The following is a 72,089-nucleotide window of genomic DNA, read 5'->3' as shown; positions in this document are numbered from 1 at the left end:
GCATCTGCAAGGAAGCGCGGGACTATAAATTATTCTGCATGGGAGCTGCACACTCTGACAAGTGTGCACAGGAATAACCTATCACAAGGTTCGCACCCGCACATGGAGGGATGCACTGCCATGCGGGTGGGCTGGGAATTGACTATTGGTGTCACTGTTCATGACGGGATGTCTGATTTGAGGCCAAATAGAGTGGGCAACGGGCATTTAAGCCAAGCGTTATGGGCAACATTTCATAAAATCTGCCGCCAAGAAAGCACTGATGGCACGGAACTATAAGTACCCATATATATTGATGATAACCACTTTACAAGTATACCTTGGTAAGGTAAACTATGTATTTCAACTAATCTAACAAATTGTCGATGCAAGGAAGAGGGTATCGATTCTTTATCATGATCTTATTTAACGCACAAAAGTCAACACACATTCCACGCTTACCATCCTTCTTTAGTACCATCATAATAAGCGATCCACATGAAGAGTACTCAGTCTGGTAACTCCCTTCTCAAGAAACACTTGAACTTTCTTCTTAATATCTACACTTTCAATCATAGACATCCTGCACATTCCAATATTAGGAAGAGGGGAACCTTCTTGCAGCTGAATTTCATGCTAGATCTCCCTCTTAGGATGCAATCCATTAGGTATCTAAAAAATCTCATCATAGTTATAAAATGAGTCTAACCAATTCAACCTTATGAGATGGATCACAACCTTTAAAAGCATCATATTGTCCAATATCCTTTTCTTTCACAATGAGAAGTACAAAATTCTTGCTAGCATTAATGAGTTGCTTCATTTTCCCTACACTAATAAGTGATAAATTAGTCTTCATGTTGTGCGCTCTTACAATATACCAAACCCCATTTTTGGTGAAGTGATATTTTTTCTCCTATCTTAAGAATAAAACTCTCCTGTCATGCAAATAAGGGCTTCCCAAAACAATTATTCAAATATCAAGAGTAACCACGTCTAACTCAACCCCATTAATAAATTTCAAAGTGATAGCAAATCTCAGTTTACACTATTTCATCACTTGTAACTTCGCATTATAACAAAACCAACCGAGAGGATAAGGTTTCTTGTGAGGTGTCATTTCTAATCCCAACTTCTTGAAAAATGGCTCAAAAATCAAATTCCCTTGGGAACTAGTATAAAAAAGAGTATTTAATTTCATATGCTTAATAATCACCCTTACATGAAAAATATCACTTCTTTTGCTTTCAACACTAGGAGATGGAATAAAAGAACTAGAACTTGCATGAGAAAATACTTTACCTCGTAGTCCAATAATTGTGACCTGAGTTTTATTGCCTAAATTAGATCCCAAATATTGTTACACTATTGCAACAGTTTTTTTCTTTCCTTTACCTCCAAACCTCTTTGGCCTTTCATCAAGATGCAACTCACAATAGTGAGAATAATCATGCCCTTCCTTCTTACAATGTGAGAATGTTTGCTTTGCCTCTTCTTTCTTCATTTGCGCAACTTTCTTTCTTTCTTCTTTCCTTTAGATTTTCCTTCAATGAACATGGATGGTTGCTTCTTCACAAAATCATTCTACACACTCTTTTCCTTGGACTCAATATGAGTAGCTTGGACACATACTTCATCCAAATTAGTGGGATTAAACATCAAAAGAGTATGGCGAAGATAATTATGCAATGCACCAATATATTTCAAAAGCATCTCTGGAGAATCTAATGGAATATTCAAAGCCAATGCTTTCTTCCTAAATTATTCAATAAAACTTTGCATGCTTTGTCCTTTTCCTTGTCTTAAATTTTTCCATTTGATTATTGTGTTTTGAGTATAAGTTAACTGATAAAATTGCTTCTTTATGTTTGGTCCACATATTACATAATCCGTTGGCATTTTTTTTATTTTGTTTCACCGATGTGTTATATATGGTATATGGCATGCGTTTATATAACCAATACACAATATATAAACCATATATTATAGCCTTATGACCATGTGTTCATTGTTCTAAAACTGTGGACTCATCAAATTGATATTCCATCTATATAATGTGGTTAGCGGACAACCAATGTTGGCGGGCTCCACCAACTACCCTCTTTTTTTGGCAATGTGGTATAACAAGATTTTAAATATAACATAGCTTGCCAACTCGTTAATGAATGAATTTGCGGTCTATTGGTGAAACTTTGCATACCTCTACTAAAGGCAATGGGTTTGAAACCCATCGATGCCAATCCATATAACCAATTTTGAACTCAGCCTAGGGCCACGTTGAGCCCTGCCATAGGGCCACATGGCACCCATTCATTCAACCACGTCACTGCGAATTGTGCATGCCAATCCATACAACCAATTTTGACCTCTGGATTAGGGCCTTGTGGAGCCCTGTAATAGGGCCACATAGTGCCCATTCATTCAACCATGTCACTGCCAACTGTGCTAATTTACTCAATCTTGTAATTCCATATGTCGAACTTAAATCACTGCCACATGTTGCCCTTTTTTACCAATTGTCACAACGCTTCAAACTGTGATAACTTCCTCATACTGACTTGGTTTGACATGATTCAAATTGCATTGGAATCATCTTGTCGAGCTCTTCGACGTGACTCTACTCCTATAGAAATTTGGGGAATTTGATTTTTAGGCCATCCTGGATCCTCCTAGATAAGGAGAAATTGTTTATCCAAGGAAAGATCTTGAAAAAGCTAAAACTTAGCTAAGTGTTAATGAAAAATTGGATAAGGGACTGAAAAATTGAATGAACTTCTTGAAGCTCAAAGTGTCTCCAATAATAGAGAAGGTCTTGGATTTGAGGCCAAGTTAATCTCAACAACTGATGTAAAGAGCAAGAAATCCACTACGATTTTGCAAGTAGTAAAAAATGCAAACAACGTAGTAGTCAAACTTGGCCTAATGCAACAACAGAGAGAAAAAGGGAACACAAAATCCAATTTGTGGCCATAGAAAAATCAATAGTTGCAAAAAAAATAAGCATTTTGTCGTAGCAAAATAATAATAACGTAGGAGAGGAAAACCAAATTCCTTAACAAAGAGGTACAAGTCTCACACAAGTTTGAATTTATCAAATAGTAGCTAAGCCAATCTTCAGAAATCATTTTTTTCCTAGCTATGAGGATGTATTTCTAGGTTATTGCTTCACTTGCACTAATTATGGGCTGCACAAGAAAGAAAATTTTAGGGTGAATCTATCATTTAGATTACTCGGGACATAAAGAAGAAATTATCAGCCTAATAACCAATTTTTCAAGCAAAGGATGAGAAAACCCAGGTACAACAACTCATTTTCCTAGCTATAGAATGTATTCAATGCTACATCTATCAAAACTATGTCTATATAGAAGTTGAATGCAAGCTTAAAGAGAAAAGGCCTAATCCAAAAATCAAGCAAACAAGCTAGCAATCCAAAGTATGGAAAAAAAGGAAAGCAAAGAGAAATATAATGTGGTTTTATATGCTCAGAATGAAGGAAATCAATGGTATGTTTACATTGGTTGTTCCATACATATGTTAGGAGATAAAAGTAATTTTCTGGTCATGGAAACTTGTCAACAAAGGTAATGTGACCTTTGAAAATAATGCACCTAGTAAGATTGTGGGTAAAGTAATTCTTAGCTTAGATAATGGCAGAGGTGTGACCAAGGATGTTTTATTTGTTGATGGAATGAAGCACAATTTACTAAGTGTATCTCAGATGTGGGACGAAGGCTATGATGTGTTGTTCATATATAAAAATTGTTGAATCAAGTTTGCAGGCATAACATAGATAGTAGTCGAAGCTATTAGAATAGACGATAATTTATATGTTCTAAAAGAAAAGACAAAGAAGTATTGTTTGAAAAATATTGATGAGAGATGGTTGTGGCATCAAAGGCTAGGACATATGAACTTTGATTAAATTGTCAAGTTGGGTAAGAAGAATGTTGTAAAGATTTGGAAAATCTTTCTCTAGTAGAAATGGGGCCAAAATCCAATGTTTATTAGTTGGATATGTGACTTATTCGCATCGTCTATCCAACACATTAATGCTCATCAAATCATCATTGGAATTTTGTCAAATATTCAACAGTTTAGTTACCATCAAATATGCGATGGTACAGATGTCAATTATCTAACACATAAAAAGGCCGAAATGGTCATTAAAAAACTAATGTTTATAAGTTGGTTTTGTGGCACTACAAATTTTTGGATATCTGACAGATAGAACGTAAAATATCTGGAAAGTCTCACAATAGTTTACAGTCGGATATTTGACACATAGATTGTTTTCTCTAACAGAACAAACTGATTTTTAGGAATCAAGTAATTGAAGACATAAGTATTGTTGCTATGATGCATTCAAATCGATGGTGAATTGTTGGATATGCGACAGGTTAGAGTTCTGTCTGACAGGAGTATTAAGGTACCGACACTTTCAACCGTTAATTTTTTTGTCGAGCATCCGGCGAGTACCCCAACCAACAGTTGTTGAATATTCAACAAAGATATGTGCTTAAATATATATATATATATATATATATATATATATATATATATATATATATATATATATATATATATATATATATATATATATATATATTGATGGAAATAATACTGAGAGGGGGGGTGAATCAGTATTATCAAGTTCTTTTACAAATCTTCCTTATTTATACTTTGAATTATTTTTGCATATCAGTACCATAAAATAATGAGCATGAAGAAGAAAAACAGATAGTCACACCAAAGAACACCAGATATAAGGTGGAAACCCAATGTGGGTGAAAACCACCTGCTGCAATATGTCTCTATCTTCTTTCAAATTAGAAACTCCTTTTATAATGGTTTTGTACTGGTGCAGTCCTTTACCAGTACGCAGGCTACAACCTACAGAGAGCTACAACTCTCTCTCGTTTTCCAATTTCTCCTGGAAGGGAGCTACAACCCCCTACTTCTTTTCTTGCAAGGACCACTTTTCATGAATTTTCAAACTGGATCCATAAACATCAAATGATCATCAAGAATAAGAAAATCACCCAGTCAACTGTAGTAACCAGATCAACAATAATAGAACTAAACCTAGAACACCTTATCAACAGAAAAATACAGCCAAACAAAATGTCTTAAGACAGATACGCAGTTTTTCTTCCTCTGGTCTGCGTGCGTACGCACTTCACCTTCTGCTCCCCTGCGTATACCCGCAAAGACCCTTCTGCCGCACTGCGTGCCCACGCACTGTTTCTTCAACCGCACTGCGTACTGTTATTGCAGGTACGCACCCAGAGACACTATCGCGCCGCGTACTGTTACTGCAGGTACGCACCCAGAGACACTATCGCGCCGCGTACTGTTACTACAGGTACGCACCCAGAGACACTATCGCGTCGCGTACTTTTACTGTGCGTACGCACCTGAACCTTTGTCACGCTGCGTACCCACGCAGTTCTCTTGTTTCTGCTCTGCGTACCCATGCAGCTCTCCTGTTTCTGTAATGCGTACCCACGCACCTGTACCGTCAAACACCTGCGTACTCCTGATTAGGGCCGAATTGGTAGTCCACCAGTGTGGCACAGTTAGTCAGATGCCTAGATCTGATCATGCGCTCAAGAGATCACCCTTCACATATTCACTTTCCACTTCTCTTACATATAGATCAAGCTTTTTAACCCAATATTTCAGATCTTAAGATATTCAATTGCAAAAGATACTTAGCCAAGTGATCTCCTTTGCTTTATATAGGCAAGCTCCTCCTAAAATCATGGATCAATACCACGAGCCAAAACCATAATAACACAAATACCGTCGGCTAAATACCATGGGTGAAACATAAGAAACCCCACGTGTGCTTTTCTCTGCCTTGAATTGAGTGCACTGGGGTACGCACCTCCTGAATGGCTGACCTGCGTGTCAGGCCGCGGTCCCTTCACAGTGTACCTGCGGGTACGCATCTTCTGAACTGTTCTCCTGCGTACTTCTTAATTTTCAACATATTGAGAGCCTTGCCACGGGTGTTGCCATCAAGTACAACATCTATAACATATAGCCATACCAGAAACATAATGCCAACATATATATATATATATATATATATATAATACACAGTGATATTTTGAAAACTATAAGAAGTGACATCAGTTTGTGGTTGTCTTCCATTTCATCTCAACTTCACTCTCGCTTTCTCTTCACCCTTGTGGCTCTAGGTCATTTCGTCTTAATTTCGTTGTCTTTGTCTTTTTCTATGAGGAGAGTGAGGAAGAAGTGAAGCGTAAACTCAAATATATTATGTAGAAAACAAGCAGAGTTTTAAGGATTGATCCCTGAAATGTAAGCTCCAGATCAAATTTAAGTTTCTCTCACTTGATTGGTTGTTCTGGGGGATATTGAAGGGTTTTGTCATGGGTGAAAATTCGATGTATTATGGGTGTTTATTCACAATATATAGTTCGATGCCAAAAAATTGGTTGAAACAATTCCGATTGGGAGGGATTTTGCGACTTATATGCCTAGGGGGCTCTGAGCTACATACATCTAATTGGGCATGGGAAGAATATGCAGAGGGGTGCAAGGTAGCGACCATGGATATTTGCGTCCCTTGCTATTAGCTAGCTTTAATTTTTCTTATATTTTTATTTTGACTTGGTTGTTTCCATTTATTTTCTATTTGCACATATACACACAAAAAACAATTGAAAGAGAAAGGGGGCATAGCCAACCATGAAACAAATTCAAACATATTTGAGCCAACCATTAAAACAAATTCAAACATCTAACTTAAGAGATGCTCTTGATTTTCTCAACGCAACTCTTGAAGCACATCCATATGACGTATGTAACATAGATGACATTGATGATATCTATGAAGTAGATGATCAGGAAGAGTTAAATGTGATACTAACATGTTATATTGGGAATTTATTTTCATTCGTGGCTGATGAAAATTGTAGATATAGTGGTGTGGCATCCACTCTACCTTGTAGGTGTAGGGTCTTATGCACACATGGTTTCATGATAATTAAACCAGTGATCCGATTTGATGCAATTAGTTATTTCCACCACTGTGAAGAATATAGACATACATATCCATACCTTTTCAAAATCATAATTCCTCTCCCTCCTATAGAATTTTGATATTACACGATAATGGACACTACAAAATTGGCTACTACACGATCATTTCCAACACTAACACTAATACACTCATATGATGAAACTACATTATAATTTTGTTTGGCCATCTATCAATAAGTTGTTGAACTACTCACAACTCATATTCCTTGACTAGATTTAATTTTTGTGGTTGCACTACATTTCTACATATTTCTCTATAGCAAGGTGTATAAATGTTTACATACAAAGAAATGAGAATTCACCAAAAAAAAATAGGAAACATACAATGCAATAGGGAAGTTATATACTCATTTCTTGTTAACCATTCTAATAGAACACTCCTCTCAACTGAATATAATATTCTAATGAATCTCTTCGATCCAATTATTCTAAAAGAGAAGGGAATTCACTTATATTTGTAATTGGGATTTTCCTCTAAAAATAATTTTTTTACCTCAATCATCTATAAGATCCCTCACCATTGCAACTTTCTTGTAGAATTATATAACACATGATTCTAAAATGGGGGAGATGTTTAACCATATGAAACGCATTGATCCCTCCACAATCTTCCAACACCCCGAGTTGGTGAATTTTTTTTAGCAATACCACTAGATAGATTATTTTAACAAATTAAGAGGATATAATGATGATGTAGTTAGGGAATTTCCCATGAGTTCTCAAAAAAGGGAAAAAATAGATATGTGACTATTGTAAAGGGGCCTGAAATTTACGTGACTAAATGCATTATTATTCAGGTATCTAGGATGAGGTAGCATATCATATTTTTAAAATACATCTCCTGTGAAGGAAGGATAAGTATAGTTTATGTTTATCAATTCAGACTCCTATACCAACTAGATATCAACCAAATTTATAACTTGTAGAGACCATAAATGTGCCATACTTCCTTCTACAATCCATAAATGGAATGATTTCCAAGGAAAAAAATGGGTCATGGCATGAGTTGTTATCCCATCATGGGCTCATTCAACTACTGCTTTTTCATACTTTGGATAAGTTGGAGCACATATTCTTTTAGATTGATTTTAGGCTTATAAGGTTTTCCTCTCTCTTTGCTATCGACATCAAGGGACTAACTAATGGCTTGGGTTTGTGTAAACTCTAATAGGATCCATGTCTATATCTATCCATAAATTTTCCCCTGCATCACCCCTAGAACATGTGCTTATTCCATATACATATTTTCAGATCACGGCTTCACATTTCATTCATGGTACCCCAAGGGTGGTTCTAGTCAATCCAATGACTGTTCATTCATGCAATGGAATTCCACATGATAACATTCTAAGACATATTTGGTCGTCATATAAATCTCTATATTTCTTTCAACTTTTTAAGATTTTGTTTCATATTTAAGTTCATTATGAATTCTTTCTATAGCATTTATTACAAGCGTAATAAAAAAATATTTTGGAACCTCTCCACAAGTAAGAATTGTGATCAAACATTTGGAAAGGAATGTTGTGCTTGACTTATATCTCATTCCATAGATTTCGAAGGAGTTGATACTTGGGTAACAAACATAATTTTCATATGTTTCAACTTTTATCATTGACTCTCGAAAATGGATCGTTTCACATGGAAATATTCAGTTAACAAGAAATATTCCTTTGAAAGCATAGCCATTATAGAAGAGACAACACTAAATGAGTAGGGGAAATCCTCTAAAATATAATTGCTTAAATGTTTTCCTTCACTTACATTTTTTGGTCATTTCGAAGCCAAATTTTTGTTGAGTCAAAGTCAAAGTCATTTTTGTAAGAGACCCATATTGGGCTCCTTAAGGTCAAGAAAGGAATTTTTGTTTTTTCCAAATATATCCTCCACCAAATCAGTTCCTTCTCCCAAAAGGATTACCATTCATCCTTCAAAGTTGGCCTCGAAATAGAAGATAATCAAGTCAACCTTCATTGCAAGCCTACAAGTTAGGTTCAAGTCAAATTGTTCATGTCATCTCAAATGCACAGTGACCAATAAGTATAAGTAACCTAATGTTTCACCATTTTAAGGAGAGAAGTGAAGCATTCATTCAAGAAGTAAGAGAAACTATTACAAGACCGAGAAATGGAGAGGAAGCAAACAATATTAGAAGACTATTATAGAGAGGAAGCCAAAAATGTGAATTGAAAAAAACATTTTAGGGAGGTTGAAGTTCCTTGTTGCATAAATGATTACAGAAAGGGTTGTGATTATTGCAAAAGGAATGTTGAGATCTCTGAAGCATGAAGGCTAATATTTCTAAAGTAGGAGGGCCAAGACTGTTGTAGAAGGAGGGTCAACTTTTGAATTTGAAATAGAAGGAGACAAGAACCATGATTGCAGAGACAATTGTAGGAGGAACTATTTCTATGGTTGGAGTAAGTCTATTTATTTATTCAAAGGGTCAAGTGTGTCTCAACGAGATTTAATCTACTAGAGAAAGAGTTGACAGGGTTTTCTCCTTCATATGGGTTTTTCCCTTGTTTAGTACTTACATATTGTGTTCTTGTCTTTATGATATTCATGTTTCCATTTATTTGATGAAAGGAACACTGACATAATCAACATATAATTTCACAGGTAAATTTAAAGGTAAGAGAAATCAAATTGAATAATATAGCTCACATAATGCCCTAGATTTCTCAACAAAGGAGAGGTATTGGACCTCATTTGGTTCACACAAGTAATTAGGTCTCTTCAATAAGTCTGAGGAAAATTCAGAGTGAGAAAGAGGTGAAATATAGCGAGGAAAGAAAGAAGGTCTATTTGTTTGGAAAGCTCACATTTATGGGAAGAGAGTTATCTTTGTTCAGATTTCAAGCTAAAGAAGAGCATCAGATAGAAGTATTGTTGTTTTGGTGGATGGCCTATCACTTGGTGAGTTGTCTTGATCAAAGATCTTGGAAGTCTTCCTTGAATTTCTATAAGAAGATAATTTCTTAGGTTTTTCCCTTGTGGAGGGGTTTTACCCTGGCCTCAAGCCTATTTTTTGTGTTCTTGCTTGCATTTTGATCTTATTTATTGGCATTATCTTGTTTATGAACACAAAATAATAATTATGATGATCAACTAACAGTATATCACTATAATTTCCAATATAAAAAGAGAAAACATTATAAAAAAATCCCTAAATTTGTTTACCCTAGTTTTTCTCAACATCTATGGTCTTGGAAGATTTGCAATGTAGAAATAAAAAATTGCTTGAAATGAAATTCAACACAAAACTAAATGACACAACTAGTAGGCAAGCGCTTGGTGGGCTAAAGTTGAGCAATACCTTGATGAGTTTTTTTCACGTATATGACTTCAATTGTAGTTAATACTTCAAATCCAGATACGTCAATGAAAGTACTTGTAAAACAAAGGAAGGAGGAGCAATTGGATGCAATAAATAATTAATAAAATTGAATAAAAATCATACCAATTCCTTATGCCCAATTAATAGGGTAAGAGTTTCTCCTACTTACCTGCATGTAAAATGACAATTTATGGTCTTTCACTCAAATAAAAACACAATTGTCAAATAAAGACAGGTACTACATGATTTTTCATGTAAAAGTTTGTTATTTATTATAAAACTTTATGTAACTTCCACTCCGCCAAGACATACAAGAAAAATATCAAACAAATTTTGTTGTCTCACCTAAAACCTTACCATTTTGAGCTATTTTCTTCAGATAATTATTCCACTTCAACTTCCAAATTGAAACTAGTTGTCCTACACATATTCATGAGACCAATGAGGTAAACATAGATTAAATTTGACCAAATATTAAATTTAATTGCATGAATAAATAGTAATAAAAAATAATTGTGTGCATGAATACTTGAATGAGCTCCTCTTGGTTTCGAGAATAAATTGTTGGAGTAGTTTAATCTTGGATAAAACCTCCCTCCACTCGATGAAGCAGTAGCGAAGTCAACATTGACTTTGTTGTTTCTCTGTTGGATTTAGGTTGTTTTTCTCCAAGATTATTCAAATCCTAATTTATTCTCTATAGAATAGGGCCAACCACATGAAGGTGGAAGCTCTCATGCCCCCCCCCCCCCCCACTCTCAATTCCCTAGTACCCAATCTATCTACTATATAGGAAATAGTTGAAAGCAAGACATAAAGATACATAAAAAAAATAGCAAACATTCATTCATTTGTAAATCCACAAAATATTTCAACTCAATAAATTTTATCATAACAAATGTGTTTACATAATATGAAATAATGTCGTGTACATAAAGAGACATATAGAAATTATTAATTAACACATAACAGTCATTCATTCATTCATTAATCATAGACATGAAATACTTCATATAAAAATTAAAAAAAAAAAAAAAAATTCATCAAAAATATGCTTTCATAATGGGGTACGTGATGTTTCTAATGATATAACTATTACAGTCATTTCTTTTTCTTTTTCTTTATTTTTGATAGCCTGGTCGTGTGCTCATGATGTTGTCGAGGCTGTCAAAAGAGGGGTGGATCATTAGTTGTAACAAAAAATAAATGTTAAATTGATATTTTATTTTTCATTAATAAAAGTAACATTACAATTTTATTTACCTCGTGCACTTGTGACACTGTAATTTAAAAAAGTAAATAATTACCACAATATTTGAACATAAAAGTGTAATTTTTTATATACTTGTCATACAGAGCATCGATATTGGTCAATACAACCAATATTTCCGCCCATCTTGACCAATAGTGTGTATGGCATCTATGAAGGAGTATTTTTGGAATTCATAGATGCCCCAAACGCTATTGGTTAAGACATGAGACAATATTGGTTGTCTTCATCAATATTGATGCTTTGTTTGAGAAGTATCTACAAAATTGTACTTTTCCATTCTGATATTGTAGTAATTGTTTCCTTTTCTAAAGTTTTGAAGATGAGTTCTAGGTTTTGTTAATGCTTGTGAATTTTTTTTTAAACTTGAATCACTAACGTATTTTGGAGATGCTACAATGGATAAACATTGTATTTTCCAAGAGGACAACAAAGGAAATATGAAGATTTTAATATGGACAATATGAAACAAAATCGTTCTAATATGGAGATTCTAATGTAGACAATATGAATACCTAAATGAGATCCTCTTGGTTTCGAGATTAAATTCTTGGAGTAGTTTAATATGGTCGAGAAAACCTCCCTTCACTCAATGAAGCAGCAACAAAATCAACATTGACTTTTTTTTACTCTGTTGGATTGAGGGTGCTTTTCTCCAAGATTATCCAAATCTTAATTTATCCTCTACTTAACAAGGCCAATCATTTGAAGGTGGAAGCTCTCATTCCCCCACCGCATTCCCCCCACCCCCCACCCACCACATCACTCTCAATTCCTCAGTACCCAATCTATCTACTATATAGGAAATAGTTGAAAAAAAGACATTAATATACATAAAGAAACAAATAGAAAACATTCAGTCATTCATCCGTAAATCCACAAAATATTTCATCTCAATAAATTTTAACATGAAAAATATGTTTACATAATATGAAACAACATCATGTACATAAAGAGACATATAGCAATTATTCATTAACATATAACATTCATTCATTCATCATATACAAAAAATACTTAGGGGTTTACGGGAATATATAAAAGGGTTTTGTATAAAATATTTAGGGAAGAGCGTAGTCGATGATGTTTTTAGACGCTTAAAATGAGAAATTTAATACTATTGGAAAATTAATAATTGCACATTTATCCTTCAATATATTAGGTCTCATCCAAACGAAATGCATGAGAATTGTTTTTGAAACTAGGCATCCGAATCCTTGCACCATTTCAAAATCCAGAAACAAATATTGATAATGATTAAAGATTGAAATTCACTTTCTGAACAGGGTATCTGAATTTTGAAAACACATTGTTAAAATATCAGACCTAGTATGAAAACTACAGTCACTATACTTGAATAGGACAAAGCGATATTTCACATAAATATGTATGATCCAAAGTCTGAACAGGAATATAGAAGCTGAGAGCTATGTTCAATGCATAGATCTTAATGGTTAATATTGGATAAATATTGGCATATGCATATTTGTGTGTGTTATGAACATGAGACTTCTAATATCGATCAAACTAAGAAAATAGAGAATATGAATAACCTACAGGAGTCCATACCTATGACAAAATGTTTGCAATATCTTTTGAATATGGGAAGAAAATAAACTATCTTCATTAAACATATGCTAATTAACCTAGACTTAGTGTAACACTTGAAGCTAGAGAGTCGTGCAAATAGTGAAAGGCTACAAGTCTTATAAATTGCCAGACATTGAATAGAACCTTAGAGAGATATTATGGCATTCAATGATTATTGTAACAAAGCATGAGATGAGTTGATACACCATCCCATGAAGCATCAATATTAGTCTCAATATAGACTAGTCGACACTGTTGGAATGGTTTCTATATTAATTTCTCCTATATTTATTGTAACTAATCTATAGATTGGTTATGTTTTATAATCTATATTAGTCTAACAAAATTCTAACATATATTAGTTGTCAATTCACAACAGTTTGTGATTATGATGGTAATTTAAGTACACATGAGTGTGATTTCCATGATGGGATGTATGAATTGTCCTCCCCACATTTCCCATCAATGATTATGACCTTGAATGGGCTAGCACTGGTCTGTCATAACCATCTCAAAATGACCCGATAGATGAAAATTTACCATGTATTCCATCATCACTTCACACTGTCTCATAGATGACCCCTTCTACAAATTATATGCATGAATTTCTAGCAGACTGTCCCCTCTACCTAGCCTATGATTGTTTGTGAGAACAAGTGAACAAAGTACAATTTATAAGTAGGGGATGTTGTCAAAAAAGATATCAATTTTCCTTTATTTACTTTCTATCACAATCAATCATAGGATAGGTAGAGGGGATGGCCTTCCATAAATTCATGCCTATGATATGTAGAAAGGGTCATTCATGAGATAGTTGTGAAGTGATGATGATAGAAACTGTAAATTTTCATTTGTTGGTTCATTTTGAGATGATGAGATAGACCAGTGCTAGCCCTTTTAAGGTTATAATCATTGATGGGAAATTTGGGGATGAAAATTCATACACCCCACCATGGACATTACACACATATGTACTTAAATTATCATCATAATCACAAATTTTTGTGATTAGGCATTGAAGCAGGAGTAACTAGCACCTAAATTAGGAGTGTGGTAGTGTGCAGTGGAGTAGAATAGGTATAAAAATTAGTAGATGGTTGACTTATCATGGGCATAGATGATGTAAAGGCTTATTTTAACATGGGAATCTGATTATAGGCTCTGGGAGTTTGTAACAGAGTTAATTGACTTATACCACGGATTTATCAAATATATGGTATTCTACACCCTCCTTGTATCAAAAAAAATATGTTGACACAATATGAAACAAAACCATTCTAAATTTTTGCAATGGAAAAATCACTTATTTTTATTAAGATAGTCTAAAGTTACATGTGCAGATGCCATGAGGCATTCAAACTCTTAGTGAAAAATGTGGTATTAAAAAAACGAGCTCTAAATAAACAATTTCAATCATTTTTTATCATCTTTGTTTCTCCTTTTTAACATGTAATCGGCCAGGATGTCTTGATCTTGGACCCCTTTAGTTGTTGTGATCTCTAGTGTAATATGTCTTGTTGTTGACCTAGTTCTACGACTATGTTGTTGCAAGTGGGTCCAAGCATCAATTCCAATAAGAAAGAAATGCTAAATTCATATTTATAGTTATGATTATTACAAATGTTTTATTAATAAAAAGAGTAGTATAATGTTCTTTACCTGCTTCAGTAGTGGAGGAAAGTGAAATACTTTCAGATGTGGCCATATGCTCCTCCTCTTCTTTGGCCACATCTCTGGTGTAGAAACAAGAAAGGTTATAATTCATACACCATTTGCCTTTAAATATTTTTAATTGTATTCCATACTACAGGTTTTTTATAAAGCATGAAATACCTCAAGTATCGAGCTGAACATTAGTCTCAAGATCAATCACTCCACTATGTTGTGTTGTATCTACATTTCTTGCCTTCTCTTTACAATAAAGAACATTACTTTATGGCCAAAAATAATAACCAATAGATTGTATAAGTAATTATTTATGAATGTTATTTGTTTCTTTTATTTCTTGAGTGTTATGTTCAATGTTGGAAGACTATGAAGATGCCAAGCTTGTCCTCCTTCCAACCATGACTTAATAGTCATACTTAAGAGCAAGCTTTAGGTCTTCCTCCATGGGAGCCTCTTTGAAGTGTGTTCCCTGCAATTTTTCATTAGAACATGATTTTTTCTTCTTCTGTGATATTAAATTAAAATGGTTAACAATTTATAATTTGGATGCAATTTTTTTTTATATACTTACAATTTTTGTGGCTAGTTTTGAGTAACCACTAGGGCCAAGATGATGCTGCCCATGTTTGGATATTCTAGATTGTGTGGCTTTGGAATTATCTTGGAGCCTATATTTAAAACATTGAAAAACTTAATTAGATGTTGCAATGATTATAAAGCATCATGATTACATTATTAAACATGCATCATACCTTCTTGGTCTAAGTGGAGTCTTCCTTGATTTTCAAAGTGCCTTCTTGTGTGCATCTTCCATCAGCGCTCTCCACTCCATATCTAGAATCGATGGAGGGTGCTCATGCAACCTATCCCTTTCCAATTGAGGCCTATACTAGTCCTGCAAATATTTTAAATGTAGGCTTTCCTTTGAGGTAACTCTAGATTTGTTGAAGGTGTTGTCATCGAATAGGTGAACCATCCTGATAATAAGTTCCTCTTTTAACTTGGAACTTTGGGATTTCCAGTTTGTGTGAATGATCAGACAAATGACTTCCAAAGTTATTTCATACAAATTCCTATAAAATACATCATTTTCTACAAAATGATATTATCATTAGTTTAAAATAATGGCATACTATACATTGATTTCATTTAGGTTGTACTTAATATTTAAAACACTTATTAAATACCTGGAAGTTTCTCTATTTTCATAGGGACATTCTCAGCATCTACCAGAAACGCGATTAATATTGATCACATTCTAGTAACAAGGTAAGATACAGGAAAGCTCATTTCAAATTGTGCAATTGTATCATGTTGTGCATCCAAAAAATTGTGTAGATATTGATGTACATTGTTCAGGGGGTGAAAACCTATTGTGGGTGGTTGAACAATTCTATCGGTCTCAATGAATGGTGACTCACACAAAGGTGGAGCATCAACGCCGCTACCAACACCAACCCAACCCATAATCATAGCATGAGGATCGAACTCTGCCAAAAACTCTTGTAAAAGAAATATTTTTTTATAAAGGATGAGATAACTAAATCATAAACAAATAATTGGGATAATTAAATGAATTTCTCACCCCATATCAATAAACTTTTTGTAACAAGGTTTTGGTTTCGACTTTTATCTCATTTGTTTGAGACTCAATCCAAACTAAAGAATTAAGTTTCTTTTTTCTTTGAATTTAAGCTTCCTTATTGCTTGCATTGGATCAACAGACATAAAAATTGCATCATCACTAACCTCTTCCTCATGAGAATCTATGAACTGCTCTAACACTGGCACCTTCCCCTTATCACCCTGTTTATCAAATAAGTACAATTTTCAATTCATCCACAATTAATTATCATTATATTAATAAGAAAAACACTATTGACATATGTCTAAAACTATATAGAAACTTCACGTAGTAAATGATAATCATAACATACAATAGATATTCCTTACAAGTTTGTTAAAATTGAATACATACTACCCCATAATAGCAATATTTGAATTATTCTATTCAAATTGTAATCAATGAGCAACTCTTCCCCTGCAACTATTAATTTAATGGCACATACGAATACATGGTTTCCTTTATGTCCCTTGAAATGAAATTGGGTTGCTTATTTGTAGTGACAAATCATGTATTATTTATAAACCCTACAATATTCCATGCTTCTTTTGCCTTCCATCAATATACATAGTTTGCCTTCATTTTCATCATTGTCTTTTATTGTATATAATTTTTGGCCATCCATATCTTCACATACTTTCGGTATATTGGACTAGTCGTATCCAATCATTTTAGTTGTTACATGGTCTGACATACTCTATCAATTTAGTTAATCCTTCATAACATACCTTTATGCCATCCATGGAAAATAGCCCCAAACCATGTAATGACGATAGGACAATGTGGTATATTCATTCATTGATAGAAAAATAAGTGTTTATTTCAGGAATATCCTTGGGTGCCCATTGTTTCACTATATGTTTGTACCTCAAGGGAACCTCAATGTAATCTATGCTCTCATTATCATAAGAACATGAGCCCCCTTTAGCGATAAAAATTTTCATGCGTCTACGGAATTTTCTTATAATATTTTCACCTCTAGATGATCTTCACCTACTAGACGACGTAGTAGATGTTTGGTCAATTCTTCTATCCTACCTAAACCTTAGCCACTTGACAAAGAGAGATGTGACAAATACCTATTTGGTTGAATGTCCTAAACACTCCATCAAATTAGAGAAACTATTAACAAGTGTCATAAGGGATGTTGAGAAACATCTTGATGAAACCACAAGAATAATATATTAGTACAAGTGAGTTATAAGGATGTTATTTGTGTTTAAAATATTCAAATAATAGTTTAAAACTTGAGAACTTGAGAACCTATTCATCCTAACCAATTAACTCACTCGATAACTTGAGAATTCAACATAAGTTGATAGCATTTAATATTCCATTACAAAAAATTACCCACATACTTCGATATGTTGAATAATGTAACTAGTTCCAATCTTCATAATTTTCATTTGAATCAAGTCATGATGTAATTCTTATGTATCTATCAAAAAATGAAATAAAATGATTTTTATAAAGCATGGGTTTCATGCTCAAGTCAGTTTCTCATTAGGTCATGCATCCATTGAATTCTCCTAGGGTTTTTTCATGAGTAAAGAGTACTTGGCATATTGTAAAATACCTTTTTAGGAATTTGTATGAAGGAAAGAAAAATTATTTTGAAATTAGAAATGTTTAGAAGGCTCCCGAGACCAAGTCGTCTAGCTATGGAAAATTCATCCTAGAAAGGGCTAATGGAACCTCTTGGAAATGCTATATAAAGATGGATCTTCGACCTATTGAGAAACACATCAAGATTTGGACTTTTTTAATTTTCATTCTATTTTTCACATGTGTCAATACCCTAGGGGTTTTAGGGTTTCTTTAGGTCCAAAATTGCAGGTGGTGTTGCAGGTTGCCTTGGTGAGAAAGAAAGCCTAGAAGAGCCATCATCTTGAAGAGATATTATTTCACTACCCTTGAGCTGAAAATGGGGTTCTTAGGATTCTTGTCTAACTTAAAAGAACCTCTCCAACTTCCAAAGATTTAAATATTCCCAAGTCTTCATGATTAACCAATGCGGAATAAAAAATTCTTGAAAATATAGGTGTATGCTGGTATTTGATTTAAATTGATTATATGCTTTAAAATATGTTGTTTGTGTTGATATGTAAATGTGCTTGAACTGGTATATAAATACATATAATAGTAAATAATGCAGCAGTAAAAACAAACACAGAACAACAATATTAATTTGGAGTTCACCCAAAACTCTTGGGCTACGTCTCCGTGAGCTCTAGTCAACTCAACTAGGCTTTCTGGGATTATGGTATAAGTCCTTTTTAAAATCTCTTGGCTCAACTCCTAATGTTTTACACAAAAACAGTGGGTTCAGACACCATGTCATTCCATGGCTCTTAAAGCTCTCAACTTTCTGGCTCTCGACTCTCACTCTGGTTCTTTGGCTCCGGCTCTTGGCTCTGGCTCTGGCTCTTTAGCACTGGCTTTGGCTCTGGCTTCTTGGCCCTCTGCAACCTTGAGCTCTCTAGATTTTGACTTGAAATTCAAGTGATCCCAAAGGCTCCCTCAGCTTCCCTGCATAGTAACTCTTTGGCTCTCCCTGCTTTCTCGGCCCTCTACTACTTTCAGCATTCCGCCTTTTTCTCAATTGAGCTCTATGCCTCCTTTGAGGTGAGCTTCCAGCTTTTTGGATACCCCAGCCACTTCTCTGTGTGAAATCATCCTTCTGTGGCTCCTTTTCTTCTAGTCACAGTCCCTTCTCTGAGCGTTAGCAACCATTTCTAAATGCCCTCAGGGATGGATGCCACCTATTCTGTAATGGAAGGGGAAATCGGCGCTTGAAATCCCCAAATTTTGGCATTCTCGGCTTACACAAGTAAATGCACTACATGGGAAAAATCCATAGAAAACATTGTTCCTCGGACTTCAAATATTCATAAATACACTTTATAACACTATTGGATCCACCTGAAATCACTATCGCAAGTCACTTTGGCCCTGTTCCAAGGTTTCCCTAGGTATTTTAAAAATACGTTAAAACATGGAAAAATCGAAAAAAAATGTCTTTATCGGATTTGAAATAGTATGTATTTGTATTTTGGAACTCTTTTGGGTTTGGTTCCATCGGGTCGGGCACCTTTCCTTCATATTTTGTTTATTCAACGAAAAATGCAAATACAAAGAAAATCATCTTTTGACGGATTTCAAATTATATTAAATCTCGTTTATCACCCCATCAGATCTGTGTGTATATATATATATATCTATATATATATATATATATATATATATATATATATATATATATATATATATATATATATATATATATATATATCTATATATATATATATATATATATATATATATATATATATATCGCATCACATATGGTATCAGCCCTACTATTTTGAATAACTTTGATGCGATATTGCGATGCGACTTGTCGCGATCACAAATCACACATACCCCGGACTGTTTAGTGTGCGCTCCACTGTGATCGTCGATTGTGATTTCACGATCACAACTGCCATCTATTATGCTCCGATATCCTCCAATAGCCACTGCCGATTACGATTGCCAATCGACTCCGAACTATTTATCGGCTAGGTCCAAAGGCTCTGATTCTAGGTTGCTTTGACCATAGATAAGCTTACTTTTTCTCATTTCTTCGTACTTTTAAGGTTCTGATAATGTGATCTGATATTTCTAAGACCTATTCTTTTTCGATGGTTTTGACCTTTTAGGAGATTTTGAAGACTTGAAGATTTAGAGGGTTATCCAAGATCCATTTTTGGATCATGCCTTCCCACTAAGAGAACTTTTGGTCTCCAAAATACTGATATATTGATCTGAGCAGTAAATGAGAGTGACTCACCCTATTCTTTTAGCCCCCCTACCCTTGCCTTGGCATAGTGCCTCTGAACCAGGGTTTCCGACCACTTCCCTTCTTGGATGGATTAATCTTCCTAGGAAGAACTATCTTCCTCCTTGCCTTCCTGTGGAACTTCTGCTGAGATGGTCACAGAAGGTGGTTTGAACTTCTTTGCCTTAATCATTGATCCAAGGTGGCTCAAACAAATGTGAAGTACATCTGCTCCAAAAAAATTTCATTTGTACCTGTTTGAAAAGCTACCAACAACAACTGTTAACAACAACAGGCATACAAACACAACTAGATGGACTAAACTCCTGCTTCAACAAAAGAAACAGATTTTAGATCTTGTGAACACCTCCCTGTCTTACATCTGCATACAAATGAGGGACTAGACAACAAGCCCACAAAACATGCCTTTAAAACAAATGACTCTTCAAGTCAAGTATGTAGAAAAGACCATTAGGACTCTTTTTCAAAAGATGAAACACTTCATCATTATCTCCATTTGGAGACCAAGTTAACTTCTTCCAAGTCAACATGGCATCACATGCATGTCAAAGAAATGGAAATCATCAACATCCCTGTGTTCATGCATCTCATTCTCAAGCATGCATTTCATCCTTCAAATTTCACTTAAGCACATTATACTTTCGAAGCTGAAATGAAATAAAATGTAGATGCATTAATAGACATGCAATCTTAATCAGATAATAACTCTACCTGTTTCTTAACAATCCCTTTCAAAGGTACTACCTTTGTCTGCACATCAACATCATCATGTGAATCATCCTAAGACACATCATTCATGGAATCTTCCTTTCCATTTCTTCCATCTTCTCTTTCCACTTCTTCATCTTTTGTGGAAGCATTGCTGGATTCAGAGTCCAACATTTTGCAGCAAGATGTCCTTGCTTATGGTAGTAAGCACACTGCATGTGCATCCTCTTGATAGCATGATTTTCCTTGTCCAATGGACCTTTGGCTTCTTTCTTCCTTTTCTTCAAAAGTTTCTTGTTGTTATCGGGAAATCTAGTGTCCACTCAGAGTTGCTAGTCCCACTAAGATTGGTAGTTATTTTAGAAACAAACAAACTAAAACCACTTTCGTTTTCCTTTATGAGAAGTAGATGAGAGTGGAACAAAGGACACCAACCTCAGTCTTGTGCTTGGTTCCTTGCTCGGTTCCTCTCCCTTCTGACAGATCCTTGCTTCTTCTCCTTCGTCTACCCAGCTTCAAAGAGCACCTGTGGAATCAAAGCAGCATAATACTATCGAAGAACAGAGATCTACAATCATAAACAATATAGGACCAAATGTATATTGACCACACAAATGCATATATCATCAAACATACAAGAATGTGGAGGAAAACTTGAATAGCTTTATTAATAATCAAGAATACCAAAGAGGATTACAACCAATTTTTCTGACCCAGCGTCATCTTCTAGCATGAAAGCCCTTCTTTCACCTCATAAAAAGCTTAGATCACCCAACACTATGATATTCCAACAAGAAACCAACAACACTTCCTTACAAGATACAAAATTCGAGCCTCTGGATCTCTGGGATAAGGGATCCATATATAGATGATTGCAGGGGGGTGAGTCAGCTTCTGGGATTTCAATTAGTGTCCTCTCTCTGATAGTTCTTGATTCCACTTGGAGATTGATGATCTCTTACTCAACCCTAGGCGAATTCAGAGAGGCAAATGTCGCAGGAAAAGTTTCTGGAAGATTCCATGATCATCCACCTCGCAAATTGTCTCTGCCATTTGTCCACTCTCACCCATCGCACCCCATAGAAGGGCTTTTCAGTATGCATCGCACCTCCTGTGTGCATTAGGTGGGATGCATCGCACTTTGACCATGGAGCAGGTGAGATGGTCCAGTTTTGACTAGTTCTAAGCAGTTTCCTGTGGAGAACTTCTGGGAGATGATGTAATCAGCTGACCTTGTTCCTTTAGGGTATGAAACAACACTTTTAGGGACTTAGGAGCCCTTGGTTTATGGACATGTTTGATAGGGGTTGCAGTGCCCAAAAATGTCTATAACAGTTGTCCCCTAAAGCATGAGGTTGTTAATCTTTTGATGTTGGGTGAAATTCTTTATCATGAGGATCCGAAGTTTTTTCAAGCTGGAAGGTGACCTGTAATAAGATACAATACAATACATTATCCTCATAATATTTTTCATGATCTAGCTGAGGCAAGCATTCCCATGCTCAGCTTTATAAATTCATTTTCACGTACATAAGACATACAACCATCTGTGAGAGAGACTGATGATTCTAATAGAGACATCATCCTTTGATTCAGATGATCATCTGTGCAACAACAATGTACATTTGATGTATTTATTTTCCTAAATATATCGTAGCCCGGATGGATGAAACTAGATCCGAGGTCTTCAAACTCGTTCAATCTTCACTCGGAGTACAAGTCGATCCATGTGAAAGATGTTCTGGAGACGAACATGGAAAGATATCGCCTGATTACCAGCCAATGATGTAAGATGTTAACAGGCACGAGAGGAATCACCGATAATGATGATGACCCTCAAGGTACTACAGTACAATTCACATGGTGTGAATAAGGGACTTGGCATTGAACACCGCGCAAAATCTTTCAGTCGAAGGCCATTGATGTAAACCTATCACCGGAAGTGACAAACTTGCCATTGAGGCATGCAAGCTTCAAAGTACTGAAAGGGTTGTTCCTAAGTTGAATTCTTGGATAATGAGCTGATGTTGACAAGAAGCGACCCGCCATAGGAGGGCCTTAATGAATCCCAAATCTATGACATAGAATGGAGTAAATGATTTTGGAGGTGAAAACGATCTGATGATACAGGGTTCAGGGTGGCGGTCATGAAAGAATGGAGCGTGAATGTATTGCAGCAGATGAGACACAGGTGAATTCTCTGAGTGACTTCTCTTGAACATACCGGTGACACTGACATGGATTGGTAGCGTTAACCCCAAATATGGATGGTGTGATGGACCAATGGTGATATGACCAGTGAACGGAACAACCCAACCCAACTCGGATGCGGAGTGAAAGTGTCATGTTCAAGAGCGACTTGCTACCAATAAAGTTTCTTCAAGTTTTCTTCCCAATTTTTCCCCAGTCATTGCTGACCAGTACCTCTTTATTTTTGTCAAGCTTGAGGAGGATAACATATGCTTGTTCTATAATTTTCCCTTCGGGCAAACCCATCTCTATATTTTAATGAGCCTAGCGATAGTGAAACTCGTTCTTGTCTGTATGGACAAGTTTGTCGCTATTCGGTTTTAACGAGTTTAATGACAAAGATAGCTCGGTCCTTTTCAATTTTAGAGAGTCTGAAAGGGACCTAAAGGAAACTCCAATAATCCTTTTTTGTCATGTAATCCCTTAAGTTTGAAAAAATTATAAAATAATACAAAAGGGATGAATTTTCGGTAATTTCAACGAGCCGAACAAGACAAGCGCTCGATCTTTTTTTGTAATAATACCTCAGGTCCAAAAAGATTAAAATCTAGAGGAGGGATAGCACTTCTGATCACTTTAATGAGCTGGAGAGGCCAATCACTTGGCAATCATTTCATATTTTATGAGTCAGGTGAAAAGAGCTTAAAGGAGACTCATTTTTGAGGAACGAGTGATAATTTCAGGTAGCAGCTGATTCCAAGTAAGGTTTGGAATTTTCCAATCACGGCAGTGTCACAAGGATGGCTAACATGATCACTCTTCGCAACTATTCCTCAAAAGGGGTAAACAATCAAATGGAGGTGAATGATCGGCTAAAATAGAGTGGAGGTGATGATGAGAACACGACCAGGGCTCAAAAGCTGATGATAATGCATTCACAATGGTTATTTATCGGAAATTGGTTCATTTTTTAATGAGCTTAAACTGTGGGGGAACGTTTGCTCATTGCTTATGTTTAATTTTTAACGAGCTTGAACTCCACATAAAAACTGCTCGTGGCGAGGTTATTTTTTAACGAGCTTGAACCTTGCGGTAAAATTGCTCATGGCAGGTTTATTTTTTAACGAGCTTGAACCCTGCTGTAACATTGCTCGTGGCGGGTTTATTTTTTAATGAGCTTGAACCTTGCGGTAACACTGCTCGTGATAAGTTTGCATGCCCCCAGCATAATAATGCAAATCGAGGTTCATGCCCCCCAAGCTTCATTACATTCAACTCGGTGGTTGGAATGAAGGTTTACCTTCGAGATCTTTGCAAGACTCGATTTGGAAAGGGAGTTGTTTCATTTTTTAATGAGGTTGACACAAGATAGGAATTGTCCTCAGAATCCACCGTATTTACAGTATTTGATAGAAAATAAAAAACTGAAGGATGATTAAGGTTGTTGGAATAATCTTCGTGGTAATCCAGAAGATGAGAACGATGGTGGTAATCTTCCCATGGTGCCTCTCCTATCATCATTAATTGAGTGATTCCTTCGTCTGTAGAGTGTACATGTGACCAAGGATCTAAAGAGGTGCTATATTCCTTAGACCTATTTATCCAAACACTCGATGAGTGTTGACTTGAGTTTGCTCCCCAGGCCAATAAAATTGATTGCTACAATATTTATATTAGGGCGATGATCCATGCTAACAAAATGTTCAGGAATCTTCTGAATCTAGAAGATATCATATTGCAGGTTCCCACCGTGGCCACTTCCACCAGATTGTTTGGAGGTGGTAGGGCAAAAGCACCCATCAATGTAGGGTCTTTTAGTAGGCGTACTCTGATATTTTGAAGCGAAAGAGGGCTTCCATGGATCATTGGAATGCTTCCTGTAACTTGTGAACTGTTGGGGAGAAATGTTTGTTGGTCGATGATTATAAATCCTCCTTGAAAGGGAAGTACAATCTTCCTAAAATAGGTCGACACAATGGATGCCATAGCATATATCCAGGGCCTTCCCAGTAGGATGTTGTAATCGAGGTTTCTGTCAATTACTTCAACATCTATTTCTACTTTTTTCCCCACAGTTCGACTTGCAAGTTACTTAAAATCCCTTATGGGGTGTATGTTCGTCCATTAAATGCTTTTAATGTTGTCGAAGATTGCGACAAGGGTGGAGATCCTAAAGTTTTCCAGCAACTCGTCGACATAATACATGTAGATGCCCCCTCATCAATAATTGTTCAATGAATAGTTTTGTTGAGGGAATTCACTTGAATAAGGAAAGCTAGTTGAGCTGGTAACTGAGGGTCATATCCTTTGTGATTAAAGGACACAAGATTGGAATCCATTGGGTCAATCCCACCTATCACTGATAATAAAGCCTGCTTTTGAGAGGGGAAATTTTGCAGTACCTCAAGTGTCGACATAGCGGATGGTGATTGGGCCAGATCCTCCACTATATTATAATGTTGTGCTGCTCTGGCACGAGGATTAAATGTCGATTTGTGTACTACTCCCTTTGGCGGCTTTATCGTTAGTTCAGGAATGATGGGTGGCACAACTTTGGTCGAATTTGTTGTCGAACTACTAGGTTGATCATTGGCCTTGTTTTTCGACAGCTGTGGATTCCCGTAATCTTTATTCCTTGTCTATATCAAAGCATCGTTTTGCTGCGTTGAAACTGACAACATTAGCACTTGGGACGGGGAAGCATTGTCACTAGAAACCATATTTGTTCCTAGATTTGGAAACAGATCAGTCAATACTGCCGAGGTTTTTGAATTCTTGAAGAATTTTCTAAGCTCATCTTTATACGGACACTCTCTTGTCCAATGATCCTCATCACATATTAGGCATGGAAGATTTGGTTTCCTATCTCCAGAAGGGTTTGCAGAAGATTTTTCAGGGGACAACTCCTCCTGTTTTTTCTTCTTCCTTTCTTTTTCTTCTTGCCTCCTGGTTTCTTGGTTTCTTTGCCTTTGTCGATTGATATGGAATTTACTTCCAAGGCAAGATGTTCTTCATTCGCATTTTGACCTGAAACCATACAGGCCTTTTTCGACCTAGCCTTTATGGTTTTTGTGCTGGTCATTCCTATCACACCGTCCCTAGCATGAGAGTCTTTGTTTGATTTAGGAGAGGGAGGAACAGAAAATTCTGGTCTAGGAGCATTAGGGATTTTATCGTAGAGCATGCCAGACTGAGTATAGATCAAGTCTAGATATTACACACGAGAAATTACTTGCTCTTCAGTGACGACTCCTCCCTTTGCCACATCTTCTGTAATAGAAGGTAACAATGACTTAATAAACCATTCAGCCAATAGCTGATCAGGAACATATGTTTTTACCATTCTACGACGATGTCGCCACTCATGAATATGATCAGATATGTGAGTGGTCGTCATTTGCTTGAAATTGGTAAGAAGCTTTGTTCCCATTTCGTACCTTATGGGTAATTTAAAATGGGTTAAAAAGGTTGTGGCTAGGGTGTTGAAGTTATCAAACGAAGCTCTAGGCAATTCGATATACCATTTTCCTATCGGACCAGTTAACGTTCGCTGAAAGAGGTGAAGCCTGATCGAATCATCATTCAGGGTGTTAGATGAACACCAAAGGTGAAAGGTCATCACATGATTCGACAGGTCTTCACCCGGATTTCCATTAAATTTAGGAATATCTAATGGAAGTTTATGAGGAATTGCTAGCCACCAAGGGGCGTAAGCGATTCGATCGTTTGTTAGCTGGTTTAGATCTGGTAACTCTAAAGTTGCCACGAAGGGAAACTGTTGATTCAGGTTCGGCGAAGTGTACCTAGGATAAGATGGGATTGCCTAAGTAGTGGGTCTTTGCATACCAGCATAGTTCATTTGATGTTGATAACTTTGATAAGGTTGATGGGCATAACCATTATGAAATGGTTGATGTTGACTGTTTTGAACATACGGTTGCCCATTAGTTACAAAGACTTGGTGCTCAGATCCTTGGTAAACTTTTTGGAATTGTGGTTGTTGATATTACACCAGCCATGGTTGCAAGACCATGTGTTGTTGTCCAATACTGGCTGTTTGACCAAGATGAGGGGTAATGGTACTTGTTTGAGCCTGGGTCACTCCAGTTAAGGAGCCACTAATCGATGATTGTGGTGGCGTCACAGGGACAAGGGGCTGTTGGATTGCGACTTGAGAGACTTGCGGTTGGCATACAATAGGTAACGATTGTACTTGCGACACCGTCACAATAGCCGGTGTAGTGGGGATATTTGACATAGGCATACTTTGTTGCATTGAGTATACAACTCTTGGTTGTTGAGGCAGTATTGGTATCCAACCACTGGATGTAATTCCAACATAACCTGAACTTTGTTGCGAACTCTCGTATGTTTGACCTCCCAGAGGAGACAATGAAAGGGCATATTGCCCTCCATACGGCGGTAATCCAGTACTTAAGGGAATTATTTTCCTTTGAGGACCAGACTACCCAAATTGACATTGCGAAGGATCAATTTGCTGAGACTCAATATAAGAGATTCCAGATATTATTCTGGACAAACAAACGGGAACAGACCATACCGTCGAAACAGCCCCTGGATGGATCCCATCCAGTGATTGAGAGCTAGATGCGACGGATGGTACACCGACGAACATTGTCGGAGTAGCAGCAGGAAGTTATGCCGCTGCTGTGTCAGATGACACAGTCCTAGATGTCGACGGTTGTTCAGGCATATCTAGTCTAACCAAAAGGTTTCCTAGCGATTCTACAGGGACTTCCGATAACGGTAGACTAATTTCTAATGAAGAAGGATATAGAGTGACCCCTACTCCAAATTGTGATGGAGTACTAGATGGTGGATCCTCTACAATATCTTCTATAGCAATCAAACTGGGTGGAAGAGGTAGACCGTCAAGTCCATAAAATATTTCCGGTGCTGAAGAAGGTATAGATTCTGCAGTGACTGAGGTTTGGGGAACAACACCTTCCGAATCAGCTATGGATGGAGCCGGTTCAGGTATAGAAGTGTTTACCCTCACACTAGGATCAGTTCTACTATCCTCTTGTGGTCGCGAAACTTCTTCTGTAAAGGCAGGGGTACTAGAAATTTTTGGAGTAACCGGAGTCTCCAAGGGTGTCAAAACAGTTGTTCCGACCTGACGAGGGGACTTTGAGCCGGTTAAACGAGTTCGCATTGTCTGGAATAGTTTTGATTCTGGGGACAAAGACGGTTGACTCATAAGTCTCCACGAACGACAGGGTTTCAATTTACTTTCTTCCATGATTACGGATTACTCGATCAACTAAAAATAAAGGGGAAAATGTTTTCGAATTAAATGAATTTTAGACGCTTTAACACAACTTGTTTTTTCAATTTTTAAGAGTCAAGAAAAAACAAAAGATGACTCTAGTCGCCTTCTATTTTTAATGAGCCTGAAGTGATAAGTGCTCAGATGGACCTTTTCCTTTAAGGAGTCTGAAAAGGAACGAAAGAGACTACTCTGGAAATCTAGACAGAGGGATTACCAAACCAATCACAAAACTGCAGAATACTTTTCACGGTACGACAGTGAATCCTCCTAAATGTTGTGTTCAATGCATTGCGATCAATAGGGTGGAAAACACGGCTTCCTATTGATAAAGGATATAGCCTATTGTGGTCTCCCAATATATACTCGACGGTACGTGGGAGCACAAGTCCATACTGGCACTTTTCATCTCAAAGAGGAGGAATCACCCAACCAACAGTGAAAGCGACAGTTACCAGGCTTTAGGATGCCAGAATACGTCTCTAGCCTAGACTTCTAGATGTTGTGCGTTAGGTTCCAAAGCGTTTTTAAGTTCATTAAATTTATTTTACAGTTGATCTTTCTTAAGAAATTTTCCTTTCAGGTTCACCGCGTGATGTAGATGTACAATTCCTAAAATGCAATCTAAGATGATAAACAATCGTTTAATCTTCTTTTTGCAATGAAAATCCTAGCTACTAAAGAAAGAGAGACAATATTCTTTCAACATAGAGCAGAGAGAACACACTAGATGCACTGTCCTAAGTCAAACCAACAAGCAGTCTAAATGAAAATGCACATGCATGTATTTGTTTTCAGCTTTCTTAATGTGTGAATGACAAGAAGAATGCTAAGTACAAATCTGAATTATCTTTTCAAAGCGACAGTAAGACACTTTACTATTTTGAATTGAAAACTACTTTTAACACTTGAAAAACTACTAATTCAAATCAAATACAAGAGTAACTGTATAATCGACCATCAAGAACAATAGAATTCATTTCTTTGACTGAAAACGACACTTGTGACACTTTCAAATCAAAAGATGATGGTTTGACTATGCTACTACTTTGTAAAAGAGAACTGAAAATGGCGGAAAATACATAAAAACATTCACAATTATTTTCACAATGGAGGCAGAATGATGGAAAGGAAGGGGGTTTCCACAGTGGTATACTGATCATAGACAACAAAACTCTAAAATAGAGCTGAAAAGAGTGAAGAAAAACCAAAACCTGGAGGAAAAATTAACCTTTTATGATCATCGCACCTGCAACACAGGAAAACAGAGATGCATCCCACCTACTGCACATGGGAGGTGCGATGCATACTAGTTTCCTTGAAGAGAGGATGCGATGGTACCAGGATGAGACTTTACTTGGCTCTTGGTCACAGTTTGCAGCTCAGTTTAGGGATTTAGGTTGAGCAAATGATGTACAATAAATAGAAATCACAGGGGCTGATCTAATGAGGTTACTAGAGCCACCACTAGGGTAATTAGAAAGTTTGCAAATTGATTGTTCAATTTATAAACAAAACTTGGAGATAGACTGAAGCAGCATTGATCTACTTTGCACCTGCATAGCAAATGCAGTTCGAAGGCTAGCTGGCTTGACTTCAGGCTCCGTATGTAAGTTTATAAAACAAACAAATATAGACAAACAAACAATCTATTCGCTCCCTAGTGGAGTCGCCATTTTGTTATCGGGAAATCTAGTGTCAACTCGGAGCTGCTAGTCCCACTAAGACTAATAGCTATCTTAGAAACAAACAAACTAAAACCACTTTCGTTTTCATTTATGAGAAGTAGATGAGAGTGGAATGGACACCAAACTTAGTCTTGTGCTTGGTTCCTTGCTCAGTTCCTCTCCCTTCTGACAGATCCTTGCCGCTTCTCCTTCGTCTACCCGGCTTCAAAGAGCATTTGTGGAATCAAAGCATCATAATACTATTGAAGAACAGAGATCTACAATCATAAACAATATAGGACCAGATGTATATTGACCACATAAATGCATATATCATCAAACATACAAGAATGTGGAGGAAAACTTGAATAGCTTTATTAATAATCAAGAATAGCAAAGAGGTTTACAACCAATTTTTCTGACCCGACATCATCCTCCGGCATGAAAGCCCTTCTTTCACCTCATGAAAAGCTTAGATCACCCAACACTATGATATTCCAACAAGAAATCAACAACACTTCCTTACAAGATACAAAATTCCAACCTCTAGATCTCTGGGATGAGGGATCCATATATAAATGATTACAGGGGGTGAGTCAGCTTCTGGGATTTTGATTAGTGTCCTCTCTCTGATAGTTCTTGATTCCACTTGGAGATTGATGATCTCTTACTCATCCCTAGGCGAATTCAGAGAGGCAAGTGTCACAGGAGAAGTTTCTGGAAGATTCCATGATCATCCACCTCACAAACTGTCTCTGCCATTTGTCCACTCTCGCCCATCACACCCCATAGAAGGGCTTTTCAGTATGCATCACACCTCTCATGTGCATTAGGTGGGATGCATCGCACTTTGACCATGGAGCAGGTGAGATGGTCCAGTTTTGACTAGTTCTGAGCAGTTTCCTGTGGAGAACTTCTGGGAGATGATGTAATCAGCTGACCTTGTTCCTTTAGGGTATGAAACAACACTTTTAGGGAGTTAGGAGCCCTTGGTTTATGGACATGTTTGATTGGGGTTGTAGTGCCCAAAAATGTCTATAACACTTGTGTGTGGCCATTCTCTTCCAACATCTAGAAACATTATTTATCCAAACCAAAAAAGGAACATGCAATTCTTTTCCCATACATATGTGGAAATTTATCATGCTTTGCAAAATCAAAAGGAAAATTTTTAGAACCAGATTTATACCTGCCTCTTTCACATTTATTGCCTTCATGAGGTGAAGAAAATGAAGAAGTGGCTCCCTTTGGAACACCATCAATCTCCTCAAGGCTGTTAGAGTCTCCCCAACTCTCTGGTTCAAGTGTGTGCCTCTGAACACCTGCATCCTGCAATTGATGTTTCGAGCTATTGCTATGGCCTTCATGACGGCCTCGGAACTTTCTACATAAGCTTGTCCATAGCCAAGACCCAAATACTTAGGCCTTTCCTCAATCATTATTGGCTCAACAATACCTTATGCATGTCTACCCAAGGATTTTCCTTCATAGCCCATCTTGGACATTAGCTTGGAACCTATGCCTTTGGTATGTTTTTCAAAAGAACCAATATAAGCCTTCTCAGGGGAATTTGAAGACAAACTGGAATGGTTTATCTCTTCTTCAAGTTGATACTTGACCAAGGCTTCTTGGGCAACAAAGAGTTGTGTCTCCAACTCATGCATCTTTTTCAGGTTCATATTTGTAATATGAAGTTGCCTCTCCATTTCCTGCAGTTTGTCAAAAAGAAACTGCTTCTCTTCCTTCATGGAATTCAACTGCTCTCTAAGCATGTTTCTCTTCCTTCCATACTCATAAATTTCTCTCACCATATCCATCATGGTGGATAATTCTTGCTTCGTGTCTTCATCAAAGAATCTTGTGAAGAAAGCAGAATTTGAGGACTCACTTGTAGAAGTTGTCATTATGCCAATGACTTCTTCTTTCCTCTTGTCCTTGCTGGACTGAGCTATCTATAGATTTCTCTTCACCTCTACAAACTCAAATAATAGTCAGTCTGCAACAAGCATACAATCAATCCTTGACTGCCCAAACACCTTTCAGACAAGCAATATTTTCTCTGTCAATCAAGCATTCCGATGTAACCTTTTTTTGAAGGTGTGGTTAATCAATCCTAGGCTCTAATACCACCTTATCTGAAAATGGGGCTCTTAGGCTTCTTGTCTAACTTACAAGAACCTCTCCCACTTCCAAAGATTTAAATATTCCCAAGTCTTCATGATTAACCAATGTAGAATTAAAAATGCTTGAAAATATAGGTGTATGCTGGTATTTGATTTAAACTGATTATATGCTTTAAAATATGTTGTTTGTGCTGATATGTAAATGTGCTTGAACTAGTATATAAATACATATAACAACAAATAATGCAACAGTAAAAACAAACACAGAACAACAATATTAATTTGGAGTTCACCCAAAACTCTTGGGCTACGTCTCCGTGAGCTCTAGTCAACTCAACTAGTCTCTCTGGGATTATTGTATAGGTCCTTTCTATAGGCTCTTGGCTCAAATCCTACTATTCTACACAGAAACAGTGGGTTAAGACACCATGTCATTCCTTGGCTCTTGAATCTCTCGACTTTCTCGCTCTCAGCTCTCGCTCTGGCTCTTGCTCTGGCTCTTGGCTCTAGCTCTTAGCTCTAACTCTGGCTCTTCAGCTCTAGCTTTGGCTCTAGATCTTTGGCTCTGGCTTCTTGGCCCTCTGCAACCTTCATCTCTCTAGCTTTTCACTTGAACTTCAAGTGACCCCAAAGGCTCCCTCAGCTGCCCTGCGCAGTAGCTCTTCGACTCTCCCTGCTTTCTTAGCCCTCTACTACTTCAAGCATTCCGCCTTTTTCTCAATTGAGCTCTCTGCCTCCTTTGAGTTGAGCTTCCAGCTTTTTGGCTACCCCAACCATTTCTCTATGTGCAATCATCCTTTTGTGGCTCCCTGTCTTCCACCCACAGTTCACTCAAATCCCTTCTCTGAGCATTAGCAATCATTGCTAAACGCCCTCAGGGATAGATGCCACCTATTCTGTAATGGAAGGAGCAATTGGCACTTGAAATACCCAAATTTTGGCATTCCCAGCTTACAAAGGTAAATGCATTACACGGGAAAAATCCACAGAGAACACTATTCCCCAGACTTCAAATCTTCATAAATTCACTTTATAACACTATCGGTTTCGCCTGAAATCGCTCGCAAGTCACTTCGGCCCTGTTCCAAGGTTTCCCTTCGTATTTTAAAAATACATTAAAACATGGAAAAATTCCAAAAAAATGGCTTTATCGGATTTGAAATATTATGTATTTGTATTTCGGAACCCTTTTGGGTCAGATTTCATTGGGTCGTCACTTTTCCTTCGTATTTCGTTTATTCAACAAAAAACGCAAATACAAAGAAAATTGTCGTTTGATAGATTTCAAATTATATTAAATCTCATTTATCACCCCATCGTATCCATATATATATCACATCGCATATGGTATCATCCTTGCTCTTTTGAATAACTCTGATGTGATATTGCGATGCGACTTGTCGCAATCACAAATTGCACATACACCGGGCCGTTTACTGTGCACTCCATCACGATCACAATTTCCATGTATTATGCTACGATATCCTTCGATAGCCACCACCGATTGCGATTGTCGATCAGATCCAGACCGTTTATCAGCTAGGTCCGATGGCTCCGATTCCAGGTTGCTTTAACTGTTGATAAGCCTATTTTTACTCATTTATTTGTATTTTTAAGGTTTCGATAGTGTAATCCGATATTTCTAAGACCTCTCCTTTTGCGATGGTTTTGACCTTTTAGGAGATTTTGAAGACTTGAAGATTTAGAGGGTTATCGAGGATCCATTTTTGGATCAACCCTTGCAGATCTTGTGTCACTGCACTTGGAGGACTAAACAATCTCATCATGAAACATATATCATGAACCATAGTTCTCTTGTTGTCATCGTGTATCAAATGAAAATTTGTCCCAAACTAAGTGAGAAACTCAAAATGGAAACATAATTGGTGATGCTCCTATGGCTTCATTGAATCAACATGCTCCTCTCTGTTGGGAAATGTAACTATTTTTGGTATTCATAATTTTCATTTGTCTAATGTCATGATGTAATTAGTATACATTGATGAAAAGAAGAAAATAATTTGTAAAAAGTAAAATTTATGAAACATGGGTTTCGTGCTTGAGTCTTTGGTTAATATGTTAGGCATCCATTGCATGCCTATAGGATTATGTTGGGCCCTTATGTCAAGGAAAGAAAATCATTTTGTATTTTGTAAAAATGTTTATAGTTCTCCCAAGAACAAGCCAGCCAACTAGTTGAAGTTGGCCTCCCATTGAGCTTAAAGAGCCCTTGGAAGGCATATAAAGTAGACATTCAACCTCCTTTGAGAGACACCACACATTCACTTCATTTTATAGCAAGTATGTGGATAAAAATAACTATGAAGTACAAAAGAAGTTGAGAAAAGTTTAGTTGAGCAGAAATCTTCCTTAGAAGACATTGAAGGTCTGTAACATGGGAATTTGCTATTAAAATTTGTAACTATTATTGGTATTCATAATTTTATTTGGCTCATGGCATGATGTATCTCTTATGTACTTATCAAAAGAAAAAAAAATATTGTAAAATAAATTTTATTTACTAAAGCATGGGTTTCATGCTCAAAGTTTTTGGTTCCTAGGTCTAAGCACCCATTGAGTTCCATAGGGTTTCTATCATGATGTAATAGACATTATTGGGATCTTGTATCAAGAAAGGAAATAATATTTTGATGTTTATAAAATTCTAGAAAGACCCCATGACCAAGTCGACCATCCATGATAGAGTCGCCCAAGAGAGGCCCACTCTAGCCCTGGTGAAGACTATAAATAAGAGGAATTCGACATCCTCTAGTGACACACATGCAATTTTATCTGTGATATAAAATTAGTGTGAGGAGGACAGAAGACAAGAAATAACCATAGTGAAGAAAAGAAGAATCTCAGCAAAAGAAATAATTTTTATCTCCTATTATTATTGGCCCACTCGTGCGAGTTTCTATGATTCTTAGGTTACTGCAGGTTTGAGTTTTTCAAAGCTAAAGTTGCAAACATGATTAATGAAGACAAAATTTAGAGAAGTTACCTTCTTGGTAAGGTCAATATTTTTGACTCGTTGGAGACCATTTTTGTTCAAGGAAGATTGTTTGGTGGCTAGCTTGGTCTAGAAAAGTCTTTGTCTAACTTGTTTTGTGGCTGGCTTGGTCTTGGGAAGTCTTTGCCTGGATTGTTTGGTGGCAATATTACATGACTACTTTCTATATAAATTCAAGCATTATTATCTTTTGTTTTGTTAGAATGAAATTTTGTTTTGCTGGAATTAAATTTTCCTTTTACAAACATTGAAGCTAATATTTCTCTTTATGAACCATTAAAAATTACTTAACAGAAAGGGGAAAAAATTATTTAAATCCTTAGAAGCTAGCACAACTAATATTCATATAGGAAATATTGAAAATAATTCATCCAAAAAAGTAGGTTACATTGACATAGCATTGATTAGAGACAAGTTTGCTTCGCATACTCCTCCATTTAATCTCCCAAAGTGCTTTATTAAAGAACATTGTCATCACTATAAGTTGTTTTATAATTTGGTTGAATTACAATTTTGAGGAATTTTTCAAGGTTATGGAAAAAGAACATTGTTAGGGTTTGAAGTAAGATTTGTTGAAGAAGTAACTAGTGTCAGTCTTCATAATTATAATGATGTCATGACTAGATGTAATTATTGTACTTGTCAAAAGAAATAAAAGAAAATATTTATTGGTAAAAAGAAAATTATTTTATTATGAAATGGGTTTCTTGCCCATTGGTTATTTTTCCTAGGTCAAAACACCCATTGAATTCTCTAGGGTTGTGACGAAGAGTAAAATTCAAGGTCATGATGTAAAGCCCCTTGAAGGGCTCATGTATTAAAGAAAAGAAATATATTTTATGTAAAAATATTGGACTAGAAGCTACCAAAAGGATAGGTCAACCTAGAAGATGCCTAATTTAGCCCTCAAGAAGCCAATATATTTCAATGGCTCTTGAAACACATTGTAACTAACAATTTTTAAATTCCACCCAAGTGTTCATCAACTGGAACCTTATTTTAATGGACCTCAAAACAAATTGTAACTAACAATTTCTAAAATACACACAAATTTTCATTATAAAGAGAAACTAGTCTCTCAGGATAAAAAAATAATTAGCGGGCAAGTTAAAAATCAAGAACCAATTCTTAGCATCTATGTTGATCAAAATTATCATATTTACATGAAATGAAGTATGTCAAAATTTAATATAATACACAAACAAATTTGGCATCATACCACAATTAAAAAGCATAATATTTTTAAATCAATATGTTTCCGTATAGGCATAATATTCCATTGAGGTGGAAGAGGTGTTTTCCATAGGTTTCAGTTACGTCTAGGTAAAGGTTAAAAGGGTCGTTGTTATATCATATTATACCTTGATCTTAGCATAGCTTTATACCTTGATCCCCATTCATTTGTTCCCACTTTTATTAATGCTAGATCTTTTGTGTTTGCAATAAGTAAAAAATTTCAATTTTATGTTGTGGTAGAATGTAAAATAAACATAGGAAATAGCTCAGAGGTGGGGCTAGAGTAGCTAACAATTAACAAATACATTTAATCATCTTACTTTTCTCTTCCTCAAGCCCTTGATTTGGATTTCCCTGTTGTATTTTCATGATGGTGGAGGCTCTTCCTCTTGTAGCTCAGTGGTGGGTGGAGGCTCTTAATCTTGAAGCTATAAGGTGGGTGGAAACTCTTCCTCTTGCAGATCTGAGGTGGGCTGAGCTAGGTGACGGGAGATGGTGGAGTTCATGTTCTCTTGCAACTTGGAGGTGGGAGAAGGCAGGCTCCGGTTAGGGTGATGGAAGAGGCTTTCCTCTTGCATCTCAGAGATGGGTGGAGGTCGGCTTAGGCTAGGGAAATGGTGGAGGATTTTTTGTTGTAGCTCAGAAGTGAGAAGAGGCGGTCTTGGGCTAGGGAAATGGCATAGATGGGCTTTCCTCTTGCAACTTAGAGGTGGGAGGAGGCAAGATTAGGCTAGGATGATGGTGGAGGATTTCTTGTTGTTTCTCGGAGGTGGGCAGAGGTAGGCTCAGGCTAGGTTAAAAAAATGTGTGGAGGCATTTGTTTAATATTTATATTTTTATATACATTATGTTGTGAATTTAATTGTTTTTTTTTTTTTTTTTTTACAATATTAAATTTAATATAATATTAATTTTGTCATATTATAATATATATAAATATATGATACATCAAACTCTAGATATGTATGGAGGGAATTAAAAATACATAGAGGAGGAGAGATAGAGGGAGTGACAAGGGAGAGATGGAGATAGAGTGAATGAGAGGGGAGAGAAGGAATTGGGAGAGAGAGGAGAGGAATGAGAGATGGGGAGAAGGGTAAGAGAGATATGGAGGGAGAAATAATGATGTATCGGGGGGGGGAGGAGAGGGGCAGAGAGATAATGAGAGAAGGAGGGAGATAGTGATAGGGTTTAAGGAGAGAGAGAGAGAGAGAGAGAGAGAGAGAGAGAGAGAGAGAGAGAGAGAGAGAGAGAGAGAGAGAGAGAGAGATTGGGGGAGCAAGAGGGAGGTAGGAGAGAAAGGGGGAGAGAGGCAGAGAGAGAGAAGGAGGGATAGAGAGGAGAGAGGGATTGATAGAGAGATGGAGTTTGAGGGGGAGAGAGGGAGGGAAGAATAAGGACATAGAGAGATAAAAGTGGAGAAAGAGATATAGGGAGTGACAGGGGAGAGATGGATATTAGAGAGTATGTATGTTTGGGGGTCATATATATATATAGAAACAGAGAAGGAGAGATGGAGAGAAGGGGGGAATAAACGGAGAGATGGAGGGAGATAATGAGAGAGAGAGAGAGAGAGAGATGAAATGAGAGATGGAGGGTAAGAAAGAGATGGACTTGGAGGGGAAATAATCCAAATAATCCAAAACGTGTTTATGCATTTTTCCATCATATTTGGATAAGGACATTTTAGTATCAAGTTTGAAGTTAGGGCGGAACTCAAAAGTTGTCAATGTAGAGCTTAATCAATGTGTTGAACAATAACTAAATGATAGTAAAGGGGCTACATTCTTCCTCATTTGGCAAGTCATGATTGCACAAAAGGAAGTAGAAAATCAGTATACTTTCATATACGTAAAAAATAAATAAATAAATAAATAAAATCTTAGGTGGGGAAATGAATAGGGTAAATGTTGAGAATTAAATGCTAGGTGGATAAATGGCTTGGGTAAATGTTTAAAATCATTTGAAACCAAAAGATAGAATTGTTTATATTGGAGGGTGAAGTGTATAGGAGGTATGCAAGGTGATGTGCATAAGGGAGTTGGGAGTGGGAGTTCCAAATCATAAAGTGCATGTGTGCTTCAGTGGGATTAATCCTATGGAACTCAATATATAGAAATGTATGAAGAATATAAGTTTGCTAGGTTTATTCAATGACTAAGAGAACCAAGAGAGGATAAAAGCTATAAGGGTGGACGTTAGACCTCAAGGAACCTATTGAGTAAAAAAAATGTTCAAGTGGGCATGAAACCAAAAAAAATAGAAACAAACAATAGGATATATGGGGTTGGAGAGAACCTTCAAAAATACTTAACACTGTGATGAATGGAATCGAATGAAACATGTTTGGACTAATTGTTTAAAATATAATAATAAAATAATAGTAACTCAAAACATATTGTTCATTTTATCCATGTAGTGAAAACTTGTTTCATAAAATAATAATAATTCAAAAAATATTATTAACTTATACACTTTTCCAAACCCTCCCATAATGCCAATGCATGTATCTACTATAACGTGTCAAATTTTAATGCATACAAGCACAAGCTAAAAATATTTCAATGTTGGCCCCTTTCACATGTTAGTCTATGTGGGATCAATTAATTAAACCATAATTTCAACTAGTTGATAAATATTAAGTGGTGGATTGATACTTAGGGGTAGGCCTGCAACAAGTAACAATAAGATTGATACCAAGGACATAAGAGACATATAATAAATTGTGTGTGATTCATTGAGGCATAATTCCTTTTCATATAAATGATGTTGATGAGGATGATGATGATAATGTTGATGACGACGATGATGATGATTTTAAAGATGATGTGGATGAAAAAGATGACGATAATGACGATGATGATAAAGATGATGGTGAAGGGTAAGAATTTTTCTCAAATGGAAGGGTAAGAAGTTTTCTCAACCTTTGGATTATGAAGTACATTAAAATCCTAAAACTGGTAAATAGTAATAAATAATTTAATCTCCTTGACATTTATATATGTTATAATTTTATCGTTTGATTGTTGAATTAATTTTGTGAGTCATATTTGAGTCTCAAATCCCTCCCATATTTTCAATGCATGCATCTACAATAACCATTCAAATTTCGATGCATACAAACACAAACTGAAAAAAGTTTCAACATTAGCCCCATTCTCAAGTCATAGGTAGTCATGGGCCCATCAATCAATCATAGATTGAATTTTAACAATGAAAAATTAATTTACTCAATTTTCTATAAATGATTATGAGACCCCCTTCTGGGAACTATTTTCATGCGCTGTCTTCGGCCAAAATTACTCTTTTTTATAGGTGGCCCTTGTAAAGTCAATTCGACCCATCAATTCGTCGCATGGGTACCCCTGTCAAGCGAGCAACCTGGCATGCACATCATGCGTGATCCAAGTGAATATTGGTGGCCACCCGCCTATTCCACTCGGAAATCTAGTCCATTTCATCAGTTTCCTTGATTATAGCATAATTTACTACTTTTAGCAGTTTTTTAGGTCCTAAACTTTTAGAGTTGTTTTGACCCACTAAACCACATTTTTTTGAGGTCCGCAATAGGCCCGTAGTGATAGGCAGGTGCCTACCGCAAATCTTGTATTATTTTTAGAGATCTTTCTAACAAGGTATCATACGTTCCAAATGGAGATTATATGACCAAGCTACGACCCCGAGAATTTGGCTACCCAACTAACCGCAACGGGTCCCACAAACTCTTAGTGTTCCATCTCCTAGGGTTAGGGTTTTGGTTATTTAGGATTTCCCTTTATTTTTGAATAATAAAAATGGCATTGAGCCTCATTGTAACAGAGTTCAAAGGCATGTATCCACCACATCTCTTCTCAGAGATAAGATACCATCACCCAAGCTAGTATATTTCCATTCTGTATGCAAGCATCTTTCAGTTCTTTGATATTAATGAAATGAGGATTTATTTCTACTACATATTTTTGTTTATCTTTAGATCTGTATTCTATTTCATTCCTGCATAAGTTGAGATCAGTGGTATCAAAGCGGTCTACTCTTCCTTTGTTTTTCATTGCATGTACCTAACGAGGTTAGGGTATAAGGAGTTAGGGCTCGAACTAGTTGAATCTTTGCAAGACGAACCTCGTAAACCCCGACGACCTCCCATGGCGAAAGAAAATAGAGACAAGGGAAAAGGAGAACCTTTCAAAATGTTGCTCGAAGAAGCCCTCGAGTGACAAAGGAGCATGATGATGGAAAACTTTACCTAGATCCTTCAGCGGATGCCCACAAGTGGCGAATATTCATCCAACAACCACTTTGGAGGTGCCACTCCCTTCAAGGTGCAAGTCAACTTTGACATTCCCATATTTGAAGGCTAGATAGATGCAGACACTATAGATAGATGGTTAAATTTGTTGGAAGGATATTTTTTGGCTCATGATTTTTCCAATAGGGAAAATATTACTTTTTCACTCCTCAAAGTCACCCCCCATGTCAAGGACTAGTGGGACACCTACTGTGAACAAAGGGATGAGAGAGAACACTCACTATTTTAAGTTGCACCCACTTGGAATTCTTTCTGAGATGCCATAAAGGAGCAATATTACCCCTTGGGGAGCTATGAGGATAGGTAGATATAATGGACTATGTTGCAGAAACAATGGGATCAAGATGTGCATGAGCTGACAAATCTTTTCCATACCCCACACACAAAGTTAGGTATCAAATATTTTGAGAAGCATCCAATACTCAAGTACTACAGTTGTTTGCAAAAATACATTCAAGAGGAGATGGAGTTCCTATACATCTCCTTTCTTGGTGTAGCATACATATATGCTCCCAATATTGAGAAAAAATTCAAGTAGAAGAAGTGAGACTTTGGATCTGCAAACCCGAAGTATCGCAAAGGCACCCCCAAGCCATAGAGAAAAGGGCACACTCAAGTTGTGACCCCCTAGGAGAACTCCTCAAATATGCAAGCTAATATTAATGGGAAGAAAATTAAATACATCAGAAAGTGGTGTGAGTTCCATAAAACTCCCACTCATAACATGAACGAATGTCGCACAAAGTAGGCACTATTGGCTGAGCTAAAAGACTTAGAGATGGATGCATGATCTAGTTTTGAGTTGGAACCTGACCACGGAAATAAAATCATTGACACTGAACCTACTGTGGTGGTAGCCATCACCAAGCTCCAAAAGACAGAACCTGAGGATCTAGAGGATAGGGGGCGCGTATTCCACTCACAAATGTGGGTAAAGGGTTCACTGGTGTAGTACATCATTGCAAGCGAGAGCAAGAAGAAACTGATCTTAGTCGAGGTTGTTAAGGGATTGAGGTTGCCAATGATGCTGCACCCATATCTGTACACCATCGGGTGGCTCCACTAAGGGAAATATCTCTGTGTTAGCCAACACTGTCGCCTGCCTTATAACATCAATCCCTTTGTAGATGAGGTGTTGGTGAAATTATATGTATTCTAATTCCAACATTTAGTTATCAATCCGAGGTCGTAAGAATTAAAGATGCAAGCACATGAAATTAAGTATTAGAGCCTAATTTAATCTAATTGAGAATACAAAAATAACTTAAAAGCTTGAAAGAAAATTTTATTCTAAATATATTAAATAATAAATTAACCAAGCACTAGTCACAATCTTAGATGTAAAATAGGTTCAAAGGTAAATGATTAAATCTCAATACAAACTGAAATCTCCCTATGATATTCTTCACACACCCTTCAAAACTAAATAACACTACTCAAGGAAAAAAATTAAAATGAATAACATACAATCTAGAAACTACACTATTTTTGCAAATTAACTAAATCATTTCAAGACATTCCATTTACTAGCTTAGAGTATGAAAGATGGAACCTTGAATTGTTCTTGCAGAAACACGATTGAAACATAAATCTCAAAGCATTTCCGCAAGGGATTGGAAAGGAAACAATTCTATAAATTCAATAAACAAATCTCAATAAATCTATAAAACTACCCTAAAGCAAGCTACTTGTAATGGCCTAAGAAACCTCGTGCACCACACACCTATTAAATTCACACAAGATCAATCATATAAGAGAATAAATTCATAACATATATACAAATCCAATAATCCATACACATTGATCCGAATTGGATCCATGAATAATAATCAAAGCACCATGACTATACCAAATTAGGACAAAACTTTGAATTCAAGAGCACATAGTGATCAGGAAAACCTCTAAACAGTGGTAGTTGGCAACCAGCGAGGAATAATGAGGACCTCGATCAAAGTGTACTGACCGAGGCCCATGGAGATGCACAGGAGGTGAAACTAGCACCTAGGAAGCCTGGATTGGGAAAAGGAGGCAGTTTCTGATGCGCGATTAGCGCTTAGCGCTAAGCGCTAATCGCGCATTGTTGGGAAAAACCCCTCAAGAAGGAAGGGTCTCGAGCACTAGGTTGCATGGAAGCCAAAAAAACAATGGGGAAAAGTGCTAAAGGCTAAAGGCGGGACACGCGCTTCAAAACCAACAGTATTTATCAGGGGCACCCTTTAGCGGTAAGAGGATTTGGAGAAAAACGAGCGATTCCACTCAGCGCCCGATGCGTGGCAGGTGAAGGAGAGAGAAAACTGCTGCTCATCGGATGCTAATGGTCAAGCAAGTCAACCACGTGAAATGAGCGAATGGTGTCGGATCTGGAGGCTCTAGATCTAACGGCTGAGATCGTGCCCGATGAAAGAACCGGATTTAACAAGGGATTGAGCCGTGATGTATAAGGATTTGAGGTCTGATTTGACTACTGAGGTGGCATATGAGTCATTTCCTAACGTAACCGAAGAATTGAACCAAAGAGGCAAAGCTTGCCCAGTTCGTAGGACAAAAAGTGGCCACTCCCTGTGAGTCGTTGATGAAGACGCGGAGACAGGGAACTGCAAGTGAGTAGTAGCAGGCGACCCGACGGGGGACGGAAGAGGAAGTGGGTAGTCATGAGCTAGAGTGGATTTAAGCCATGAACACACAAAAAATAGGGCATCGGGAGAGAACACCGACAGGAAGAACCAGAGAAAGAAGAAAACAAAGATAGAGGATGAAGAGACAGTAAAGCAAAGAGAAGAAAGACAGAGAGTCAAGCTGACCTGCAGCATAAGGCAGCATCGAGCCAATCCTGAGAGGATCTGTCAGGGAACTGAGCACCACATTGGGCTCCTTCCATTGAAGACCAGAGAGGTGAAGAGATGGTAAGGAAAAGAGTCTGTGCACTCTAGTGGCTTAGGGAATCCAATAACCACCCTACCAAGCAATTCTGTTTTAGGAGACTCAGATTGAGCTACTCATTGTAATTCTTTGCTTTAAAGACACAATAAAAGAAGGCCACCACTGAAAGCTGGACCAGAGATGTAGCCCTGGAGGATAGGGTGAAATACTTATTAATTTGTTTTGTTCTTGTATTTGCTTACTGTGTTTATTGTTTTCCATATTTCTAGTGTCTATGTATTTTGCAATCTAATCGATCCGTGGCCTAAAATAACATAGAAACACACCAGCACATGTGTCTGTAATACCTTCATTCATTTAATAAATATTTAACTGAGATCACTCAAGGGTGAATTTCATATCAAGTGGTATCAGAGCCCTCAGCTATAAAGGTTAGACAAGCTTGTGTTGTTTTAGCTGTTGAATGCTAACTAGATCAAAGCTCAAGTTAGGAGAAGGAGAGGTGGCTGAAACTAATCCTGAAATTGGGAGAGTCTATCCTCAGAAGACAATTTCAGAAGAAGGTTTTGTAGGACCAAACCCTCAATTCATCAATAGTTTCCTAGCCATAAATTCCATGGTTGAAGAAATGTATAGGGACTTTAGAAAGCATAAGGAGGAAGATTCATCAGGCTTCAAGCAAGACAAAGGAGAAGATGAGTCTCACTTCCATGACCACTCAAAAGGAAAAGGGAAAGAAGAAATATTTCTCACACCTCCTAACAGCCTTGAACACAAAAAGAAAGCATCTTTGATCAAACTAGATGTTAAATTTGATTTACCTATATATGATGGAGAGTTAAATGCAAAAGAGTTGGAAAATTGGATTAGACAAGTTGATGCTTATTGCAAAGTGCAGAATATTGATTCAGATAAGAGTAATATTCAGCTGGAAAGCCTACGCCTTGGAGGCACTACTTTGGTTTGGTGGGAAGGCAAGACCCAAGCTGACATGAAGAGACATGGTAAGACTATCTCTGTCTAGAGTGAATTTGTTTCTGCAATCAAAAAGCAATTCTATCCATTGGCCTACATGCAACAAGCCATGATGAGTTGGCAAACTCTTCGGCAGTTGAAAGGGAAAGTGTGCAAGGGTACACTCAAGCATTTAGAAAGAGAGAATTGATTCTAGGAATCTCATTAGACTCACCAAAAACTCTTTTGAAGTACATTGGTGGTCTACACAGCTACATGAGGCATACCATCTGTTATAGACATTTTTGTGCCTTACAGCATGAAGCATGAAATGTCAATAATCTAAGGGATCCAAAGTCCCTAAACATGTTGTTCCTACCCCTAGAGGAACAAGGTCAGCAAACCACAGCACTGAAAATCAGTTCTCCACCTGAAAACACTCAAAAACAAGCTATTTCTAGATCATGTCAGCTGCTCCACTGAGCATCTGCGTTGAATGTCAACTGCTCCACTCTGTACCTGCGCTGAATGTCAAAAGCAATGAAGGCTACCTGCGCTGGGCGAGATTGGCCAAGTGGCACAGTCATTCTGCAAGGTGTCAAATGCCCAGGAAGCTTCCAAAATGACACTTGGATCAGGGAATTCGCCTTGTGATGAGTAAGAGGATCTAGATCTCCAAGTGGAAGCAAGAAACTCCAAGTGGACTCAAGAACTAAAGTATAACTGAAGTGGGAGAGGACACTAGTCAGCTTCATGCCAACCTCAAGCTGACTCATCCTTTCTCCAAAACTCCTATATATAGAGCTCTCTCATGAGGTCTAGAGAGGCTGGAATCTTGTGAATGTAAGGAAGTGTTGTTGGTTTGTGCATAGAACTATTGGGTGATTGCTTTGAAGGAGGTGAAGAGGAGATTTCTTTCTGCTGGGAGGTGTTGCTGGATTGGGCCTCTTATGGTTGTAACATTCTCAGAACTTTACTTCTTCCATTAATAAAGCATTTGAGGTTCTTCTATATGCATGTGTCTTAATGGTGTATTGATGCTTGTATATTTGATTTATTCTAATCCTTGAATCAGTTATGGATGTATGCTTCTTGTAGTTTCCCTTTCTTGTGCTTTTGCAGGATCTTTGTGTAGCTGGGCCAGTGAAAGAGCAAGGAGCTGGGAGCAAGCAGCAAAGAGGGAAGATTGGATCAATCATTAGCGGAAGATAATGGTTAGTGGATCTCTTCCTCCTCTCTCTTACATCTCATAAAGAAGTAATCTTGAATAGCTTTGCATTCGGTTGTTGCTGAGGTACTATCACCCTTAGAGTGGGATAGGGTCATTCCATATTGGATACTTTTCCCAACAACACCATCCTCATGTTTAATCACACTAGTATAGATGAAGTATCTGTACAAGCTACTCATCTAGAAGCTAGAGGAAAGAATGGAAATCCAGAAGTTGGGGGACCATCCCAACCCACTGCAAGTAAGAATAAGGAGAAAAGAAAGGAAAGAAAGGAAGGCTAATACTGCACAGAAGAGCAAAGCTTCATGCACTCACTGTAAAAAGGATGGGCATGATGATGAGCACTGTTGGATTCTGCATCTAGAGCTGAGACCTAAGAAGTTTGAGGGCAAGAAGAAGAAGACTGTTGTAGCTATTCAGAAATATTTGGGGTTAGACTCAGGAGATGAAACAACTATTGTAGCTACAAGTATAAAAGGTGAGAATTCTGAAGCATCTACTAGTAATTCTACACAATCTATTACTAATGAAGAAAATGAGAGAAAAAGACATGATCTTTTCCATATTCGGGTTATTTCCAAACATCAAAAGATTGATACTTTGTTTGATAGTGGCTCACAAGTAAATCTAATTTCTGAAGAAATTGTAAAGAAATTGGCATTAGTAACTACACCTCACAAGAAACCATACCCATTAGGATGGTTGAATGATAAAGCACAACTACAAGTGACTAGACAATGTAAACTCAAGTTGTCTTTTGGGTCAGCATTTGTAGATGAGGTTGAGTTAGATATAATTCATTTGGATATATGTGGAATTGTTTTAGGAAGTCCTTACGTGTATGACAGAAAAGTTATTTTCTATAGAGCTAAGAACAAGTATCTACCTGTTAAAGATGGAATTGAATACTTTGTAAGAGCTCATAAGCTCAAGAATAATTATACTCTCATAAACTCAGGGCAAATGCAATGAATGATAAATTCATGTCAAAAATTCTTACTGATGGTCGTAAAGGAAAAGAAAGTTGATAAAACCAATGTATTTGAGGGCTATAATGCTAAATAGCAAGTTGATTTAGAAAAGGTTCTTTCAGAGTATGCTATCTTGTTTCAAGAACCTAAAGGTCTGCCACCCAAAAAGGAAATAGTACATGATATTATTTTGTAGCAAGATGCTCCATTGCCTAACATTGGAATGTACAGGTTGTTTGCTTTAGAGAATGCTAAAATCAAGAAGTAGGTGCAGGAGTTGCTCGAGAAAGGGTTCATTAGACCTAGCACATCACCATGTGGGTCACCAATCGTCTTGGTGAGAAAGAAATATGGCTTCTAGAGAATGTGCATTGACTACCGAGCACTGAATAAGATAACAATAAAAAATCGTTATCCCCTTCCTCGCATAGATGATCTTTCAGATCAATTGAAGGAAGTTGTTTACTTTTCCAAGCTAGAATTACACAGTGGATACCATCAGGTCAGGGTTACAGAACAATATGCATGGAAGATTGCTTTCAAAACAAAGCAGGGATTGTATGAGTGGCTGGTTATGCCTTTTGGATTAACTAACACTCTTGCTACTATCATGAGGTTAATGAATGATGTACTCAAACCTTTTCTTGATGATTTTGCTATTGTGTATCTGGATGACATTTTGATTTTTAGAAAAACATGGGAAGAACACTCAAAGCATGTTAAGAAGACATTAGATGTTTTGAAAAGAGAAAAACTTCATGTTAAACTCTCAAAATGTGAATTTGGCAAAACATCTCTAAATTATTTGGGTCATATAGCAGGGGGTGGTGAATTGAAAATAGATCCCTCTAAAGTGGTAGTCATTGTGAACTAGCCTAAACCCAGTCTACTATAGAAGTGACAAGCTTCTTAGGGGTAGCACAGTATTGGAGGAAGTTCATTTATAACTTTTCCTCAATTGTAGCTCCCTTACATGCTTTGACAGGATTTAACAATGTGTTTAGGTGGGGAGGCAAATAGAAGAAAGACTTCGACACCTTCAAAGAAAATATTAGTACAACACCTGTAATAGCACTGCCCAATCTTCAAAGAGAATTTGAGATCCAAACAGTTGCACAACTGCAAAGATATTGTTATTGGCCAAAAATGAATGAGACAGTTTCTAGATATGTAAGAGGGTGTACTATGTGTGCTAAAAGCAAGCCCAACAATAGAAAACTAGGCTTGTACACTCCATTACCAGTTCCTTCTCACCCTTGGGAAAGTGTTTCCATTGATTTTTTTGGAGGACTGCCTAAATCGAGGAAAGGTCATGATTATCTATATGTTGTTGTGGATAGGTTCAGCCAAAAGTGTATTTTGATACCTTGTAATAAATAGATTACAGCTGAACAATATGCAATATTGTTCTTTGAACATGTATGGGTTCATTTTGGATTACTCACTTCCATTGTATCTGATCGAGACACCCAATTTGTGGGAAGGTTTTGGTCAAGTCTTTGGGAAATGATGGACACCAAACTGAAGAAAAGCACATATTTTCATCCACAAATTGATGGCCAAACAGAAGTAGTTAGCAATACAGTGATCCAGTTACTTAGAGGATATTTCAGCAAACATCCTAAGCTTTGGGATGAACATTTGTGCTATGTGTAGCATGCTTACAACAGAGCAAAACATTCTTTTACCCAAAGATCTCCTTTTGAGACCTACTTTGGTTTCACACCAAGGTCTCCTTTGGATTTTTTCTTTGGTAAAGATACCACAGTTGATGGGCACAGTGATGTGGACAAGGAAACTAGGTTCATTGAAGAAATCTAGGAGATCTACCTGGCAATACAGGAACAACTAGAAAAGAGCCAAGCCAAATATAAGGCTAGGCATGACAAGCATCAGATGGAGCATCGTTTCCAAGTTGGTGACCAAGCCTAGTTGTACATCAACAAGGAGAGAATGCAAGGTGAAGGTAAAAAGATAAAACCCATCAGGTATGGACCTTTCAAGATACTTGAGAATATTGGTGAGAATGCTTTTCGCCTTGATCTGCCAGCTTAGATGCACATCTATTCAGTCATAAATGCAAATTGCTTGAGATTGTTTGAACCCTCACTGATTGAGGATCCCGAAGAGCAGAGTCAATTGCCTTCAATTGATGACCTGGTACCTGAATATCTTAATGAATTGCAGGAAGACATAGTTTTGGATAGGAAGGTGAGGACAACATGCAGAGCAGATGTTGAGTACCTCAAAATTGGGCTCAAAGGTTCAAAGCCGAGCTGTGAAAATTGGATTGAGATTGGACAAGTGAGACAGTTGTACCCTCACTTAATCGATGCTTGAAAACCAACTTTTGGTGGTCCAAAAGCTTTTTCAGTGGGAAGGCCGTGATCCGAATTGAATCCATGAAGAATAATCAAAGCACCATGACTGTACCAAATCAGGACAAAACTTCAAATTCAAGAGCATAGATGTTATAGACATATTTGGGCATTGCAACACCAATCACATATGTCCATAAACCAAGGGCTTCTAAGTCCCTAAAAGTGTTGTTTCATAAGGTCAGCTGATTACATCATCTGCCAGAAGTTCTCCATGAAAAACCACTCAAAACTGGTCAAAGCAGGACCATACAGACTATCCAGTGCTAAGGGTGCGATGCATCTCACCTGCCACATGCAAAAAGTGCGATGCATGCTGGAAAGCCCTTCTGTAGGGTGCGATGAGCGAGAGTAGACAAATGGCACAAGTAGTTTACTAGGTGGAAACCCTGAGAATCTTCTAGAAGCTGCTCATTTGACACTTGCCTCCCTGAATTTGCCCAAGGATGAGTAAGAGATCATGAAATATCCAAGTGGAACCAAGAACTATCAGAGAGATGACACTAATCAAAATCCCAGAAGCTGACTCACCCCCTTGCAAATATCTATATATGGATCCCTCATCCCAGAGATCCAAAGGTTGGAATTCGGTAATTTGCAAAGAACTGCTATTGGTTTCTCTTTGAAGACATTGTTGGGTGATCTTGCTTTGTATGAGGTGAAGAGAGCTTTCAAGCTGGGAGGATGGCACTGGGTCAGACCAAGTGGTTGTAATCCTCTCTTCTACTACTTTTATCAATAAAGCTATTTGAGTGTTCCTCCATATTCTTGTGTATCTCTGAATGTTGTGTTGATATATGCATTTGTATGGTCAATATATATCTGATCCTATATTGTTTACAGTGATAGATCTCTATGTTTTGATGGTATTATGTTGCTATGATTCTACAGGTGTTCTTTGAAGCGGGACAAGTAAGGAAGCAATGGTGGGATTCCGTTAAAGAGAAAAGGAAACAAGTAAGGAGCCAAGCAAAAGACTGAGGTTGGTACTCTTTGCTTCTTTCTCATATATCTCTTCTAAAGGAAAATAAAAATAACTTTATTTTGTTTGTTTCTAAGATAGCTACCTGTCTTAGTGGGACTAACAGTTCTGAATAGACACTAGCTTTCCCAATAACAAAATGGAAACTCCACTAGGGAGCGATTAGTTTGATTGCTTTTCTCTATTTGTTTGATTCATAAACCATAGATGGAGCCTGAAGTTAAGCCAGCTAGCCTTCGAACTGCATTTGCTATGCAAGTGCAAAGTATATCAACACTGCTTCAGTCAATCTCCAAGTTTGTTTATGAATTGAAAAATTGACTCGCAAACATCCTAAGTGCCCTAGAGGTAGTTCAACTAACCTCATTAGATCAGCCCCTATACTTTGTATTTACTGACTATCATTAGCTCGGCCTAAATACCTAAACTAAGCCTCAAACTGTGAACAAAAACCAAGTTAAAGTCTCGTCCCTGGACTATCACACCTTCTCTTCTTGGAAATCTAGATGCATCACACCTACCGTGTGCAGTAGGTGAGATGCATCCATGTTTCCCTGTGTTACAGGTGTGATGATCAGATAAGACTATTTTTGCCTCCAGATTTTGGTTTTTTCTTCACTGTCTTCAGCTTTATTCAGGATTTTTGCTGTCTATGATCAGTAGACCACTGTTGAAACCCCCTTCCTTTGCATCATCCAACCTCCATTGTACAAAGATTTGTGAATGTTTTTATGTATTTTTCACCATTCATAGTTCTCATTTACAAAATAGTAGCTTAATCGAACTGTCATATTTTTATTTGAAAGTGTCGCAAGTGTTGTTTTCAGTCAAGGAAAAGAATCCCTCTCTTTTTGATAGTCGACTACACTGTTACTCTTGTATTTGATCTGAATTAATAGTATTTCAAGTGTCGAAAACATTTTTCAATTCAAAATTGCAAAGTGTCATCTTGTCTCCTTTTCGTTTTTTGGAAAGAAAATCGTTAGTACTGTCGCTTTGAAAGAAGATATAATTCAGATTTGTACTTAGCATTATTTTTGTCATTCACACATTAAGAAAGTGGAAAACAAATACATGCATGTGCATTTGCATTTAGACTGCTTGTTAATTTTGATTTAGGACAATGCATTTAGTGTGTTCTCTCTACTCTATGTTGAAAGGATTTCGTTTCTCTTTCCTTAGTAGCTAGAATTTTCATTGCAAAAAGAAGAGTAAACGACTGTTTATCATATTATATTGCATATTTAGGAGTTGTATATCTACATCACGCAGTGAACCTTAAAGGCAAACTTCTTAAGAAAGATAAACTGTAAAATAAATTCAATGAACATAAAAATGCTTTAGAACCTAACGCAAAACATCTAGAGGTATAGGCTAGAGACGTATTCCGGCGTCGTAAAGCCTGGTAACTGTCACTTTCATCGTAGGTTGGGTGATTCCTCCTCTTTGAGACGACAAGTGCCAGTAGGGATTTGTGCTCCCACGTACCATCGAGTATATATTGGGAGACCACAATAGGCTATATCCTTTATCCTTAGGAAGCTGTGTCTGTCGCCCTATCGATCGCAATGCACTGAACACAACATTCAGGAAGATTAACTGCCGTACCATAAAAATTATTCTGCAGTTTTTCGATTGGTTTGGTAATCCCTCTATCTAGATTTCCAGAGTAGTCTCTTTCATTCATTTTCAGACTCCTTGAAGGAAAAGGTCCATTTGAGCACTTGTCACTTCAGGCTCATTAAAAATCGAAGGTGACTAGAGTCATCTTTAGCTTTTTCTTGACTCTTAAAAATTGAAAAAGCAAGTTGTGTCAAAATGTCTAAAATTTATTTTAATCGGAATAACATCACTATTCCCTCATTGATCTTAGGTTGAGAAAATGGAGTCCACCAACCAAGGATTTCCCTTTGGGGGTATTCCTAGTCCTTTCTCCTCTTGGGGAGATGTTGGTGCACCTCATATGGCCACATTGTCCCTTCCAGGACTGACAATTGGCTCGCCGATATGGCTTTTCTCGACCTTTGTCGTTCAAAACACCATGATTCCTGAGTAATCAAATCAGCAACTAGATGGTACTAGAGTTAACCCCCAACCTTCTACCACATTTGTTTCTCCCTCTCCTTCTCCCTCTTTACTTGGTGAAGATAGTAAAACTAAAAAGCAAGTAACTAAGAAGAAGAAGAAAGGGAAGGAGAAGAAGAAGAAGGAACCAATGGCAAAAAGGGGCAACCGTACATCATCTAGTGAAAATCCACACACTGCACCATCCAAACCTAAATCTCCATGTGTCATTTGCAAAGGATACCATTATCATCGAGATTATCCTTGCTTCCCACGGATCTTAGGGGACTGGTCTCCCCACTTGCACAATCCGGTGTCGTCAACCTCTGACAATCATGTTGAGAGTACACCGTCAACTAGTGAAAAGGAAGTCACCCGGCAGAAAGGAAAATCTAAATTTCCTTGTAGACTATGTGAAGGCAATCATGCCCTCCACCGTTGTCCCTTCCTGGACAAAGCTAAAAGAGTCTTGGATAACCGTCCTACATCACCGAAGCGACTCCCTCCTAGATACAAGAAACTCTTGCCAAGTCCATTGCTAGTTGAAAATCTGACTAACGCACCTTTGTTGTCAGTCAAAGCACCTATCATTGAATATAAACCCTCTGAGTCCACATCAAACCAAATTCAACAGGTCGAGACAACAGTCGACCCCATCTTGTCTTCAGAGGATTTACCTTCAGATGATACAGTCACCAAAGAGAATGAGAATGACACCGTTCAAATTATTTTCGTAAACACAGACTCCGATGAACATGGGCACAATCTACCCATTCCTTTACCACAGGAAGGAAGTTCACCAAAGATTTTTCCGGCTACTTATTCGGTCCCACCTCCAAGCAACCTAGTTGTCTCCTTCGATTGGAATCTACTAGGCAGACCTCTTTAACCATCTAATGTACCATTCTGAATCATAGTGCAAACTTACAGAATGGTCATGGTTGGTACCATCATAGATGAAGGGGCTTCTGTGAGTATCGTTTCTTCAACTACTTGGAAAGTGTTTGGTTCGCCATCACTTTTTCCTGAGATGCGAAATCTGACAGGCTTTGAAAAAGGAACCAGTCGATCATTAGGGATCCTTCCAAGTTTGCCTATAACTTTGGGAAGAGAAACTGTTTATCTAAATGTAACGGTAGTCCAAGGAACTTTAGATTATAATCTACTCCTTGAGCATGACTACATTTATAGCATGGGAGCTATTGTTTCCTCACTCTTTCGAGTGATGTGTTTTCCGCATGAAGGAAGAGTGGTCCAGCTCGTAGACCAGCTTTCATTCCCTGGTTCACACATAGCTAATAGTCAAATGCCATCCCTAATAGGTCTTTTTGCACAAGGAATGTCTCATCAATCTCTAGCCCGTCCACCTGAGGAATGCGAGTGATTCGGTGGTTGTGACTAAAACCCAGGGTCATGCACCCTGGTCTGCTTCAAACTTCAGGTATAGGGTAGGTTTCCGTGGGGGATATATGACTAGTCTGACACACCCATCTATTTAGGAAAATGGGATTAGACCGGAATAAGATACCTCTGTCAGAAGGTATGCCCTTCTTGATAGAACAAATGTTTTGTCTGCAAATTGAGGGGTAACCTGGGAAACTCTACTTCGCTATACCTAGGGGCATGCAAACCTTTTTGCGTGAAAGTGAAAAGTGACCATTTATTTTATTAGTTTGTAGGTTCTTAAACCATTTAAACTCGTAGGATTGGTCACTCCTAGCTTACATAATAAAAAGAGTCGGAGCATAATTTCGAATGGTACAAGCTCCCTAAAAAATGAACCTATCGATGGGACATCCTTATTATACGACTGGCACAAGCAGTTTTATGCAAAGTTCAAGCTCGTTAAAAATTAAACCTAGCAATGAGCATATCTTCCATCAGAGTTTAAGCTCATCAAAAAATGAACCTACCTTCGGTAAATAACCATTGTGAACGCATTATCATCAGCTTTTGAGCCTTGGTCTTGTTCTTACTATCACCTCCACTCTGTTTTAGCTGATCATACGCCTCCATTTGATTGTTTACCCCTTTTGAGGAACAACAGCGATGAGTGATTTTGTTAGCCATCTTCTTAACAAAGCCATGATTAGAAAGTTCCAACCCTCACCTAGAACCAGCTACTACCCGAAATATCACTCGTTCCTCAAAAACGAGTCTCCTTTAAGCTCTTTTCATCTAACTCATAAAATATGAAAAGATTGCCGAGCAATTGGCCTCTCCAACTTGTTAAAGTGATTGGAAGTGCCATCCCTCCTCTAGATTTTAATATTTTTGGACCTGAGGGATTATTGCATAAAAAGATCGAGTGTTTGTCTTATTCAGCTCGTTAAAACTATCGAAAAGTCATCCCTTTCAAATTGTTTTATACTTTTTTGGACCTAAGGGATTATACTACGAAAAAGGGTTATTGGAGTTTCCTTTCCATCTCTTTTCAGACTCTCTAAAATTGAAAAGGACCGAGTTATCCTTGTCGTTAACCTCATTAAAACAATAGCGACAAACTTGTCCATTCAGAGAAGAGCGAGTTTCACTGTCGCTAGGCTCGTTAAAACATAGCGATAGGTTTGCCTGAAGGGAAAATTATAGAACAAGCATATGTTATCCTCCTCAAGCTTGACAAAAATAAAGAGGTACTAGTCAGAAATGACTGGGGAAAATTGCGAAGAAAACTTGAAGAAACTTTATTGGTAGCAGGTCGCTCTTGAACATGACACTTTCACTCCATGACCATGATTGAGTCGGGTTCGGTTATTCCATTCACCGGTAATATCACCATTGGTCCACCATACCATCCACTTTTGGGGTTAACGCTACCAATCCATTTTAGTGTCGCCGATATGTTCAAGAGAAGTTGCTCAGAGAATTCACCTACCTAGCTTGTGTCTCATCCGCTACAATACCTTCACGCTTCATTCTTTCATGACCGTCACCCTGAACCTTGTATCATCAGATCGTTTTCACCTCTACAAAATCATTTGCTCCATTCCGTGTCATAGATGTGGGATCCATCAATGCCCTCCTACGACGGGTCACTTCTTGTCGATATCAACTCATTATCCAAGAAGCTAACCTAGGAACAACCCTTTCAGTACTTTGAAGCTTGCATGCCTCAATGGCAAGTTTCTCACTTCCGGCGACAGGTTTACATTAATGGCCTTCAACCGAAATATTTTGCATGGTGTTCGACATCAACTCATGTATTCACACCACCTGAATTGTACTGCAATACCTTGAGGGTCATCATCATCATTAGTGATTCCTCTCGCACCTGTTAATAGCTTACATCATTGGCTGGTAATCAGGTGATGTCCTTCCATGTTTGACATCAGAACATCTTTTCACATGGATCGACTTGTACTTTCAGGCGAAGATTGAACGAGTTTTCAAGACCCAAGATCTAGTTTCATCCATTCGGGCTGCGATATATTCAGGAAAATAAAGACATCAAATGTACATCATTGCTGCATAGATAATCATACAAACTAAGGGATGATGGCTCTACCAGAATCATCAGTCTGCACACAGATAGTTATCTGTCCTATGTACATGAAAATGAATTTATCAAGTTGAGCATGGGAATGCCCACCTTAGCTAGATCATGAAAATATTATGAAGATAATGTATTGTATTGTATCTTATTGCAGGTCACCTTCCAATTCGAAAAACCTCGGATCCTCATTATAAAGCATTTCACCCGACATCAAAAGATTTACAACCTCATGCTTTAGGGAGCAACTGTTATAGACATATTTGGGCACTGCAACCCCAATCACATATGTCCATAAACCAAGGGCTTCTAAGTCCCTAAAAGTGTTGTTTCATACCCTAAAGGATCAAGTTCAGCTGATTGCATCATCTCCCAGAAGTTCTCCATGAAAAACCACTCAGAATTGGTCAAAGCAAGACCATACAAACTGCCCAGTGCTAAGGGTGCGATGCATCTCACCTGCCACATGAAAAAAGTGTGATGCATACTGGAAAGCCCTTCTGTAGGGTGTGATGAGCAAGAGCAGACAAATGACACAAGCAGTTTTCTAGGTGGAAACCCTGAGAATCTTCTAGAAGCTGCTCATTTAACACATGCCTCCCTGAATTCACCCAAGGATTAGTAAGAGATCATGAAATCTCCAAGTGGGACCAAGAAATATCAGAGAGATGACACTAATCAAAATCCCAGAAGCTGACTCACCCCCTACAAATATCTATATATGGATCCCTCATCCCATAGATCCAAAGGTTGGAATTTGGTAATTTGCAAAGAAGTGTTGTTGGTTTCTCTTTGAAGACATTGTTGGGTGATCTTGCTTTGTATGAGGTGAAGAGGGCTTTCAAGCTAGGAGGATGGCAATGGGTCAGACCAAGTGGTTGTAATCCTCTCTTATACTACTTTTATCAATAAAGCTATTTGAGTTCTCCTCCATATTCTTGTGTATCTCTGAATGTTGTGTTGATATATGCATTTGTATGGTCAATATATATCTGATCCTATATTGTTTACAGTGATAGATCTCTATGCTTTGATGGTATTATGTTGTTGCGATTCTACAGGTGTTGTTTGAAGCGGGACAAGTAAGGAAGTAGTGGCGAGATTCCGTCAAAGGGGAAACGAAACAAGCAAGAAGCCAAGTGAAAGACTGAGGTTGGTACTCTTTGCTTCTTTCTCATCTATCTCCCATAAAGGAAAATACAAATAACTTTAGTTTGTTTGTTTCTAAGATAGCTACCCATCTTAGTGGGACTAGTAGTTCTAAATAGACACTAGTTTTCCTAGTAACAATAGAGTGATTAGGAAAACCTCTAAACAGTGGGAGTTGGAAACCAGTGAGGAACGACAAGGACCTCGAACAAAGGGCGTTGATTGAGGCCCAAGGAGACCACGTAGGAGGCGAAACTAGCACCTTGGAAGCCTGGATCAGGAAAAGGAGGTAGTTTCTGATGCATCACACATCACTGGGAAAAACCCCTCCAGAAGGAAGGGCCCCGAGAACTCGGTCACATGGAAGCCAAGAAAACCATGGGGAAAAGTGCTAAAGGCTAAAGGCGGGACCCGCACTCCAAAACCAGCGGTATTTATCGCAGGCACCCTTGGGCGGTAAGCAGATTTGGAGAAAAACAAGTGATTCCACTCAGCGCCTGATGTGTGGCAGGCGGAGGAGAGAGAAAACCACCACTCATCATGCGCTAATGGTCGAGCAAGTCAACCACGTGAAATGCGCAAATGGCGATGGATCTGGGGGCTCCAAATCTAACGGCTGAGATTGCACCCGATGAAAGAACCAGATTTAACAGGGGATTGAGCCATGATGTATAAGGATTTGAGGTCCAATTTGACTGCTGAGGTGGCAGACGAGTCATTTCCTGATGTAACCGAAGAATCGAACCGATGAGGCAAAGCTAGTGTAGTTCATATGAGGACAAGTGGCCACTCCCTGTGAGCCACTGATGAAGACGCAGAGACAGGGAACTCCAAGTGAGTAGCAGTAGGCGATCTGACGGGGGATGGAAGAGGAAGCAAGCAGTCATGAGCCAGAATGGCTTTAAGGCATGAACACACAAAAAAGAAGACACTGGGAGAGAACACTGAGAGGAAGAACCAAAGAAAGAAGAAGAAAAAGACAGAGAATGAAGAGACAGTAAAGCAAAGAGAAGAAAGACAAAGAGCCGAGCTGACCTGCAGCATAAGGTAGCATGAAGCCATCCCTGAGAGGATCTGTCATTGAACTTAGTACCACATTGAGCTCCTTCCACTAAAGACTAGAGAGGTTAAGAGCTAGTAAGGAAAAGAGTCTGTGCACTCTATTGGGTTGGGGAATCCAAGAACCACCCTGCCAAGCAATTTTGTTTCAGGAGACTCATATTGAGCTCCTCATTGTAATTCTCTACTTTAAAGACACAATAAAAGAAGGCCACCACTGAAAGTTGGACCGGAGACGTAGCCCTAGAGGATAGGGTGAACTCCTTATTAATTTGTTGTGTTCTTGTATTTTCTTACTGTGTTTCTTTGTTGTTTTCCATATTTCCAGTGTTTGTGTATTTTGCAATCTAATCGATCTGTTGCCTAAAATAACATAGACACACACCATCACATGAGTCTGTAATACATTCATTCATTTAATAAATCTTTAATTGAGATCACTCAAGGGTGAATTTCAAATCACACATTCAACACTCTTCTTGCACTGTATGAACTTCACTATAACATAGGTAACAAATCAAAAAACTATATTAACATACATAATAGAACAACTAAAAAAACAAAAAATCTAAACTAATCATGTATAATAACTTACCAAGCTGGATCAATGGGTCCTTTATGGCACCAACAAGGTATCTAACAAATCAAAGGCTTAAATGCTTCAAAACCTTAGTGAATCATCAACTCAAAGTTTTATTAACCCTCAACAAAAATACAATTTACAAAGAATTCCAAACGATGATTCCTATCCCTCACAAAATATTTAATTACAAACTCATTATCCCCTTTGTTAGACCTATGAGGTCTTATTTATACACTAAAACTAGTGGGTAAGGATAAGATCCAATCCCATAAACTCAAAAAACAAATTTACAACTTTAGAGGAAAATCTCAAAAATCTTGTTTTTTTTGCAATTTTATACAAATTAGTGTTAAAGAAACAACCATATCTTCTCGACCATGACGTATTTTGGAAATATGTTTCTATGAAGTCTAATTTTCCATATTATTAACAAAAGCCATCTTGGAATTTCCATTATCGATTCCATGGCCTCAGAAATCATGTATGAAGTTGACTGTTTGAATACTTTTGCCAATCTGGGTTTTACAGAAATTTTGTACAAAACAACTTCAAAGAACCAGTTGTAACTTTTAAATGGTATTCAATTTTGGGAAGCGGTTTGACATACAATTAAAATGATATGTTATGAAAAACCCCATTTCTCTGATTCATGATATTCTCCACCATATGCATGTAAATTGAGGAAAAAAATGGCAATTTAAAAAATGTTACCTATTTTTTATTGTAGCTTAAATCATGTGCTAGGATCCCACACGTGTGATATGGGTATATTCCAAGGCTTGTACCAGCATATTAGGCCCATGTGGCACCTAATTTATCATGCTAGAGAAAAGAAAAACATATTTTATAATTTTGAATTTTTTCCCTCCATTCGTGCAAGTGCAGAATTAAGTACCGAACCGCTGAACTGGTAACGAACCAAGTGAATTGCCAAATTGTTACTAAGATGGTAGAGAAATAGAAATTTTCATATTCTAACATGCTTATTGGCCCCATAAACACATTAGTAAACTGCCATTGATAAAACCACGTTAAAAATAGATTTAACCATTAAAAATATAAGAAATCCATCATAATTAACCACAAGGTGAAAGAGGTACATTTAGTGGATGTTGGTGGTATAATTGTTATGGAAAGTTTCAAAATGGGAGAATACGAATTATGAATAGAGACTTTATATACTAAATGATATGACATATTCATATCGCAACATTCCCCCATGCCTATGATTTTGCATGCCCTCATGCAAACAAAATCCTCGCCTATGACATTGTTTCTTGGTGCAGGTGATTAAAGGTGAACTAGCATACCATCATAGACTTGATATGTTTCACAACAAGGTAGAAAAAATTGAGGAAAAATAAAATATGGACTAGGAAGGGATGGTGGATGATATAAGGTAACGATTAGGATAAGGGCTGGAAACTTTGTAAGACCATTACTCACTTTGCGGTTCTTTTCTTAAATAAACAACAATGACTTCATCCTCCTATTGAAAGAATTTAGATGATGATGTTGCGAATGATTTATGATGTACAAGGAGAAGACACTATAGATGTAGCTTTATTCATGTACCATGATACTTTTTCATTCTTATGGGCTTACTAAAATATGCAGTGATTGATTTCGAAATGGGGGGTTTAATGGTGGTTTAAGAAAAGTAGAGATTTATGGAATAGAAAGTGGTTAATCATCAATCTTCCTTACATTTTAATGAGTTAAAGAGCCTTTAAACATGTTTTACCTCAAGTATACCTTCTGAATTTTGATTTGTATCACAGGTTGCAATGGAAGTTGTATGAAGTTGAGGATGAGGTACAGTAACTTTGAGAGTCTGGAATGATATGGAAGAGGCAGGGTTGATGAGGGCCAATATGATCTATTGAAGGAAGCTAAAGAGAATGAACTAAATATGTTGAAATTTTTCCAACAACCACTCCCCCATTCCTGAGGTTTTGCATGTCCTCCTGAAAATAATGTGAGGTAATGAAGAAGTGAGGAGGGCTTCTGAGATGGCTCTAATACAAAGGAACCTAAAAAGCAAAAAAATGGAACTAATGAGATGAATACTAAACAAAAAATGGTCACCTCAGATTTATTAAAATGATGGAAAACTAACACAATCATAAAAGAAATTCCAAATCACTCATTACGCACGGTTTCATCAATTCTTAATAGTTTTATGCTCAAGAAGATAATCCTTCTATAAATTTAAGGGGTTCTCCTTATTTGTAGGTAAGAGGCTTTTTTATGATCGCAACAAATGATGAACCATTAAAAATTAGTTATTACTAACCAAATCCCAAAGTCTTATAGTTATCTAGGTACTAGAGATAAGATTTACAGTTGAGTTCGATTAATTCTCTGTGATCATAGGTCCCACTTCTACGGTAATTAAATCTTAGATATAGTATGAAAAAACAATGATAGAGGACTCAAGGTTACCTTAAATTGGAGTTCATTTTTACCCTTGACTTCATCCACGCATGGTTCTTTTATTTTAACACTATAGAGTAACCATCATACGTGTAGAAAAAAAATCCTTGGTTTGGTTACAGTCACTTCTTTAGGTAGAATGCCCCACTTCCTGTGAGAATCCATGGCCCCAATGGGTTTGCCTAGTGGTATCTTAGGTCGGTACTCATTTCCAGTAGGCATCCATAGCCTTGATGGGTTAACCTCTTAAACCTATTTTACACTGAAGGCTCTAGTCCCATGTTTCATACCATTTTAGGTTTATATTATCGATATTGGTTTTACAGTTGGTATATGGGGGAGGGACTTCATAAAGCCCCTTAAACGCATAGGATGACACCATTTAGAGTGAATTATATTACCTTCATAATGTCTTGGACACATAAGGTACTTATAGGTACTCAAAGGACATTGCATGAATGAGCCATTTTTTTAATGTGAGATGGATGAGGATGACCAAAGAATAACCAAAAGGCACCTAAATTCCCACCAGTCATATTTTTCTTATATTCTTTCACTTTTAAAGTAGTGTTCCACTATGAACAGAGACTTCATCAACTCTCTTGCAATTCTTAATAAAGATGCTCGAAGATCATGCTTTTTTGTTATGGTTATAGTGTTCAAGTTGAGTTTCTTTTCATTGGTATTGCTGTATGGAGCTCTTAACTTTGTTATGATCCCCTTAGTATGTTTTGGTAACTAAACTTTCAGCAACTATTTTGTATTTATAATCAGAAATCTATGTGAATAAGAAAAATGAAATTCCAAAGCAAAAAAGGTATCTCAGCTATGAATAGTTTGGAATTATCATTCAATTAAACTTTTATGAAAAGGATTGCTTATTCAATCATCTTTGTGAAACAACAGTCTTAATGATGAATGCATCATTTTTATCAACTTAAGGAAAAAGAAATATATCATCAAATACTCCCCTAAGTGTTCCATTTCATTGATGAAGATGCCTTTTCCACTCTTTGAGTACCAGTATTCTTCCAGTATTTAAGCATCCCAAATGAAACATTGAATCTGGTTTTGTCTTGCAAAATAGAAAATTGGTACCAAAATTTTGGGTACTGGTACCGAATTGAATACCAAAACTATGGAAATTGAAATTCTGGGCACCAGTACCGATCTAAGTACTTAATTGAGGACTGAAATTTTGTAAATTAAAATTCTGGGTATTGTTTTGCTGAAATATGGTACCAAACAGTTGGTATGCAGTATCGGATAATGTTGCAATGCAATCATTTTGATTTCAAGCATCCAAACTAAAGATTACCTTCACATAAAATTCCAAACATGATATTCATAGCTTACTTTATTGAAAAGAAAAATTAGAAACAAATCTAACTAAAATAAATAATAAGTGGGAAAGAAATGTAATAGCTGAACCATGTTGTTGTTTGAAATAAGATTAAGTGGTAAAACAATATGTAGTTGAAAGAAGCCTCAATAAAAATCTACTATAGGAACATAGATCTCTCATTTTCAAATAGTTTCCTTTTTAACTGTTAACATTCCCACATATACAAGAAATGAAAAAGATGTTGCACTATATTTTATAACTAAAATAACTATAGTATGCTACATTATTTATTTATTTATTATCCTACTTTACCTAAGAAAAAATAAATTTGTCTCCTCAAGTATAGGAGTATTTCCAATGTAACCATGTGTGTAACAAGTATAAAAATTAATTCATACTCAAGTTTAAAATATAATCTTCAATGCATCCCTGAGCATGAAGAACAATGTGTTTTAATGATGATGTCAAGAAGTAAGGAAGAATGAAGGACATATATGGTCTTATAGTTGTTCGAAACCAACTTTCAACAAAATCAAAATGCTCTTGGTTTACCTATTTATTTGGCTCATTTAGCATATCCTCCTTTACCATGCCATGCAGATCTTCTATTATGAGATGACTATCCTCTTGTGTGCTTAGAGGATCCATAGATAGGCATGTTGAAAATTCTTCAATCTTAGTTTCTAATGGTTTCTCTCCATTAGATGTGGTCCATGATTCTTTAGTTTCTTCGACAAGATTGCAAGGGTGAAGATATTCCTGTGGATGTGGTTCATGGATTTGTTGTTCTTCTATCACTCCTAAGGAGAAAGATAATTTCTTGAATATTGTCAAGATTTGTTCTTCCTGAGAAGTAGAGATCCCAATTGCTGCAATTATTTGAGAGAGAGCTCCCAAAATATTGACCATCATTGAATACTTCTTTGCTAGTTGCTAATCGTTGTCATGCACATTGATTAGTTTATGGAGTTTTTATTAATATCCTAAATAAATAATAAGAAAACACACTTAAAACAAATGCAATAAAACTAATCATGTACTATAAGTGCCACCATTCTACTAGGATCCTGTTTTCACCAAGTTATCTATTCACACAATTTGGGATTCTCTTCTTTTCATGAATCAATCTAAAAGAAAATACACTTGAAAAGAAAAGGAAAGGAAAATTAGGCTTTGGATCCTACCTTTAATTCTACGCATATTAAAAAGAAACTAGAAAGTCAATTATAGACGACCAGAGTTTGGAGCGACCCCAAACTAAAGTGGATGTGTGGCTCTTCACTCATGTCTTACCTTCGTTCTCCACCCTCTAGTTTCACTACAACTAAGATCACACAGAAAACTTGTGAAAGAAACTATGCTCTAATCCTTTTAGCACCTCCCCAACAACGACGCCAAAAATTTTGACGAAATTATATGTATTCTAATTCCAAAATTTAATTATCAATCCAGTGTTGTAAGACTTAGAGATGAAACCACAGGAAATGAAGGATTAGAGCCTAAGTTAATCTAATTGATAATGCAAAACAAACTTAAAAGCTTGAAAGGAAATTTTATTCTAAATCAATTAAATAAACCAAGCACTAGTCACATTCTTAGATGTAGAATAGGTTCAAAGGTATCTTCAATCACAATATAAAATGAAATATCACTATTCTATTCTTCACACGCCCTTCAAAACTAAATAACAATACTCAAGGAAAGAAATTAAAATTAATAACACACAATCTAGAAACTACTTTGTTTTTGGAAATTAACTAAATCATTTAAAGAATTTCCATTTACGATCTCATGAAGTACGAAATATGGAACCTTGAATGGCTCCTGTAGAAACACACTTGAAACATAAATCTCAAAGAAATTTTGCAAGGGATTGGAAAAGAAACAATTCTATAAATTCAATAAACAAATCTCAATAAATCTATAAAACTACCCTAAAAAAGGTTGCTTGTAATGGCGTAAGAAACTTGGTGCACCTCACACCTATTAAACTCACACAAGATCAATCAGATAAAAGAATCACTTCATCACATATATAAAAATACAAATAACCATACACATTCAACACTCTACTTTGACTGTATGAACTTGACTATAACATAGGTACCAAATAAGAAAACTATATTAGCATACATAATAGAACAAGTACAAAAACAAGAAATCTAAACTAATCATGTACAATAGCTTATCAAAGTGGATCACTGGGCCCTTTCTGACACCAACAAGGTAGCTAAGAACTCACAAGATTAAATTCTTCAAAAACTTAGTGAATAATCAACTATGACTTTTATTAACCTTCAACAAAACTACAATTTACAAAGAATTCCAAATGATGATTTTTCTCCCTCACAAAATATTCAATTACAAACTCATTATCCCCTTCCTTAGACCCGTGAGGTCTTATTTATACACTAAAACTAGTGGGTAAGGATAAGATCCAATCCCATAAACTCAAAAAAAAATTACAATTGTAGAGGAAAATCTCATAAATATGGTTTTTTTTTTTTTGCAATTTTATACAAATTGATGTTAAAGAAACAACCATATCTTCTCGGCCATGATGTAGTTTGGAAAAAAGTTTCTGCAGAGTCTAATTTTCCATATTATAAATAAAAACCTCTCTTGTAATTTCCATATTCAATTCCATGGCCTCAGACATAGTTCATGAAGTTGACTATATGAATACTTTTGCCAATCTGGGTTTTGTGGAAATTTTGTACAAAACTGCTTCGAAGAACCAACTATAACTTTTAAACGGTAATGAATTTTGGCAAATGGTTTGAGATACACTAAACTGATATGTTTTGTAAAAATCCATTTGTAGGATTCATGATATTGTCCACCATATGTACGTAAATCGAGGAAAAATATGGCAGTTTAAAAATTGTTACCTACTTTTTATTGTAGCTTAAATCATGTGTTAGGATCCCACAATTGTGAGCTGGGTATATTAAAAGAACTGTACTAGAATATTTGGCCCATGTGGCACCTAATTTACCATGCTAGATAAAAGAAAACATATTTTATAATTTTGAATTTTTCCCTCCATTCGTGCAAGTGCAGAATTAAGTACCGAATTGTTGAACTACTACCGAACCAAGTGAACTACCAAATTGTCGCTAAGTTGGTAGAGAAATATATTTTTTCATATTCAAACATGCTTCTTGGCCACATAACCACATTATTAAACTGTCATTGATAAAACCATGTTAAAAGCACATTTAACAATTAAAAAAATAAGAAATCCATCATAATTAACCACAAGGTGAAAGAGGTACATTAAGTGAAAGTTGGTGGTATAATGGTTATGGAAAGTGTCATCAATGTGAGAATACGACTTATGAATTGAGACTTTATACACTGAATGATATGACATATTCAGATCCCAACATGAGGTATTGTGCGATTTTTCCCCTCTAGAAGTCAGTGATGTTTTAGTAGGGAAACCATACCTATGGAAGCATCATGTTGTATATGAATCTAGACCTCATTATGTTATTATTACTTTGGGTCAGAGATTGTACAAGATGTTAGAGGTAGCATCGGCTACCAACTTTTCTTAGATCTCTATTAAAGAATGTAGTAATATCATTTCCCAGAACGAGAAATGTGTCTTCCTTATGATTCTCCCTCAGAGCAAGAGGAAGATTGTGGCCACATCAACAACCTCCAGGCAGGGATCCTTCGCATGGCAGTAATAGAAAGACAAAATCATGGAGGAATATAGTGACATCTTCACCTCAACCACAGGGGTACCGATACACTATCAGGTCAAGCACTCCATTGATCTGACCTATAGCACACTACTACCCAATGGACCAATCTACCGACGCTCTATTATGAAGAATGACAAAATCAAGAGGAAGATTCAGGAGTTATTGCAGAAAGGCCACATCAAGCCAAGTTCATCACCCTGTGGGAGATCGATCATGTTGGTATAAAATAAGAATGGAACCTGGAGGCTCTGTATTGACTATGAGGAGTTGAATAAGATCATTGTCAAGAATAGTTATCCAATCCCACAAATTGATGACCATCTCGACCAAATCAAGGGGCTAAATATTTCAACAAGATTGACTTGATGTCTAGTTATCACCAAGTACGAATCAAACCCTTTGATGTGTGGAAGTCTGCGTTCAAGTCCAAGGAGGGCACTTTTAAAGGGTTGGTCATGCATTTTGAGTTGATGAATGCCCAAAAACCTTCATGTGGTTGTTGAACAACATCTTACAACTCTTCACCAACTCATTCGTGGTAGTATATCTAGATGACATCCTAATCTTCAGCCAAATTTGGGAAGAGAACATACACCATATTCGATGGGTCCTCCAAACCTTGCGACAACACAAATTGTGTGCCAATTTGGAGAAATTCACTTTTGGTATGACCCAGGTTCAATATATGGGGTACATCATTGATGAGTGGGGTGTGCATGTGGACCCAAACAAGCTACAAGTTATTCGATCTAGGCTAGCCCCAACCACTCTAACATAACTCTGTGGCTTTCTTAGTCTTCCCAATTTCTATCATAGGTTCATGTTTGGATTCTTTCATATCACTTAGCCATTGTGTTAAGTCACCAAGGGAGGAGCGAAATAAAATTTCCTTTGGTTTGAATCCAAATAGAAGGCATTTTCCAAGATGTAGCGTCACCTCTTCTCTACACTAGTGCTCACATTACCAGACTTGCAGAAACCATTTGAAATTGAGGCAAATGCCTTGACTATGTTTTTGGTGTAGTTCCTACCCATTAGGGGCATCCGATGGCATATCACAGTGAGACACTTTTAGATATAGTCTGAAAGTATCCCACCTAGGAAAAAGAGATGTATTCCATTATGCAAGCTTGTTGAATATGGAAACATTACATTCTAAGGAAGGAAATGGTCATCCACACAAACCATTGACCCTTGAATTTCATACAAACATAAGGAAAGTTTCAAAATGATTTCCATGAAAAATGGTCCACATATCTCCAAAAATTCCATTTGAACGTTAAGTACACAAACGAAAACACCAATAATGTTACAGACTACCTCATTCGACCACCGATTATGATGCTAACCACTATGCTTGACTCTTGTGGACATGAGACTTCAGGATGGGTGCATCTTTATAAGAGTGATCCAAAATTCAACACCACGTACTAGATTCTCCTAGAAGGTAAGAAAGTTATAGACTTTCAACTCCAGGACACATTATTATGCTATCTAGGACACCTCTGTGTTCCTTCAATCAAGTGTGCCAAAATGATTTTGGAGGTGCACTATAGTCGGGTCGTTGGATATTTTGTGTTATAAAAGACAGTGGAAATGCTACATAAGTATTTTTATTGTCCAAACCTTCAATAGGATGTTGGAAAGTACATCAGATCCTACATTTCCTATGCCATTACCAAACCTATAATCAAGAATCAAGGTTTTTATACTCTTCTTTCTACTCCTAGCAAGCCGTGGGAATCCATCTCCATGGATTACATGTTGGGCCTTCCTTCTACCAAGCATGGAAATGACTATGTTTTCATGGTCATCGATAGGTTCTCTAAGATGGTCATTCTAGTGGCCTGTAAGAAGAACATCAAAATAGAAGACACCACAAAAATATTATTTGAATGAGTCTAGGTACAATTTGGGAACCCACATTCTATTATATCAGATCAACAACAGGTTCCTAAGTACATTATGGTCAAGCCTCTAGTCATTGTTGGATACCAAACTCACTAATTCTACAACCTTCCACCCCCAAACTGATGCATAGAAAGGTCGTCAACAAGATGATCGTGCACATCTTGCACATGTATAACTCGAAGAATCCACATATATGGGATGAAATCCTCCCCTATGTCTAGCATAGATACAATAAAGATCTCCACAACTCAATTGGCCACAACCCCTTTCAGGTGGGATTGAGATTCCAGCCACTATGTCCCATTGATGTTCCCATACCACTTGCAACTACTCAAGAAGATTCGGCTCATGTTCAATTCGAAGCTAATAGAGCTAACAACTTCATTGATAGCATTCAACACATCCACTAGCAATTCAATGATGTATTGGATAAAGCAAACTCTAAGTACAAAGATTGTTGAGATCAACATCGAGTGGGACACAAGTTCCAAGGGGGTGACAAAGTTTGGTTAGATTTGTAGAAGGAGCGCTTCATTTGGGCCCACCACAAGCTTCACCCACTTCGATATGGTCCTTACACCATCATGAAGGTTGTAGGGGAAAATGATTTCTAGCTCAACATTCCACTATTCTTTTTCTTGAAACCAATATTTAATCTGGACCGACCATGGCCATACTTACACCCATTGTTCGACACATAAAATGTTGTTGAGTAGCTGACACCAACAAATATCAACCAAAATATATTGAAAAGGCCAAAACTGATAATTTCAGGGACACACAAATCAAGAATACTTTCTAGCAAAGGATCCATCTATATCAATTTATCAAAGCAGACCAACTCCTTCACCACGGCAAGTGGCTCGCCAGAGACTAGATTCAACAGAAATTTCCTCACCTCATGGAGGCTTTGCATGAAATGGGGGCCATTTATTCCTAAGGGGGGAGGAATGATCCAGGTGGATATTGGTGTCCACTCGCTTATTCCACCTGGACCTCCAGTTAGTTTTATCAGTTTCCTTGATTATAACACAATTTACTATTTTTAGTAGTTTTTCGGGTCCTAAACTTTCAGAGTTGTTTTGAGCCCCTAAATGATGTTTTTTTGAGGTCCACAGTAGGATCGTAGTCATAGGTAGGGGCATGCCACAATATTTTAGTACTCGGATAGACCTTTCTAACGAGGTATCGCACGTGCAAAATGGAGATCACGTGACCAACTTATGACCCTAGGAAGTTAGCTTCCCAACGGGGCCCACAAACTCTTGGCGTTCCATCTCCTAGGGTTACGGTTTTGGTTGAATAAGGATTCTATTTATTGTTCAATAAAAAAAATTCTCTTTAGCCTCATTGTAACAAAGTTTAGAGGTACGTAGCCACCACATCTCTTCTTAAAGATAAGCTATCATCGCCCGAGCTAGTTTATTTCCATTTTGTATGTAAGCATATTTCAGTTCTTTGATATTAGTGAATGAGAATTTATTTCTACTACATCTTTGTGTTTATGTTTATATCCATATTCAGTTTTTTTCCTTCATAATTCTGGATCAACGTGATGCCCCCATGGGTGTCGAGTGCCCTGGCATGCCTAGTATGTGACACCCCCATGGGTTTTGGGTACCTTGGTGTGCCAAGCACATGACGCCCCCATGGGTGTCAAACCCCCTGGCATGTCTAGCACGCGACACCCCGCCTTCATTCGCTCATCAATTACAACAAAATATTATAATTTGTTACTACCATGTTGCATAATCAATCAATTATAAATCAAATTTTAACACACAAACATTACTTTAGTCAAATTTTTAAAAATCATTATGAGACCCCTTGGTGAGAACTTTGTACATGGGCAGTCACAAGCCAACCTTACTTCTTTATGTAGGCACCCCTTGCCAAGTCGATTCAACCCACCAACTCATTGCATGGGCGCCCCTACCGGGCGGGCATCCTAGCATGCCTAGCTCGCGGCGCCCCTAAGGGCACCCAGGCGCTCCACATTCATGCGAGTGTGTCTAGGGCATGGGTGTTCACCCTGCTATGCAAATCGGTCAACAAAAATCATTAGCTCTTCAATGACAACAAATTATTATCATTTATTTGTACATTCATGTTGCATAATTAATCAATTATAAATTGGCTTTTAAAACCTAATCATTAATTTAGTCATTTTTCTAAAAATCATTATAATACACCTTGGTGGGAACTCAATTCATGGGTAGTCATGAGCCAACCTTACTTTGCATGTCTTCCCTACCACTATGTCACCTAGTTAACCCATCTTCCAACTCATCTGGTACGTCTACTTAATAAACCATTAAAGTGAAAATTGGAAATTATGACATAAATGTAAATGAGCTTCTCTTTCTTTTAAGAAAAATATACTATCTACTTAACAAGTCCAGCCACATGAATTTGGAAGCTCATGTGGCCCCTCCCCACCTCACATCACTCTCAATTCCCCATTTCCAATCTATCTACTATAATATATTTGAAAGAAACACAGTAACATTCAAACATAAAAACTAGCAAATTAAAAATTTAAGGTGAATGAAAGAGAACAAACCAACTGAAAACATATAAATACATACCTCACACTTTTCAACATTTTGATATCATTGTTCTTCTTCCTCATCCATCTCATCATATGTATCATCTAGTTCATAATTCATGTACAATGGATCCACCATATCAACATCATCATCATCTTCTATAGCATCATTTGGAACATGCTCTTCTACATCTGGTTCAATTTCTTCAATTTCTTCGTCTAATAAAATGTCAATATCATATAGTTCATCCAAATTAATATTTTCTCAATTAACATATATTCCTTGAAATTATTCGACATCTTCATGTGACGCTGCATCAACCCCTAGATCCTCTGCATATCTTCTTCTTCAATTTCATCTTCTTCTACTACATTATACTTTATGTGCCTTCCATTGTGAGCATATCTAACAACATATGACCAACCCACTTTACCTGGAACTTCTACATAAAATACCTATTCACATTGGCTTGGCAGAACATATCGCTTTGATCTTGGCTCAATATTCCTTGTATCAACAACAATAAATCTGTTAGCATGCTTAATAACAATTCTATCAGGGTCACATTCATGGATTCGTGGCATAAACCATTTGACATCGAACAAAAATATTTTGAAGGATTCAAAGTCACACTCAATTATATCATACAAAAACTCACAATATCTATTCTTAGGGAGTTTTGGATGTCTATCACCTCTAGAGGAAAAACTGATAACTTGAAATACTGTAGTTATCCCACTATCAAAAAATTTCATCTTTTCATCCAACCCTTTGATGCAAAATTTGCAACCATTGCACCACATTTTGCTGTGGTGTTTCAACTGTAATACATCAAACACATAAAAATTCATTGTCAATTGATAAGCATGCATATTTATACTTGCAAAATTTGAAAGTTAAGAAAAAAACACACCATATGCATCAATATAATTGTAAAAAAACTTAGTACGGGATGCTTGACTGATAATCTTTTAAACCATATGTTAAAAAGATTTCCCTTTGTGTAAGATTTGTATCTCCACTATGTTGAGATTCTTTGACCAATGAAGGCACACCATACCATGATAACCTAAAATTATTATCTTTTTTGCATCATTCAATCCATACATTCATCCAATCTTTATTTTTCGCAATGTAAAAATGTATTTCATCCCACTCTAGACTAGATGTATTTTTGGAAAGGGGTCCCCTAGGTCCAAGTTTTGTCTAAGTCATGTAAAGTCTCAAAATTTTGAGGAGCGGAGCATGATTTTGGAAGAGTTCTAGGAGTCAAAGGGGCTTTAGGGCTGGTCAAAGCCCCTTACTTTGTAAAGGTATGGGATAAGTTCAGCTATTTTGAGCTCCGCCCATGGTTTGTAGACCATGGTATTGTAAGGGTAAAAGATATATAAAGGGATGTATTAGTGAGTCAAATAAAGGGAATAATGATGTTATGATATGATCTGAGTATATAATTGTGATATATTTCAGTA

Source organism: Pinus tabuliformis, chromosome 6 (assembly GCF_031772625.1).
Source record: "Pinus tabuliformis cultivar Carrire ecotype Pingquan chromosome 6, CPIR1, whole genome shotgun sequence".
Lineage (NCBI taxonomy): Eukaryota > Viridiplantae > Streptophyta > Pinopsida > Pinales > Pinaceae > Pinus > Pinus tabuliformis.
This window is presented reverse-complemented; position numbering follows the sequence as displayed.